Source organism: Rattus norvegicus, chromosome 1 (genome assembly GCF_021556685.1).
Source record: "Rattus norvegicus strain SHRSP/BbbUtx chromosome 1, alternate assembly SHRSP_T2T, whole genome shotgun sequence".
NCBI lineage: Eukaryota > Metazoa > Chordata > Mammalia > Rodentia > Muridae > Rattus > Rattus norvegicus.
The window spans coordinates 272,750,217-272,822,305 of NC_141534.1; the positions used below are offsets into that span (position 1 = coordinate 272,750,217).

At 40.3% G+C, this 72,089-nt stretch overlaps 1 protein-coding gene across 3 annotated transcripts; it reads right to left on the reverse strand.

Annotated features, from left to right (window-relative positions):
* Window positions 1-23,543: 23,543 nt before the first annotated feature.
* Fam204a (family with sequence similarity 204, member A) lies at window positions 23,544-56,984 on the reverse strand. Of its 3 annotated transcripts, none has more exons than XM_087552403.1 (8): window positions 56,930-56,984; window positions 51,177-51,433; window positions 50,604-50,691; window positions 50,460-50,490; window positions 50,177-50,276; window positions 41,812-41,901; window positions 29,155-29,261; window positions 23,544-28,673 (listed from the first exon to the last, which is right to left on the reverse strand). In XM_087552403.1, exons 2-8 carry the CDS (start codon window positions 51,423-51,425, stop codon window positions 28,622-28,624), a joined length of 717 nt encoding a protein of 238 aa, XP_087408529.1. In that variant the 5' UTR covers window positions 51,426-51,433; window positions 56,930-56,984; the 3' UTR covers window positions 23,544-28,621.
* Window positions 56,985-72,089: the final 15,105 nt, after the last annotated feature.

Genomic DNA, 72,089 nt, shown 5'->3' on the forward strand with positions numbered 1-72,089 from the left:
GGCCAGTTTCTGACCGTTGGGATGGACTTTGGTGAGTAAGTTTATTCAGCCTGCCTGATTACAGTGCACACCCAGGATTAAAGCTTAAAATCATGACTGATGGGAGTACATTGAGTTGTGAGAACTAAGGTCCTAATTTCATGGGCATCAAATGGAAATCAAGTACTTAATTGAAAGCATGGCCTATGGTTATCTTCTATTCCATGTATTGGTCTTTGCATTGCAAAGTAGAAGTAACCAATTTTTAAAATGTGGTCCTGTGTGTGCCTACATGCATCTTCATGTATGTATGTGTACATTCATGTGGAGGTTGGTGTCCAGTGTCTTCCTCAGTCACCCACCACCTAGCATACCGTAGAGGAGTCTTTCATGGGAAGCCAGAGCTTGCTAATTCACCTAGTCTAACTAGCTAGCTTGACCTAGGGACCTGCCTCCCAACGTCCTGGTAGCTTTATATCATGGCTAACTGGGGACCCAAACTTTGACCCTTTGATTTTTGTGCAGAAGGTGCTTTACCCATCGAGCCATTTCCCAAGCCTGTACTGCCTGTCTTTTATTCTTGTTTCCAGGAGATCTGCAGTCAGAAGAACCAGAAGAAAGCAGATCAGGATTGGGACTGAAGTTATCATTGTTTGAAACCAGTATTTACTCATCTCTGACTAAAACACATCATGCAACTGCTCTGATTTTACATTTTTTCATCTATAAAATGAGGACAATTAATATCTCCTGAGGGTGTCTGGGGGCTTAAATGGGGGATGTCCAGGTTCTGGCTGTAAAGTCTTGTCCAACCTGAGGCTTTCCAGAGCTACACCAAGGGCCAGCAGGGGTAGGTGGTGGAATTCAGTATCAATTATCAAAAAAAAAAAAAAAAGAAAAAATACTTTACATGATTGTTCTTCAAAATGATGTGAGCATTTGTGTGAATGTGTGCTGTGGTATGGTGTGTGTTTGTGTGTGTGTGTGTGTGTGTGTGTGTGTGTGTGTGTGCGTGCGTGCTGTGTGCTGTGTTGTGGCATGGTATATGTGTGCTGAGGTGTATGTGTAAGTGTGTATATGGGGTGTGGTGTGTGTGCTATGCTGTAGTGTGGTATGTGTATGGTGTGGTGTGTATGTGTGATATGGTGTGTGGTATACTGTGTTTTGTGTGTGTGTGTGTGTGTGTGTGGTGTGCTATGGCTTTTGTATGATATGGTGTGTGCGTGTGCTGTGGTATGGTATGTGTGTGTGCTGTAGTGTGTATGTGTGTGTAGTATGGTGTGTGTGTGTGTCATGTAATGTGTGTGTGTGCTGTCCTGTGGCATGTGTGTGTATACATGTGCATGTGCTTGTATATGTGCATGCGTGTGTTCTGAAGTGAATGAAGTTTACCAACTTACACCTTTACTAAAAATGGAGATTCTGTACTTCTCTAATTGCAGGACTCTGCAAAACAAAACAGATCTCTTGCCTGCTTCTAGGCAAGTCCAAGGGGGTTAATTTGCCACTCCTCAGAACAACTCTTTGGAGGGATCCCCTCTTGATTCTCTATTCTCACATTAATTAGAAGAAATGCCACATGCACTTGGAATAGCAGAAATTAGGAGAGAGACACAGCACCCTCTGGGGACAGCACACAATGCAGCTGCCACCTGGTGTAGAGAGGGGTGCTGGGCAGAATGACCATCCTCATGGTCAGCAGCTCTCCTCCCACCCTCCACAGGGATACTCCGGCCCCTTTGTTTGCAGGAGAAGTCCCATAGCTGGTATTTAGTAGAAGACTTCTGTTTAAGTCTAATCTTCAGGGACAAAAGCTTTTGAGAATAAAATGGAAGCTTACTGATTTCTTCTTTCTCAGCAATGGTGGAGGAGGGTGAGGACTTTGGAAACAAACTAAGACTCAGACACCAGAACCTGAGAAAATTGTTGAGATCAAACATTGGATGCTACTTGTACTTCTGATAATCTTCCAATTGTTTTTTCCCCAGATCGAAATCTTCCTTGAAGGTTTGCGTTGATCAGATTTCAGGTCTGCTGGAGATGTTGGCATTCTCTTGTTAACATCTCTTGTTGTTGAAGCAAAGTTTATATTGATTCAGGACATTTCTGTATGAGTCAAATGTAGATGACTCTCTTTTGGAACATTTCAACTCCAAGTAACAAAGGCCCGGGTGGGTAGGAAGGCTGGGGTGGAAGCTCAATGGTAAAGCATTTGCTTGACAATAAAATAAAATCCAAATAATGCCCAATTGCCGACTAATAAAATGGGGTTTTCTGATTGGATAGAGCATTTCTGACACAAATTGGGACAGGCCACGCTTGTAAAGTGGGCGAGACTCCCTGTAACTATCCTCCTGACAGAAGCTAGCAAGGATGGATGGACACCAGGCAGCCCAGGACCCAGTTCTCAAGCTTTTCGGGAACCTGTATCAGTAGGACTCAGGCCTGAATTATTTATGGTAATTACAATACAGACTTCCTCCTACTGCCCCAGTACAAGCAGCAAGCACTTCAACATTCCCTTCAGTCATGAGAATGAGAGGAAAAAAAAATCTGGAACATAAACTCCAATTCTCCTCCGCACTTAAGGACTCAGGGTGAGTTTGAGAAGAGTAAGCCCGAGTTGGCAATCAGGCTAATGAGTGCGCTGTCCACGGGAGGAAGTCCTCCAGCCAGGCAGGAGGCAGGGGGTGCCCAGCCTTCTGTTCTGCAGTTGATAAATATTGGGCCTTTATTTACATACAGTTGGTTTTTTTTTTTCAGTCTTGAAAGATATTCAAGGATAAGTTTTGCAGTCTCTTTACATGGAAGGATAGACATATAAAAGTTAAAATAGATTTAGCCCTAATTAAATCTGTGCTGCCCTGACTGCCCTGAGAGAGTCTCAGGCCCCAGGTTCCTGGGGGACAGGAGTACTTGTTAAGCAGGTGAAGATGGTAAACAGAAATGCTTCTCTCTCTCTCTCTCTCTCTCTCTCTCTCTCTCTCTCTCTCTCTCTCTCTTTCTCTCTCTCTCTCAACCTGAAATCTGAATTACTTCAAGCTGCCATTCTATTTCTAAAAGGCATTTCTCCTCTTGGTACAGGCAAGAACCTTTAGCCCCAACCTGGCAGCCCCATTCAAAGGGCCAGACTTTCAAACGTTCCAGTTTTAAGCTCATAGAGAAAAATCTCTGGTAATGAGTCCCCACCAGTGACAGAGTTCTGCATCTAATTTGCCCTCCCTGCTCTGCCCAGTGAAATGGTTTACAAGTCTTGAGCATCTGGGGGGGGAGGGGGGATCTAAAGGAATTCTCTGGAGAAGGAATGAAGTGCTATCATTGAAATCTTTATTTATGTGAAGAGAACTAGCTAAAACATTACCTCAGAATGCAAGATTACAACATCAGTGGGATGTAAAGTAAATCTATTCTTAGTGCTGACACACCAGAAACCCATAATCCTCTCTCAAAGCCCTTTTGTTATTTTAATGTCCAACAAATTATCTTTTTTTTTTTTTTAAGAAGAAATCCACTTAGATTTGAGAGGTTCCTTTGGTTCTGGTAAAAGTAATTTTAGCTAAAAAAAAAGTTTTAATTTTCTGTAACTGAGTCTTTATTGGGCTGGCTAACAAACACATAAGAGACTAAGGTGATTTCTAGCTTCAGTAGAACTAGCCACAAAGTAACCACCAAGATTGGCCTCAAGTTACTATGGTAACAGTAGTCCTAAAAAGTACTTCAGCAGGGCATTTCGGGTAGCTAATTTGACCATTCTGGTTGTTTCTAAGTGGTTGTATATGGATGAGTAAGTTGCAGGACATGCTGAATTTTCTGCTTGTTTATGTCAGTATACCTGGACTAATTACCCTACAAACGACTTCAGTAAGTATCCACTAAGAGATCTGAAAACTGTCCAAAGTGATTGCCATATCTATATCTATATAAAGTTTAACCTTGTTTGTTTGTTTGTAATTATATATGTGTGCATGTGTGTATGCATATTTACATGGTGGGGCACATACATGCAGGAATACATGTATACATGAATGTGTGTTGGTGGCAGGAGTCTTCCTTGATTTCTCACTCAATTTGACTTGTCCAGCTAGTCAGCTTGCTCCAAAGTCTGGCTCCTGAGCACTGGGATTATAAGCGGGCTGCTAAGTGGGTGCTGGGGACACAAATTCTAGCAGTAGCTGTACCTCCAGAATTCACTTGAACAGCAAACACTCTGCCCACTAAACCATCTCCCTAGCTCTCAAGTCTGCTTTCCTCTAGAAGCTACTTTGGCTGTCTAGGGGTCTGTGAGAATAGCCTTAGGTAGCAAGGCCTCTAGGTGCCAACCCTGGCATGTTGCAGAAGAGATGATTGTTTCTGGGTGCTGTAAACAGACACAATGTGACAGATGATAAGGCTGGAAGATTGGTGCAGGGGGTGGGGAATCTCTAGGACCTGACAGAGACCTGGGATCTGGGGATCTGGGCTGTCTATGGGGGCAACTCTGGTAGGACTTCTAGCAGAAGAGGATATGGATCCTGAAGTGGCCATTTCCTGTAGCCAGGCAGTGCTTCCACTGGAAGGATAAGGACAGCAACCCTCCGACAAAACCTTTGACCCAAAAGTAAAGGATGTTTAGGTTCAAAGATAGGGCAAAAGCAGAGGGAATGGCCAACCAATGACTGCCCCAAATTGAGACCCATCCCACGGGCAGGAACCAATCCCTAACACGATTAGTGTAACTCTATTATGTTTGCAGACAGGAGGAGCCTAGCATAACTGTCCTCTGAGAGGCTCCACCCAACAGCCAGTGGAAAGAGATACAGAGACCCACAGTAAACATTAGATGGAGCTTGAGGAGTCTTAAGGACGAGCTGAGAAAAGGGTTGAGGGGCCCAAAGAGGACAGGGACTCCACAGGAAGACCAACAGAATCAACTAGCCTGGACCCTTGGGGGCTCCCAGAGATGGAACCACTAACCAAACAGTGAGCACGGGCCGGACCTAGGCTCTTCTGCAGATGTGGAGGTCCCCCAACAACTGGGGCAGGGGATGTCCCTAAACCTGTTGCCTGCCTGTGGATTCTGTACTCCTAACTGGGCTACCTTGTCTGGCCTAGGTGAGAGAGAATACACCTAGTCCTGCAGTAAAGTGATGGGTGCCCCCTTCTCAGAAGAGAAGGGGGATGAGGCATGGGGGAAGATCTGCATGATAGGGTACTGGGAGGAGAAGGGACTGATATTGGGATGTAAAGTGAATAAATAGATTTTTTAAAAAAGGACTGGAAGTACCATTAAGCATTCTAGTTTCAAGGATAATGACTATGACTTGATTTTTCCTTGAAAACTCAGAGTAGGGAGTCAATAATAGATATTTATTGAGTGTTAACTAGCTGATCACTAAAAAAGAAAACTATTGCACTAATGAGAGAGTGTTTGAGACTTAAAGAAAGTTCATAGGAAATTGAATGGTGACAGAAAGTATGGATGTATACATAGATACATGTGTACATTCATACATACATACATGGAATGTCAGGGGACCAGGAGTCCTATTCTAGAGCCAGACCAGGATGTGCTTGAGAATAGGTGGGCAAGGTAGACCTTCCTGAGAGTTAGATAGTTAGACAGAGGCTAGAAGTTGGTGAGGAGTTGCAGGAGGCAAACAGCAGTGAGTGCAGAGCCTTCTAATCAGGAACTCCCTGTGAAAATCAGTTCTTCATTACTTCAGTATCTGTAAAGCTTTTTAAGTTCTGGTATACATTTCGTGCTGCGCCACCATGGCTCCTGGTGTCCCTTGCACACATTCCTGACTCAAGATCCTCTCACCTCTTTTCTCTGAGTGAGTGTGCCTTCCTCATCGGGGAGCTTTGTTCTGCCCCAAATAATAGTGGCTCTCTCTCTCTCTCTCTCTCTCTCTCTCTCTCTCTCTCTCTCATCTGCTTGTTATAAAGATATTAAATTGAGGAAACACAGATAGAGGACATGTTGGGTTTGGATATGAGTAGAACTGATGGACTGATGGTCTGGGAGAGGGTGTGAACTGTGAGAGAGAACTGATGGTTTGGGGGTGTGAACTGTGTGAGAGAACTGATGGTCTGGGAGTGTGAACTGTGAGAAAGAACTGATGGTCTAGGGGAGGTATGCACTGTGAGAGAACTGATGGTCTGGAGGAGGGTGTGAACTGTGCGAAGGAACTGATGGCCTAGGGGTACAAACTGTGAGCGAGAACCGATGGCCTAGGGAAGTGTGCACTGAGAGAGAGAACTGATACTCTGAGAGGTGTGAACTGTGTGAGAGAACTGATGGTCTAGAGGAGGTTTGCACTGTGAGAGAACTGATGGCCAGGGAGTGTATGAACTGTGAGTGAGAATTGATGATCTGGGGATGTGAACTGGTGAGAGCACATGGCTGTAAAGTACTTTCTTTGTCTTTTACACACGAACCCCTTTGTGTTGGAGAACATGCAGTATCATAGCTGTTTTCCTTCATGTCCAGTTAATACCTCACACAACACCTTAGGTGAGTCAATGTCCCATCAAGGAATGAGGCAACCTGGTGAGTTTTCTTGACTCCAATGGTGCCCAACTTCCACCTCATCATTCTCATGGATGCCAGAGAAGTGGGAGCAAAAATGACAAGCTTGCATGTTAAGCCAGACATTTCCACCAGAGCATTTTCAAATCTACTACCACACGTGGCTTATAACAGTGACCCCCCACCTAAACTTCACAGAGACTACACCAGCCCCCAGTCTCCAGAGACAGTTTAGAGGAAAAGAAACCCCAGTAGGTCTAGGAATCCTGATCTTTAGCTCACTGCCCATCACAGATGGTCAAAGGCTCTGTTCGTTACATACAATACCAGCTAGGTAGCAGGAGCTTGGAGGAATCACAGAAATATGCTGGCCATGAGCAAGACCCAAGGGTAGGCCAGGTGAGACTTAAGTCCCAAGAGCCTGTCAAGTAATTGCAGTGTGTGAAAATGTGCCTAGAAATGGAGGTGGGCTGTGATGCTTGGGGATTTGGGACCATGGGTGCTTGACACGGAGGGGCTACCATCACATTCTTGGGCCCAGCAGTCCCCCTCTCTAAGCCCATTTCCTCTGTAGTAAGAAGACAGGTCTTGTTAAACTAACTTTCTCAGATTACAGGAAGCAATCAAAACTGAGGAGCTAAAAAACGCAAAACAGCAGAGAGGAACTCCCAGTCTGTGCTCAACTTGAGTTGCTTGGGGCTCTGAGACTCAAACGGGCAGCAGCACCCAGCAAAAATGTAGTAACACTCTTTTGTTTTGTTTTTTTAGATTTATTTTATGCATGTGGGTACACTGTAGCTGTCTTCAGATACATCAGAAGAGGGCATCAGACCCCATTACAGATGGTTGTGAGCCACCATGTGGTTGCTGGGATTTGAACTCAGGACCTCTGGAAGAGCAGTCAGTGCTCTTAACCACTGAGCCATCTCTCCAGCCCAATAACACTGTTATTTAATGAATTATTTTTTTAGGCTTGCTTGCTATTTGTAATAAATATTGTTTATTTTCATATCACGATTCCTTTGAAAATAAATAGACTTGAGTACAGTCAATGGCTGAAAAGAAAAGGTTAAAATTATGAAGGTGACTCAGGAGGGACATTGGGAGAAACACTGGGTTGGAAGACCAGAGGGATTCTACTTCTCTGAACAGCAGTGGAGAGTGCTGGTTCCAGACGTGGCTCCAGATCTGCACCCCTGGACATATGCTTACACATCTGGATAGATGCAGAGACACTGGCCTCTCAGTGCATCAGTTTCCTGTCCATAAGGTGGGACTAATACATACTTATTTCAAGAGAATGCTGAGGGGTATTCTTAGGATAAACCAAGCTAACCCTATGCAATTCTATGTGACCTGGATCTGGCCTTCAAGGAGTCCTTGATCAGACCATAGCCAGAAGACTTTGGGAATCAAGAGAAGACTAGTCAGTATCCACGGCCATCAGCATTTGCTTACCAGAACACACTTGCTTAGACACACTGCTTCCTGTCTCTGAACATACAACCCCAGTGTTCTTCCTCTCTCCCCCCTTTCTCTTCTCATTGGAAAGCAAGGGAATGGGGTGGAGGAGTAAGGCCATCTGGCCCATTCCCTATCCACACAGAATTGGAAAAAGGTGTCCAGGTGTCACCTGTCTGCTCATCGTCTATCTAAGGGCCTGCAAAAGTCAGCTGTGAGCCACATGTTCAATCATTTCCTGAGCCAAGAAAACAAAGAAAGAAAAAAGGGTTGGGAAGCCAGAGCAGCAAAAATGGCAGCTTGCCCACTACCCACTCTCCTGGGCTCTTCTCCCCACACCCGCATCCTGCTCTGAGGCATGCTTCATATTTCTCTGTGACAAACCCTGGTCCTTGAAGGTTGGCATGCTGCCTCTTCTGAATCAACAAAGGGCCCAGAAGGAGGAGGACTGACCCTGCAGGTGGCCACATGCGGAACCGCAACCGTGTCCATCTGTAGCTGGTCCACCCCAGCCCAGCTCTACTTCAGGGGCCACGGAAGTAAGCACAACTTGGAAATCCGATTGCTTTCTTCTGGAGCCGCCTAAGTTCCTCTGGACTCAAACACATGGGTAGCGTCCTCCTACGCAGGTTGTATTTCCACTTATAATCTCCTGCTAACACGCAGCGAAGGTCGTGCCTGTCTGTACTCCCTAGTGGCAGAGAACAAGGACCGGTAGACACATTAGTTTATGTAAAGGGAAAGGAGAATCGTATTCTTCTCCAGAAAGTGTGAAAAGAAAAACCCCCGAGAAAGCTCAGTGGTGGCATCTATGAGATGGTTGGAAGCCATCTTGAGGGGGTTCCCGGCAACAGTGGGAAGCAGGAAGCCTGCCACCAGAGAAGCGAACTACAAGCTCCATGCTCCTTGTGATCTCTAGCACAGCAGGGGCTTCCAGACTCTGGAACGCACTATTCTGAGCGGCAAATAGACTGTCTCTACTACACTGCCTCCCTTTTATCTTTGATATTTCCTTTCTGACTCCCACGAACAATTGCACAACAGTCATGGGAGCAGAATTTATTATGACTTAAAGGCAGAACAGTACGGTCTTCTAAAGATACTCTAGGAGAATTTCACCGATGAGTTTCATCCCACCAATTGAAAGACATGTTTAGCCTCTTGTTTTCTCATCTATAAAATGGGGACAGCAGTAGCCACCTCACAGAGTGGCTGGAAAGCTTGAGTGGACAGACTCATGCACATTCAGTAGTCCCTATAATGTAGCAAATATAGAAAAATGTCAGAATGTCAGTAACTGTTGTTTGTTGGAAAACTCTTCCATTAGACAAGTACCTCATACCTCGAGTGAAAGAGTCAGCCTCGAGAATGGCCCTCAAGACTCTTATTCCCTGTCACAATGCCTTCTATATTAAACAGGGATGACTGCTTGACCACTAGGTCAAGGGGGGTTAATGGAGCCTGACATCTAAGAACAGCCATAGAAAAAACTTGAGGCTAAAACTGCAGGAGAGGAAAACAAGACTCTGAGGTTTCCTTGTCACCTGTGCAGGGTTTTCAACAGCACCATTTAGTTTGGTTTTAAATTAATGTATTAAAACATTAAAAACAAAAAAACAGAAAGAATAAAACAACCCACAGTCCCAGCCAAAGGCATAATTCCCTTGAGAAATTTTGACAGTTTTTAGATGTACTTTTGAAGCCAGCACCAGGAACTTTCATGTGCAATACTGTGCACACACCCACAAAGTACTGCTTAGGTGCCCCGCCCTGAGCTTGGGACTGAGGGCAGCAGGGGGTGGGGAAAGGAATAAGCTGGCCCTTCTGGAGTTTGAGGTCTACCAAGGTAAATGGGCATAGAGCAAGGAATTAATTACCACAAAATGGGTCAAGGTTTTTGAGAGGAGGTATTGGATTATGTGGGTACATGAGAGAGGCCACTGAGCTAGGTTATAGGGGCAGAGAGGGCACCTGGAAGGAGGAGCTTCTACTCAGGATATACGAGACTTAGACACACACATTCACACCATCCTGAATCTCTGGATAAGAGGAGAGCAAAGTAAGGGTGTGCAGTAGGCAATGGGCTGATGGCCTGAGCAGGAGAAATGAGGTCCGAGCTGATGACAGTGATCCAGGCATCAAAACCCAGAGTAGGGGGACAAGGGAGAGCTCCCTGGGGAAGTTCATCCTTGGCCTCCAAACCTGCATAGGCTTTAGCCTGTTTCTTGCAGCCAGGCTTCCTCTCTTAGGAATTCATAGGAAGGATCATGACTTGGAAGGTCTACATATGCTAACCCAGGCTAAGATAGTTAATAATAAGTGTCAGCTTGTTTTATCTAGAATCAACTAAGATGTATCCCTCTGAATAGGTCTGTGAAGTCATTTCGAAGAGGGGTTGAGAGAGGAGGATCCTCTCCTAGAATGGGATGACACCTTCTAGTGGCAACACAGATATAAAAGGCCTAAGGAAAAAGCAGTACTTCCTGGCATGCCTACCTTCATTTCTTGCTGAGTGTATGCTTGTCCTGTTGTTACCATTGCTGCTGCCAGCATTAGTTGGTGTCAGAGCCTAGCTTTTGCTGTTCCAATGTGGCCTTCAGCACCAGACTGGGGACTACAGAAGATCCTAATAAACTGAACAATTACAATTTTCTCAGCCTTTCCAGTGAACAGCTAGCTATTGTACCTGTGGTAGTTTGAATAGGTATGACCCCTCCCATAGACTCATATGTTTGAATGCTTGGCCCATAGGGATTGGCACTAGGAGATATAACCATGTTGGGAGTAGCTGTGTTCTTGTTGGAGGAAGTGTGTCATTGTGGAGGCAGGCTTTGAGGTCTCATATATGCTCAAGCCATGCCCAGTGGGACAGTCTATCCCTTGTTGCCTGCTGATGGAGATGTAGAACTTTCAGGTCCTTCTCCAGCACCATGTCTTCCTGCATGTTGCCATGCTCCCTCCCATGATGTTAATGGACTAAATCTCTGAAAGTGCAAGCCAGCCCCAGTTAAATGTTTTCCCTTGTAAGAGTTGCTATGGTCATGGGGTCTTTTCACAGCAATGAAACCCTAAGACAACACTCCTTATCTAATAAACTCCTTTCCATGCCCTAACCCTAACCTATAGATTCTACCAGTTCTGTTCTTCTAGAGAATGATAATACATCAAGAGATATGACCAAGTACTCTCTTCCTACCAGCAACCCCAAGAGATCAAGAGCTTGGATTAGTGGACAGAGCCATTGTCAGAGGCTCACATAGACAGTCAGAGACAAGCTCCCAAGCCTAAAGACTCTACACTCGAGATACTCAAGGATAAGGACAACCAGCTGGCACTCAATGCTGATTTTCCATGGTATCAAGACCCAGTGACACTGTGGGTCTTGCAATGCTGTGATCCAAACATGTTTATTAGCCCAGGAAGCCTCAGTAGAGGAAGCCTGTTCCCGGGCAGGCACAGAGCCAGGTCAGATCTGATTAGTTTCCAGGTGCCTACCCACTTGAAAAACCTTTTTCTTGCTTCTTGACCAGAAGCTTCCGTTTGTAGAGTTCATGCCTCAGAGCTGGGCAGACGAGCCCTGTGGATGTGCAGAGAGCTTAGCTGAAAAGGAAATTCTGTCAGCCATACTTGGGTGAAAACAGCCAAAGTCACTCCCTTCTGTTGCTTGGGGTGAGTCTAGTCTCAGGAGACAGAACTGAGGTGAGAGCAGATGGGAAAACCTGGCCTGGCATGGAAAGAGAGTAGACGTGCTTTACTAAACTAATTCTTGAAAATGTATCAAAACTCTAAGAAATCCACTGCAAAAAAATCAGTCCGTGATCAAAATAGGAGTGCCCTTAATAGAATTATATTTTCCACAAGCACAGTTGAGGTTCCAATCATACTCTGGCAATTACATTTTTAAAGTTAGGCTTTAGGCTGAAGGGAGATGGCTCAGACAGTAAAGTTCTTCATTTGCAAGCATGAAGATCTGAGCTTGATCTCCAAAACACAGACCCTGCTTCAATAACCCTGACCCCCATAAGTTGCCCTCTGACCTCTACACATGTGCTGTGGCACCCAAATACCCACAAACTCACACCCACACCAAGACAGAAAAAATAAATGAATGAATAACAAACAATTAAATCCCAAGTGGGAGAAGGCAAAGACAGGCAGATCCCTCCAGCAAGATTAGCCTATTTGAGACGTTCCAGACAAGTGAGATATCCTGTCTTAAAAACAACAACAACAACAACAACAACAAAAAAAACAATACAGCAGGTATGTCATATATAGAACCCACACACACATGCCTTCCCATACACTGCTCCTACACACACACGCACACACACATGCGCGCATGTGTGTGTGCGTGTTGGGACGCTGCCTCTGCATTATGCATTAACACTGTTTAGGAAATCTGACTCCCAAGCTTACTCTTTGACTCTGCTTCAACTTGTGCTGTTTTGACCTGACCTGACCCCCAGTGCAATGATAGGTCTGTACCATGGAGCCTGAGCATCCTTATCCACAGTCCTTGTCTAAAGTATTGACCTTTGTCCGACTGAGACTGCTTCACTGAGAAAGGAAACAGCAGATCTCTTACCCCTCTGATCAGCTGTCCAATGTAGCATCTAATCTGCTCAAGAGGGCAAACTCAAGTCATTGCTTGAGAACTCCACCTAATGAAGGATTATAGACTTGGGTACACCATGAAGACAGTATAATGACTGCATTGTAAACAGAGCCCATAGAGAAAGGCTTCTGGTAGTGGCCTCCCCCTACTACTACACACCTCATCTTTTAAAACTTTAAAACAAGTGCCTTTCATTTCTAAAAGCTCAGAAACATGGAACCAATGCTGTGTCAACTTCAGGGAGCTTGATTTGCCTCAACAGTCCATATATCCAATATGGACTATTTCCATATTATATGATAGTATCCAATAGTCATAGGCTGGGACATTCTATATTTTAAGTTTTCTTGGCAATAAACTCAGATCTGTGGTAGAAAAACAAGAAATAACATCATGTTGACCTAACACCCTGTCACTGTGACACTGGTTCTGCCACCCAGCAGGGTCTACACACAGGGAACAGTTATTTACAAATCTAGGTCTTATTGGTACTGTTATTGCCAAATAAAATGTGACCTGAAAATGTGCCCAGAGCTGAAAAGATGTGAGCTCTGGGCTGAGTCCACTCTCTGACAGTTTTAGTAGCTGACTACAATAGAAATACAGACAGACAAAGGGTTGTTCATTCCTTCCTTTGCCAACTTCCGGTACACTTCTCAATGTCACTGTCTCAAGAACATTATCATGAGGAGAGCCACAATTATATGCATATTAAAACACTGAGCTATGAGTATGGACACATTCAAATTAAATTCCATATTCTTACTCCAGAAAGTAACCAGTGAGGGAAGGTCAGTTCGTCAGAGCTAAGGACTTAGGTTCTGGTTTCCCTGTCTAATGCTCCCAACCAGCATTCAAAGGCTTCTCTTTGTGATTTCTCTCTGTCTGGGATTTAACCTACAGAACTAAGCATTTCTTCAGTGTGCCTATAACTGCATGAAAAATGACATGACCTCCACCTTGAAGAATCTAATTCAACTGTGTAGTTGCACAAAGAGCATTGTCTCTACTCTGCTGACTATGACTTTACAATTTATGAAATAGACAGCATCTGCTGCAGTAGAAACTTACAGCATAATGAAGAACTGAAACAAAGTCCAACAGAGCAGCTGGGGGGTTGATAAGGACTATACAGAAAAAAGGAGCAACTCTCTGTACCCATAACTACCCTTTGGACAGCCAATGGCTACAGTAAAAACCTACAAATGATGATTATAGTGACTATCCTGACATTTATGTCCATTTCATCCCGGTTATGAAAGCACAAGGCATTAGTAGCTCATTCTAGAAGTATGTCTATATACATAGCTTAATGTTATTTTAAATGCTAATACACTTAAGTGCCCTAAACTGTTCAATGTTCTATGTCCCACCTCAGAGGCACAGCCTAAAATGCATTCTTCTATGTGCCACACACAGAATCATGAATGCACCCACAATGCTAATTTGGAAGTAGAAAGAGGGCCACCTCTTTGCAAAGCACCAAGTCTACCACAGCATAAAGAAAATATGGAAATAAGAGTGACACATGAACACATGAAGTTCAAGCAAGAAATGACTTTTCTTCAACACCACGGCATTTGTTGTACGATGATAGAAGAAGGCCTTTCTGGAATAACAGGATGGAAAAAAGGTAGATAGCAATCAGACAAGAGCAGGGTTATAGTTTGTTATAAGAGTGTAGAAAATTGTGCATGTTTTTGACAATAGGAATTTTGACATTACAAACTATAAGACACCACTGAAAGGACAGTAAACTCAGAGGTTTATCTTTGGAAGAAAGTTCTGGAATTGCTGTAAAGGTTGTATTGGTACGGAATTAAGCTGGAGACACCCAGACTTGGGAAAGGCTATTGAAATAGTTTGACTGAAAACTAATGAACAGGTCTATAACAGCTTCATAACAGCTTGTTGTGATCTGAAATCTTTTATGTCCCCAAAGGCCATGTGCTAAAGGCTTGAGTTTCATAGAACAGTGCCATCAGGAGGAGACAGAAATTTCAGGGCACAAAATCTACTCAGAAGAAATAGGTGATTACAGCCACATCCTTGAAGAGTATATTCAGATCTTTTTCTTCTTCCCTTGCTCTTATTTCATTGCTACTTCATAACTGCAATTTTGCTATTATGAATTGTAATGCAAATATCTGATATGCAGGTATCTGATAAGCAACACCTAAAGGGGTTGTAACTAGTCAGTTGAGAACCACTAATTTAAAGAAATCCAGAATGATAACCACCATGCATATATTACATAAAGCTCAAGAACTACAAATGAGACAAAAATTCTGAGCTGTTTTAGCTCACTATCACAACCGGAGGTACATAGACCAGGAGATTGTCTATCGTCTGTCCTTTTAAGTAAATGATAGTTATAAATATATATGAATGACGATGATGATTAGATAGGTAACTTCCCACTCAGCTTATACTCATTACCCCCAAAGGACACCCAGAGGGCACTGAAGGTGGAAGGGCAGAAGTTTTAGAAAAGGCTGGTGAGTCTGCATTCTGAGAGGAAAAGGAGGCCCTTTTGGGGTCCTGCAGCATAGTTTCCCTTACTGCTCAGATCTTTCCAGATGCACTGTCCCAACAGGTAGAAAAGTTCCAAGTTTTCTAGTTTTCCTGATAGAAGGAAACAGAGGCTGTGACTCATCCACATTGCCAAGAGTGAATGACAGACATATAGAGAGGCACCAGGCAATAATGCCACAGGCAGTGTCTACAGAGGCTGATGTCCAGGCAAAACTGACCACCACAGAGATCCAGCACATGCATCAGCAATTTTAGGATCTCTGAGCCTCAATGCCATGCAGCCTTTAGAGATGTAATATAGAAGGGTTGGGAGTGGAACTCAGCATAGGTCCCTCCTCTCTCACAAGTCCTTAGCCTCTGTATAGAATCCTCTTCTTTTGGCTCACTCCTCCTCACTTCCTACAGTCAAATTCCAGTCTTACTTTCTCAGTGAATTTTCCCAGTCCCTTCTCAGTTGGGTTGCATCTCCATTGTAATAACATTCTGGAAACACAAATGCCTTGATAACAGTTACCCCAGGGATACTTTTTAATCTTTGTGGTTGATGAGTGATCCTTTGGTGAAATCAATCTTCTCAACTACAGCGTAAGCTAAAAAGAATGACTGTAAGACTGTACTCTGTCCTGTAACAGATTGGCTCCTAGAAAACTGCCATGTGGAATTAAGGGTGTGTTGAATGAACAGATCATTAAATATTTCTTCTGATTTTGCTGCATCAAGACACTAAAATCCTCTGTTTCTGACTATTCCACATCAACCAACCACTCATCCTCCGCCTCCAGTCACCTGCAGAGCTTCAGATGCACATTCCTGTAGATCTTTCTACAGAGGACACACTGCTGAAAAAGTAACATGAACGGGTTGCATGGGAAATGATGGTGATCCTGCTGTCACTTGCCATTGTTATTCCTGGGTGGTCTTCTAGTTTTATGACTCATTGGCACACCAGGAGATGACTGGGTCCTTAAATTTTATGCAAATGGGTGATTTGCACAGGCCTTTCCCCTTATCCCTAGAAGGCCTTGTTGGCCAAGGGTAGAGATATGATAATACAGCCTTGCTCTGCCATTTACATGAGTTTAGTCTTGGAAAGTTCTACAATGTTCTTGCATATAAGTTTGTTTATATGTAAAGAGAGTATAATTATAGCTACCCCACTACGTCACAGAATTTTAAGATTAAAGAAGATAATATGAAGTGCTTTCCACTGAGCTGATATATTAAAAGGAGGAAAAAAGGAAGAAATAATTAATATTAATAATAATAATAATAGTGGTGGCAGCGGCTGTCTCAGCACACGTGAGAACCTGATGCACATTGCTGTCACCTATTCTGCCAAGGCCTTGCACCCTTGCAAGCATTAACATACTGGCCTGCCACTGTCTGAAGGACATCAGTTACTCCACAGAGCAGTGTCCCCTTCTGTTAAAGAACCCTTTCAAAATGACATGTATACCACTCTTCCTATTCAGATGGCATTTTGGGAGGAAACAAAGGTCAACCTGAATACTAATCAGGCATGGAACCAGCAACAACCATGCAATAATTATTATTAATAGTGATCACTTGCAAATAGTGTCTATTGCAAAATTCTCAGGAAAACCCTGACAAAATAGTTATTATTCTCACTTATATGAAGAACAAGAAAACCAGAATCAGAACACAGCTGTCCATATACCCTTCTCAAGCAACATAGTCATTTGGTGTGTGTTGTAACAATCAAGGAATTAACTTCCTGTGTATGGCAATACGTTTTTTTAGTGCCCAGTCCATGGAATCAACCACTGACTTGCCCAGAACCCCTTCTAAGAAAGGTCCTATAACAAAATGGTGAGCCCACTGATACTTAAACACATAGGCTATGAACAAGGTGCATGACAAGCTGGAAGGAAATCTTTTGTAATTCTGGTTGTACATTTAATTTTGCTGGTCATCCCAGTTTTCTCTTATACAGGTGGCTAATGTCTAAACTGGAATACAAATAGGTTCCTAAATAACAACGCTTCTTTTCCTAACAGGCATGTTTCTCTTTATGAGCCTGAAGCATTCCTTGTGCAGTCAGGTGTTATTTCCACATCCTTCTCATATCTACGCATGCTACATCTTCAGGTGTCTACAGAGTGAGCAAGCTGGAATAGCATGTTACGTGCTGTTGACCAAGCTGTACTGAAGGAGACACTGCCTTGAGGCAAGCTGTAGTGAGGTGCATAGCAGAGGATGTAAAATATTCAACCTGGACCTCGGGCTTGAGTTCTACAATATCAGAGACTTTCATCATTTCTCGTGTGTGTGTGTGTGTGTGTGTGTGTGTGTGTGTGTGTGTGTGTGTGTGTATCATGAAATATGAGAGGACAGGTGATAAAATGTTTTAAGATTTCAGCCAACTGTCACTATCTGTCACTAACTATCCCACCCAAGAGTGATATAACCTTTACAAAATCTTCACCTTTTCATTGTTAGTATCACTGGCAATTCTGCTGCATTACCTTTCTTGTTTAAAAGTAAATTAAAACAATCTAAGAAGGCAGATAATGTTTAATGGAAAAGGGCAGCAATGGGCTAATGGTTGCTTAGCAACCACTAGACATTGTATGCTGCTTCACTCCACCGAAGCCACAATGGTGGCTGTAATCCTTCTGCAGCCCCCTGGACAGCGTACAAGGCATGACAATTCCCTCTAGGCCCAAATAATTCCATTCTTTGTCTTGTGGATGCTTTCTTTTTCAACTCCAAATGGAGAAAACTCACTGCTTAATTCCTGAATATTCTAATGCTAGTATCTTTCCAGAACTCCAGCTGAACTTTGCAGATCTTCCTTTGGGTGGCACTACTTAAGGATTTGCATTCTTCCTCCCTTATGGTTTCCCCTTCCTATGGACTGATCCTGGTATTTTTGAAGGCCAAGCAAGATACTTGATAAGGCTGTTTGCCTTAATCTTCCCTCCTGCTTCCAGGAAGGTCTTGAATGCTCAGTTCTTTGAGGGTAAAGGAAAATCATAAGTCTCTGATAGCTGTATTTTCTCACAACTAGAAGATGAAGAAAAAAAATGGAAAATACACTGAGAACTGTCGGGACTTTAAACATAGACAATAAGAAAGAAAATGCATTTCTTCTAAATAATAGTTTGTCCTGACGATCATAATAAGGAGCCTAAAAGTGCCAGAAGTATGTTTACTTTGCTGTCCTTCAGTCCTAATGTGACTGGAAGTGGGTCTTATATGGCCTCAACTAGAACATAATTACAAGAGTGGTTGCCCATGACGGCTTGCTGAGCAGGGCAAAGTACATAGGAGTCAAATTGCCAGCTACTGTTTAGCTAGGCAACCCAGGAGTACTTAAACAAGTGTTTGCACAGATCTAAGAAACTTAGAAGGCGTGGGTGGACTAATAATGTATACAAATAAGTATTTATGTCCATATGCACATCTACAGAGAAGTTTTATAGCTTTCAAGCAGCTTAAAAGTCAGTAACACAGAAGATGAGAAAACAACATTGTAAAAGATCTCTGCTTTCAAAATGACATACTAAGAACAATTTAGCGAAGAAATATCTCAGGAAGGGTAAAATTTTAAAAAATTTGTTCCTGAGTTCATTAATTCTATCAGTTGATAATTTACTGAACACTTTGCCATATACATGAGACACTGAGGAAGGTCTGTGGTGCAGCATAGAAAGTAAAAGACCTGTTCGGTCATGGACCACAGCCTTGGGCAAGGACTTGTACTGAGCATATTGCATGCTGTATTTGTGTACGTTTATAAAATCTCTATAAGCCATATAAATTTATTTTACACAACCTCAAAGATACTACATCTCAAAATATCTATAAACAAGAGTTAACTCCAAAAGAGGTCCTTTCATTAGTTCATCATAGGCACTTACAACTGTGGAGTTCTTCGTGGCAAAATCTGAGGTGTGGGATATACTGAGAACAGCATGTTACCTGCTGTTGACCAAGCTGTACCGTAGGAGACACTGCTTTGGGACAAGCTGTAGTGAGAAGCAGGGCACAGCAGAGGACGGAGAACACTCAAACTGGATTGTGGCAAATTCTAAGTTCCAAAGAAAGCAAACTCTGCGTGGAATATAAGAACCAGGAGGGTCTTACTCTCCTGAAGATCCAGGAAGAAGAAAATGCTCTGGCCATGTCTTAAATAAAAAGGAATGGAGAATCTATACTGTTGAGTGCTTATGCACACAGGGTCTAAACTCTGCATGCTGGTTCCAACAACTCTACAGTGTAAGCTCGATGACAGTTCACAAAGGCCATGAGTGTCTGCAGCTAATGAGTGTCCAGGGTCTGAAGTCAAATTCATTCTGTCCCAAAGCCTGAGCTTCTCTATCTCTGTGTCTTCATTTGCCCGTATTTTAAAGACAGGGTCACATGTATCCTGGGCAACTAATTTTGAACCCATTACACAGCAGAAAATAAATTTGATTTTTCAAATCCCTTTGCCTCCACCTCATGAATGCTAGGATTCTATCTATACTCCACCATGCGTAGGTCATGTGGTGCCAGGGATTGAACTGGGGCTCTATACCTGCTAGGCAAACACTCTGCCAATTGAGCTACATCCCCAACCTCTTTGTGACATTTATCTTTGGCTCATCTAGGAATTCTTTGAAAATAGAGCTCACTACTGTTTCTTCCAGAAAATCTGCAGCATGCAGTAAAAAAACAATCATGCTACAAAACATTTGAACACAATTGTGTCAGAATCAGGAAGGATCTTGAGTCTGATCCCACTTATTAAATCAGCAAGTTATTCTGTTCTCAGGTGCCAAAGGACACTAGACTCCCAGGTAAGAGAGAACCAACAAGGAAGTTTATGACAGCAGTGGTATTGATAGTATAGGCCATTCTGATGGATACAGTGTGACTACAGGAGGGGGCGTGGTATCCGTAAACTGTGTAGTTTCATTAAAGGACAGCAACTTTTGAGTTTAGGGAATAAATGAAAGGGGAGTCTACATGGCTGGCTACTCATTGTTCTAGACCACCTATCTCCCGGGTTGCCCATCCCTGTACAGACAGAACAAAGGGTACAACGTGTAAGGTGCAATTCTTCACACAGGCATTGTGGCTGCTGTGGAGCACTTCTATATTAGTCTTCCACCTTCAGTGGTACCTCGTTTGGGTGCTCCTCCCACCCCCATCTTTTTCAGAAGAACCTAACACAGAGAAAGATCACCGATGTCAGGTTATACATCCTTAAGTTGCAGAGCTGGGATCTGAATCTTGTTGCCCTGCAGTCCAGCACTGCTTCACTATTCTGCCATTTGTATGTCAGCAACGCGGCCCTCTTTTTGTCTATTGGTCACTGTTATAGTCTCATCCTGTGTGTACATCAGAATCCCACCAAATCTTGTTTCAGTGGTGTCTAATTTAGATCCTACATTAGGTGGTGCTGGTATTGCTGGCCAGGATTGCTTGGATACCACTATGGTCCAGCAGAGTTTACCTGTCTTCCCTACTAGAACAGAAACTCTACAAAGCCTGTGATTGTTTAGTTCAGCATGATTTCCATCACAAATTTACTAAAGAATGTGGATAAGGGTATTCTTCCAGAGTTTGTTATCTGACCTTAACCTTGAAATATCCTCCACTGGCACCCTGACAGTTAAGACCCTTGGGTAGTCCTCCCTGCTTCAAAGCCGGAGAGGTAAAGGGACTGGACAAGGATCTTGCAGGTGGAAGCAGGAAAATCACTTCTAATGGACCCAAATAATTTACAAGGCTCCAACTGCAAAAATAGTTGCAGCCACTTCTGATACACAGACACATCTGAGGGCTGTTCGCCACTGGGAACGAAATTTTTATACATGTGGACTTTGGGTTTTCTGTCCAGTGTAGACTAAACCATTTTGGTTTCAAGTTCATCACTGCATATTGCTTTGTCTACACAATCTCCTGGGACAGATGCTCACCCACTGAACACATCCAGGATGTCTTGTCCGGGTGCTTGTTGCACACATGAGCATGTGAAGAGGGAAGCTCTTCACGTAGCTATCTTCAGTACACACCAGAGAACTGCCTCAGTGGGTACATTCCCCAATGCTGTCCTGTTTGCTAAGTTCACCCCTATTCTAGAAAGCTGCCCTTCACTGAGGAGGACTTCCCCAGCAGATGCTGCCTTTCCCTAGGCCCTGTAAAGTGACATGGGCAGGATTTGTGTGGCACTCTGTCTGCCCCTGGGTGCCAGTGTTGCTCTGTTAAGTCATTTCAATTTTGTCAGCTCTGCATCATTCTCTTTTTTTCAAGTATGTAAGTGTCCACATCACTTTCAGAACAGACTTGAGGTACCATTTCAAGGAAACCCACCTAAGGCACCGTGCACTTCCAAGGCAGCTTAAGGTTTCTTGTGACATAACTCGACTCCCTGTAAACAACGGCCACCTCTTCACTGTCCTCTTGCTGGACAGCTCAGTAGCTTCTGTTGATGGCATGGCACCCTTTAAAAACCTCTCCTCAACCTGTCTTCTGCAGCAACCTTTTCTGCACCCCCCCCCCCCATCTCTGGAGCTGTCCATTTGACATTTCTAGCACATTCCCTAAGACCCATGATGTAGCAAGTCTAAATTATGCCTGGCATTCCTTTGATATTACTTAGAATAAGAAGCCTGCTATCTTCCTTTGTCATGGCATGCATCAGGATCCCCAGAAATACCCTATTCCAACCAACTCCCTGGATCCAGACTCCCTGCATCATCTACAGAGCAGCAATCTGGGTCAGGCCAACTCTGAAGCTTCAGAACCTTCTTGATCCTCCTCCTTTGTGCTTGCTGTTCCTCAAGTGCGTCTCCTGCTCCTTCTGCCTGGGATGCTTTTTCTTCAAAGTCTTCCTGGTACAGTCTGACAGTCCTTCATGAGACTTGGCCCTCTCAGTGCCTCTGCCTCACTCCCTGAGCACAACGATGTCCATTCGGCACTTACTCTACCCTGCCACCACACACTACGTTGTCAAAATAAGCTATTTTAGCAAGGCTTTGGCAACACATCTGAGTGAAAGTGACTGTCCCAAATTACAAAGATTAGTCTGTGTTTCATATCAGCAAAGCTTATCTCACCATAGCATGGTCATGTGTGATAGAGACAATGCAACAGATGCTTCTAGCTACTCATTACATCGATTTCCTCTTCTTCCTGAAAACAGCAATCTGTATTCCCCAGTCTCCCTTGTTGTAACCTCTAGATGATTAAGGTGGTGACACTTAAGGTTTCCTAAGCGACGGTAGAAAGTTGCTGGCAGCCTGGATCTTTCAATGATTGCATGAAGCAGAGGCTCCTGGTTGTAGAATCAATCTTTGCTCCTCAGATGAACAAAAAAGCAACTCCTACTGTGCTTGAGTTATTACATTTTAGAAGACACATTCATGACAATTTCCTGACAATTGATGATATGGACAGGCACTGAGACAGCCTTTCTAATGTAGGGACATGCTAATACCATTGAGGACAAACTCCTAGCTTAAAATTACAAAGGGATGTACAAAGCAGTACATTCATTCTTCAGTCATATACCACCAGTGGAAGCTGGGAAAGTGAGGGCATCAACATGCCCATTCCCATGAGCACTAGAGTATCAGTCATTAAGCTAGACAGCAACTATAGCCAGCTAGGAACCGGGACATGTGACAAATGACCAGTAACTTCAGTGTGTAGGCCTGGGCTACTTCAGTTAACACATGTGGGTCATTTCTGTGTTCAGAAAACAACTGAGTCGTTAATAACTATGTAAATGCTAAGCTGTCTAAGACTTAGTCTACAGTATTTCCTAATAGATTGCATTTACTCATCTCTGCATGCACCAGAATCACTTCAGAGCTAACAGAGAGGAGGATTTCAACAAATGTTTCTGATATTACTGGGGTAGGAATTCAAAGGAACTCAAAGCTTCAGTTTTACCACTCCCTATGACATTCATAATTACTTCTAGTATCATCCACTTTACAAATAAATACACTTTTCTTTCTGGGTAGTCATAATTGTATGCTATCCATCAAATAATAAAACCTCGAGAGCTGAGACATTTAGCCTGGAGACGAAGTGATATATTAACTTCTTGATCAAATGCCAGAGCTTACAGATGAAAATAAAACAGACATCAATAATTACAGCTTGTACTGGAGTTGGTTTCTTAAGCTCCGGGTTCAATGAACAAGTAATAACTGGACAGACACACCCTTCAGAAATGAGAGGTGGGAAAGGATTACCTCACTCCATTCTCACTCCTGGAACTGAGCAACTTAACAAGAGGTGGCCACAAACTCAGGAGGTGGCAGGTAGCAATTGCTCAAGGGGTACCAGACAGATGCAGGGAGAAACCTGGCACAGGAGCATTTGGGAGTGAAGCACAGCCCTCCCCCTTTTCATTCCTGCATATTACCACCCTAAGAAGTCTGATCTGAATGTGGACGACAGATACTAAACACCCCATGCTTAAAAATCTTACTTAGAAATTTTATTGTTTTCTTCTTGAGTTAAAAAGGGGATTACTAATACCAATAAAATGCAATTATGTCTCGGTTACTTTTTAATTTTACGAGCAGATCTGAAAACATAATGTACTTTGTGTCATTTCATAAACTGTCCCACCAGAGCCTGTAGCTGGGTTCCAGAGATCGGATTCCCCACAGTCAGCAGGCAAGAAGCTACTCTGAGGGCATTACTGCCATTAAGACCCTCTGGGGACAGCCACATCCACCCGCAGGACACTCGCCAATGAGCAGGAGAGAGAGATGGCAAAGAGGCACCATATTTCATTCCAACCCCAGACTCAAAGCTGCTTCATGGCCACCACAATTTGCCACTGCTCCCTGAGTTCAAGGGCTTCTTCCACAGTCAGTCTGCTGGTTACAGCCATACCACCAACATGCATGTGAGGAATTTTTTCCTTTCAAGATGGAGAGTAAGGATAGGAATAAGACAAACTAAAGAATGCAGCTCTCAGTCTCCAGCGTGGAAAATGGTTGTTTGCTTTAGTATCTTATAAAGATCAAGAACGGGTGCTCAAAGCTCAGTGAACATTGTAGACGAGAGAACTGAAGCAAAGAAAGAACCAGGGGATGGGGAGGATGCTGTCTTATGCTACCTGCTATAGCTGAGGACAGTGCACAGGAGGCCAGCACAAGATTAAGCCAGTCAACATTCCAACACACTCAGGAAGAAGCTCAGGGGGCCCCGATCCTAGCTGAAGAGCTCTTGGCTGGTGATGGCTGCTGGATGAGATGATTTTGGGGATAGTGACCACTGTAGATTACCAAAGCTCTGGTGGAAGGATTCACACACCTATTTACGTAGGCAGCACTAATAAGACCCAGTAGGTGGTTATCATCATCATCATCATCATCATCATCATCATCATCATCATCATCATCATCCTCATCCTCACTGTTATTATTTTTATGTAGATGAAAGTGAAGGGGACATGTTAGGGAATGGGAGTGGATATGATCGAGATACACAGTGTGTGTGTGTGTGTGTGTGTGTGTACATACATGAAACTGTCAAAGAGCAAAAATAGTCTTTAAACCACTAAGAAATTTTAAAAGTACACATATACATTAATAAAATGCCTTAATACGCTATATAACATTAACTTTGAAAAATACAGACATGTTCTAATTAATACATAATAAAAGTAAATCAAGTGGGCTGAGAAGATATTGCAGTGCTGTGAGTTAGAGGCCTGGAATTCAGATCCCTGGGATAGGCATAAAAGTTGGGCAACCATGGTGGCCTTCTAGTCCTAGCACTCAGTGGGTAGAGACAGGATCCTCAGTCATGCTGACTAGATGAACTGAATATAGTCATACACACAATGCACAACACACATATACATAGTGAGTGAGGAAAAGCACATAAAACCTGACTGCTGCCTGGAGTCTGTAAAGCCCCCAGCTTTACAGAGCACTTTAGGCTTGTTACCAGGCTAGAAGGCACTGATGCCACAAATACCAATCTGCACTTGCTTCTGGAAAAAGATTTTGCACATTTTGTCCAAGTATTGCTATTTATTTCATCAAAGTCAGAGCTAAGACTTTAGTAGAGTGTAAATTTTAAGCCAATAAATAAACTGTTGGCTTTAAAAAAATATTAAGTTGACATGCAAAGTGTTCTCACCCCTGCCAGAAACTAAAAGTAGGCAAATTCTGCCAACATGAAAAACTTGAATTATATCAGTTGGTTTTGAATTTGATGTCCACGTTTCAAAAATGGAACCTGATAAAACATAAATTACCTTGTATAACATATTTAGTTATTAAGATATGTATTTTCAAAAGCATAGCCATTAATTTTTCCCTAACAAAACGAATGCAGACATTTTGAAAGTAATACACTCATATTTTAAGAATTTTAATTTCTTGGGCTGGGGTGATGGGTAACAGCATTTGCTGCACAGGGAGGAGGCCCTGAGCCTGGATCCCAAAACTCATGTAAAAGCCAGGCATGGCCATGTGCAGTCCTGCCTGACAGGCTCTAGGCTCACTCCAGGTTCAGTGAGAGACCCCATCTCAAATGAGGTAGAGAAGACTAGAGAAGAATGCCCAGGCATGCAGCAACAAACACCACACACATACAAACAAGAATTCTAAGTTTTCCTCAGCTGTCAATAACCTAAGTTACTAAAGTACTTCAAAGACAGTTTAGACAAAAGGTGTAAGTGGCATCACATTTTAAGTGTGAGGTTTACAGTTGTTACCTAACATTCAAACAGCATTTTATTTCTGTCAGGGACCTGCCCTTCCTTCATCTGCCTATCCCCAAGTAAGTGCTTGAGATTTATTATCAATGGCAGAAGTCAGAATTTAACTGCTGATTTACAGTCTTGGCTGAGGTACTTAACTGTCATCAGAACTAATTATAGCAAGCTTGAGATTACATATTCAAACTCTCCTTTTGGTGAAAGAAAGAGAATGTTCTGCTGGAATCAGAAACACCCTGAGGGCTCCTAAACAAGAATGCACTACCAATTTTACTTCTCAAAACCAAGCAGTAAAGCTCAAAATTACTGTTCTTCAGTACACTGTTCTGGCCTCAAGTACTCAGACAATAAATCATGTTACATTAATGCCATACCAATGGCCTAAAACATATTAATCTCACTCAACAGTAACTGACATTCACATTACTAATCTAATTCAAGTGTTCTGAGGTAGTAAATGCAGATGTTGAAGCTTCAGGGACCAAGGTTATTACTGATCCACTAAGAACCTTACTTTCATGTGGCCAGAATAGGAAGGACAAATGACTACACCCTGTAGGTAACACTGCTATTCTAGGAATAATGCTGCCAACTTATTGTTCTAAAGAATAAAGTATCTAAGTTATACTAAAGTTCATCTAAAATAAAACTAATACCAAATAAGAGACCAGCAGATAAACAAAAGGCACCATGCCCCTTCCTCACCCAATCCTTCCTTCTTACTTTCTGACCACAGCAGTGTATTTTAAAACCTTTTACATTCCATGCCCACAAAGTAGAAAGTTAGGAGATGTGACTTCCCGCCAACTGAGTCCCCTTCTGACCTGACTACTCTCCACTCTGTTAAAATGCCCCATAGACACAGGCAGTCCCAGAATGTGGGACTGGCATAGTTAAGGTCCAGAAGTTAAGGGCACTGGCTATTCTTCCAAAGGATCTGGGGAGCCATGTGGTATCTCACCACCATTCAAAGCTCCAGTTCCAGGAATAGAACACCTCTTTTTTTGGCCTCCATAGATACTAGGCATGTACATGGTACACATGCATACATGCAGGCAAAACATCCATACACATAAGATGTAAATAAATATATCTTAAGAAACAAAACAAAACCTAAAATGGGCATTTAGAGGCAAACTGCTAGCACTGGTGTGGGTGAAAGGGCTTGGGAAACTAGACTCTAAGTCACAGGCTCCTAAGTCTGACCCACATGAAAAATACATTGTTAAAAGTCACTAGACCTATGGAAGTAAATTTAAGGAAATACAAAATTAAGGCAGAGCCCCAAGGAGAACTCATGTTCTAGGGCCTTAAATACAAAACGATCCATACTAGGAATTAGGTGTACAGTGGGTGGAAAAAATATTCCTGTATCATTAAACACATATTCACCCATTAGGAGTCCAAAGTAGGTTGCTGTAAGTGAGTACTCAGGAACATCTATGAAGATACCTTTTCATTAAGATGAGTCAGTGGATATCCATTCTCCTAGATCTTGCTTTTTGCTCTTTGCTTCTTCTCAACTAAATGAAGGTAAGATTTGATATTTGGACTTTTTTTTTTTAAACACTCATTGGCTCCCTAGGTCTTATTTTATTTATATGAGTACATTGGAGCTGTCTTCAGACACACTAGAAGAAGACATCAGATCTCATTACAAATGGTTGTGAGCCACCGTGTGGTTGCTGGGAACTGAATTCAGGATCTCTAGATGAACATTCAGTGCTCTTAACAGCTGAGCTAGCTCTCTCCAACCCCCGATTTTTGGGCTCTTAATTACCCACTTACTCTTCATATAGAGAAAATTTTCATAACACCATATGTTAATAAAACAGTGACTATTTTAAGTCTAAAATGATACAATCATGTTCATGACTCACTTCTCACATATCCACATATGGTCTTGCTAGTTATCAAATGACTTCTAAAACCTCTTCCCCTTAGGACTATAAACACACACCTAAGGACAGTGACTTCCCAGGTATCAGTTCTCTCTTTTGTCTCATTAATTCATTCCATCTTTCAAAGAGTTTCCAGGAGAAGGGGTTAAAACAAACAATCACTTAGACAATCCAAAGTTATGTTATCTTGAGTTACAACTGTCTGTCTAGCACAACCAGACCATTTCCTTTTCATAAACAATCATAACATAAAGAAACACATTGTTGAGAGATATTGAGAAAGGTATTTTCTAGGCAAATCTGAATTTAAATCATTATCCAAATAATATAGTATGTTCACCTTTTACTCTAATTATTTGCACTAACACTGCACAAAAAAATTAATCAACTGCTCTTACTATGTGACTAAGTAATATTACTTTTACCTCCAAAAAGAAGCAATAATTATATTTAATGCATTAAAGTAACTAAAGTCATTTGTAAAATCAGTAACTTGAAAAACTATTTATGACTAATCCATTATAAACAAAGCCAATCTTAAAAACACAATCCTAGAAAAAGTACAGTCATGCTAAGAACAGATAAGGAAGTCGAAGGACCTCACAGGCTATGCTAGACCAAACAGATCAAACACAAAATTGATCTTAAACTGTATGTTTATACAAACAAATAAATACCTATCTTTTTTTCTTGTACATATGCTTAACTTTCTTACAAAAATATAAAAATGTTCTTTTCCATCAAAAACTTCTGAGAAAACAGATTGAAGGGTTTATGATCAGCTCTGAAGTTTTATGCTTATCTTTTTCTAACTTTATCAATTTCCTGACATATTTAACCCAACCCAGAAAATCTTTTCAGCAAACGAAGCATGACAGCTATAAATAAATGTCTTGAAGAACTCTGCAAGGTCACATATAGCCCATGTTGCTTTTGGTTTCCCATCTCTTCTTTGCTTCAAACCTAAAATGAAGAGCATAAAAATCTTAACTTATTTCTAAAATAAAATACTATACTAAAGTAACATATTTTGTAAGCACCCAAAGCACTGACACTTTTACAAACAGCACTGGCTGAGGTAAGGCCTCCATGTTTACCACCTCACAACTACTTTCACTGAGACATAAGACCCTGGGGAAGTGGCCTACAAACTGGATTCCACGGATGAGCAGACTTTTCCACAATTCCTACCAACTCAACAGAATCATGATTTCTTTTTTTTTTCTTTAAGTTTAAAAAATTATTTTTAGTTTGTGTGCCTGGTTATTTTGCCTGCATGTGTCTGTTTACAATATGCATGCCTGGTCCCCACACCCAGAAGAGGGCATCAAATCCCCTGGAACTGCCCGGTCGTAGGCAAGTATGTGCTTGGAACTGAACCCTGGTGCTCTTAAATGCTGAGTCAACTCTTCTATCTCAGGACACAAGTCTTAAGTGAACTTACCCCCACGCCAGTTTCTTCTTCTTTCGAGCAGCCTGTGAATTTTCAGCCTCCTTTTTGGCTTTAACAAACTTGTGGCAGGCAATTGCTTTGGCAATTTTTACACCAAGCTAAGAATTATGGGAGGAAAAAAGGAAAGAAAATGTGAAAAGAAATATTCTAGCTAGTACTGCAAGAATTATAATAGTACAAAACATTGGGAGTACATTGTTCAGAAGCCATGTTTAAAACTAAGAAATCCTATGTTCAGGCCCCTTGAATGAGGCATAACAAATCTATAGATATGGTTTTGATTTCTCTTCACTACCCAAATATCCACTGTCCTACTTGCCCCATCTCCTGGATGGAAATCCTTCCCAAACTCAGACCCTTTGAGGTCCACTACAGCAGTCATGAGGCCCTGCAAGCTCCCTCAGCTACTCTGTAGGCTGAGTGGGAATTTGTCCTGATAAGGCTGAAAACAGACTGACAGAGACGTCAACTTTCTTTGCTCTGGGCTAGAATTACAGTGGCTCAGTATGGTCACACCAGTTATCGCATGCTGATCAGAGGCTCTGATTGGCAGTCACAGATGGGATTAATGAAACATGGGGAAGCTAATTACTACTTCATAAATACACTCTGCATGATGGGCAACAGCTTTTAAGTCTCTGAGAGAGAAAAGAATATAGGGGGAATCAGGAAGTAGAGAAGCTGGACTCCAGGATCCAGCTGCTCCTGTGCTCAGGCTTTCCTGACTTCTAACTGCTGCCTTACAAGATTCATCTAACATGAACCCAAACCCAGATGTCTTCTCTAGCTCAGCCTGTAAGTCTCTGCTTCTGCATTTCTCTAGCACTCACCAGCTTGCAAAGCATTTCCTAGGAGCATCCCTAGGCAGCAATACCAGTACATAAGTTTAATGTAAACTGTCCATGTATGTGTGACTCAAATCCACTAAGAACTAGGATGAATCCAGGTTGGCATGGTGGGACACACCTGGAATCCCAGTAAAAGGATCCTATCCAGTGAGGTAAAGCTGTATGCATAGCATAGTGAGCACCAGGCCACTCAGGGATACATAGCTAGACTCTGTCTCAAAACAAAGAAAGATTTATACCAACACAGGCTTTCAATCTTTCTGATGTTTCTTGGATTTTCTATTCTTTCATTCAACTAAACAGATGTTAGAAGACAGGCAGACTGGTAGAACAAGGACACACACGCAGCCAGTGAAATTATCCTATCAAAATCTGAGTTTTAGAGATCTGCTCGGCAGTTTAAGAAGGTATGGATGGAACTAAAGAGCTCAAGTACAAGATATCAACTTAGCAAGGTGAAATCTGCAATGCTTGACACATCTTTCAGCTGATCTTGTCAGATCTCTAAAACTCAGACAGATTCTTCCTCTCTGAGTAGGGCAAAACACACAGCTTGCAAGGTAGGATGGGATAGGGGACCATGACACAGAGATCCTGCCTCAAACAAGATGTAAAGTCTGAACTGATATTCAAGGCTATTCCCTTTCTACACCTGAACCATAGAACATAGGTGTACACACACACACACACACACACACACACACACACACACACACACATTCAGATTTTAAAAATGTTAAAGGTTAATCAAGGGGCTGAGCATTACTATATCTCAGGAGAAAAGGAAACTCAAGAAAGGCGCTGTGGCATCATTATTCACTAAGATAAAATTCCTTTTACTGAAACCCTATGTACTTGTCATACATGAAAAAAACTTAAGTTAGCACCCTCTGCTCAGGTTAATGCAGTGGCTACTATAGTGTCAAAAGAATCTACAAATAGCAATGGCTTAACTTTTATTTGTTTCACTGAAGTCCCTGAAGGCAGCAGGGCCCTCATACATCTTGTGGTATCAGAATGTGGCAGAAGCAGAGGATCTCCTATTGGCTCATAAAATTACACAGATATGTTTCTGATCAGTGTTAATCACATAACTGCAGCTAAACACAAGGGGACTAAGAGGTATGGGAATAAAACTGGATACCTGAAGGGTACTAAGTGAACCTAAGAAGTTGTCTTCTGTCACCAAGAGCAGCTGTGACCTGTGTTTAAGATGCACAGCATTCATGCGGATGGCTTAATCTCCATCCTGCAACATTCATTCCCTGAACATCTCTATTTCCCTGTTAATTCCATGCCTTTGCATTACAAACCAAGTAAGATGCCCTAGTGGTGTAATTGGTTAATATCTGGTACTTTTACAACAAACCAAATGAAACAGTGATGGGTGATATGGTTTACTAACTCCCCCAGGTCAAAGTCCTATTTACCTCTCAGCTACTTGGTATTATATTTAAATTCATGGAAACCGTATCTGCTATACACCATTACCATGAGTGAGAGTTCTTTCCCAAACTGTTGTAAAAACCAAGCTACAGCTCTGTATTATTAATACTGAAGTTCCTAGTCTGAGTTGCCCAGATATGGTACAGACAAGTCAAGACGCTCAAATGAACGGACTCTCCACCCGACCAGATGGAAATGCTTCCAGTATTCCTACAAAGCTACATCAAAGCCAAGCACAGAATCACCAGCACTGAGGTAAAGTTGCAAAGACCACGATCAAGGCACAGCATAATCTTTAAGAATTCTTTATACTGCACAGTGGGCTCCATACCACATTCCTAGAAGCAATTTCACACAATGCTCCTAAAGGGTGCGTTTTCTACCCACTTTAGACTAAGGACCAGGTTAAATGGAATGTTCTTCACTCAACCAATAAACACTACAACAAGGCTGTTCTATGGTTGGGGTGTGTGTGTGTGTGTGTGTGTGTTTACAGAAAAAAAGCTTTTGGTTTCTATGGATAGTGAAAATCTATAGTAGTTTTGACTTTTGCATTCTTAAATGAATGTGTTTTACTCATCTCTGTGGAGAATGAAATGGAACAAGGATATCTAGAAATACAAAAGGATAATAAGACCGTTAATGAAGAGCCCATCAAGAAGAAACATATTTTTTAGTCAAGATGACAAACCTGAATTTCAGAATATAAAAGAATATTGTGCTGTACATCTCTATGACAAACAAATAAAATAGGCAGACTAGAATTACTCTTTTACTTCTCTAAAAGAAAAAATTCATCTTCCTGGCCAATGTAAACACCCCAAAAGCTTGCTCAATGGTTTATATATTAAATAAAAAAATAATAATAAAACAGTTTGGGGTCATCAGATAACTATAGTAACACAATGTGAGGAGACTTTTTTAATGAAAAAAAAATGCATACAGAATTTCTTGAATGTGTAGCCAAAGTATCAGCATTTTCCATATAGAACATCCAATATTTTGCTGCATTTTAATTAAGGTGTCTAAACATTATCACAAAGAACTGCAAATTGGTCAGAGCATGCGGTAAGGAAAATTAAGCTCTAAAGGCTTTTTATCACCATATTTCAGGAACCAAGGGTGTAAAATGTTCTAATTTGGGATATATTAAAAGCCATAAAAGGTCTTTCAAAAAGATTAATGGTACTTTGCTTGGATTTAAGATAAGGGCTTTAGCTGGTTGGAAAAGCAGGGCCCTGGCTGGACCCTTGAGGCATTCATCTTTACAGCCACTTGGAAGATTTGTGAAGGCGTCTGCACAACCTCGAGCAAATGCACCGCGACATTTTTTTAATTCCTTTCAATTTTACAGGTTCAGTGTGTGTAAATCATATTGGGTCATAAAATAGATATAATGGCACATCCTTATAAACACAGTGGAGATCTAAAAAAACTTCAAAATAAAGTTAGTACCTCTTGCAAATGTTGCCATAAAGTTTCCTGATAATCATTTGAAACATCTGATTCCGACAGCCTAATTTAACACAACCATAAACTGCTTATCCATTTTATAAAATATTTTAGTCATCTCAAAATTACTAGCTTGTAACAGAGTCATGAAGTTTTTCTCCCTTTTGAACACTTTCAAGGCACTTATTTTAAAATACCAATTATCATACTTTAACTTTTTATAGAATAATAGGTCTCTATGAAAAATATTTATGCCGTTCCCTTTTGTTCTTTAATTAAATGAAAACAGATGTTTTCTGAAGTAAAGCGGAACCATTACTGGAGTACTTAAAGTGTTAAGGTCTTTAATTTTTATATCAGTTTGGTCGACAATTCCTGATTGTCTTTACTCAAGCTCAACATTAATGTCAAGCAAGTTACCTAGGAGACGAAAGAGATCAAAGAGACAAAAAACCCTCCAATGTCTGATTAATCAAGCCTGCAAACAGCTTATTTCTTTTTGCCTGCATGCAAGTATGAAAATGAGATTCTGGGAGCCGAACACTGTGCAGATTTGTTCATTCTTATCAGAACAAAGCCAGCGGCAGCTTATTTCATGGATCATTGGCACTGTCATCAGCGCTACACAGAACGGGTGACAGCTCCTCATTTTGAAGCTTGAACAAAATTAGCAAAAAGTCGGCACAAATTAGCCTCTCATCTTTTTAGTAATATGACATTATTCATTTACTTTTTATCCAATTTTTAATTTTTTCCTTGTCAGCTATCCCTTTCTAGTGTCTCTCGCATGCCATCATAAAATGCCTTCTGAAAAACAAGCAAAGAAACAGTCAAAGTTGAAAAACACAAAAGTTCAAGAGGAAAGAATAAGCACTTCTAATGGCCGGTTCTGCTGTGTTTTAAAATTAAGTTTCAAAACTTTGCAATAATTGATTTTTAAAAACAGCTTAGGATGCCAGTGTATTTTAACAAAGAACATAACAAGGCTAATGGATCATGCAAACCCACCTGAGGTGTCTCTGCCACAGTAAACTTCAGATGCTTATGTCACATTGGTCTTTCTCACCATGGCCACACCTGGGATGCCAGAGTTCTGACTGCAGCCCAAGCTATGGCCCACCTCGTCACTCAACTGACTTTTCGACCAAGTTCTTCTCTTTGAATTATCATATCTTGTTTCATTGTCATCTTGAAGTGTGTATGCACACACAGGCTGACATGTTTGCCTATGTTTGTACATCACATAAGTGTCTGGATGTATAACTAAATATATACTTATTTATTACTTTGATACCTATAATTTCCTGCCAGTTTATTTCAATCATAACCATCAAATCCCAATTTAAAACATACTAAGAAAATAGATACACATATATATGCATATGATATGGCCCATTACTCAACACTGATTTAATAATAAAATAGTTTATATAATACCTGTTTTAATAACTTCAAATTATATGTAGACTACAGGATTCTAAACAAAAGGAAAAAATATTACACTATTGAAACTACTCCTGGATATTGACATTCATATTCAAGCAACTTATTCCATTCATAAAGGGGAAAAAGGCATTAAAAAAATTAACCATAAGCTGTTAGATGCTTTACACAGCCCCCATAAGAAAGACAGTTTTTTGAAAGAACTGTAGTACTGTTTTCAGCAATTTCTTTATCTCTGTTCTTCTAAGTAAGAAAGCCTATTAACAAGCTTTGAACTTAAAATCACATTTACAATAATGTGCCATCAACAGTTTTATAAGCTAATTAGAAAAAGATTAATTAATGACTGGCTGCTAATAAAATGGCAATCATGAAGAAAGAAACCAAGGGTGCTAAGCTTCAACTACCACCAATTAAGAGCTAATTACAAACAAATTATATATGTGTTTTGCTGTGGGCTTTAATTTACTAAAATGGTTTTAATTAAAAGAGAAAACATGCTGATTAATTGAACTGCAGAAAAAAAATCTACAGTATAAACTGTGCTTTGTCTGTCTCTTTAATTAGACTTGTAACATCTGAAATCTTTTTTAAGGTTAGTTAAAAGCACAGATAAACATAATTAAGACAGCACATAAGGAATGCCATTCAAGGTGAACACCCAGCCAGACCCCAGAGGTTAAGAAAGCATCCACAATGCAATGAGATGTGAATAAGCACACCTGAAAAACACAGGTATGCCCTTCGCTAAATACCCATCCTACTTTCCTGAGGCCAACAAGCTCTGTCTTCAAAGCTGCAGGATTTTTATAGGAAAGAAAACGTCTTTAAACTAGATGTAAAGGAATTCACCCAGTCCTTCCCTCACGGGGTCAGACAATGCTTAATCCATGCACTGTGCTAAGTTCCTCTACATGTAACAACTGATTTATTTGTTAGAGTTAAGGAGAATAAGGCTTTAAAAAAATTAAAGCTACCATTTTAAGGCCACTAAGACTATGTGCAGACAGGAGGATAAGACAGAGATATGTTTGAATTAAAAAATACTGAGAGATGACCGTCGTATTCGGTTCTGGATGATCCTCAGCAGACACATACTGCCCCAAGGACAGAGCTCTCACCTCCACTAGGAGCTGGTAGAGCTGACTGGCAGCCCATTCCCTGAGAGGGCTTTTTCTCACCAGTGCCCTATCCTCTTTCCTACTGCCAATGTGCCAGTGAAATATACCAAAAGGAAAATGTTGCTAAACTGTTCTTACTACTAGAAAGAGAAGTGGATCAAGAAAAGGTCAGAACTGGAAGGCAGGACAAATATATTTTGCCAGAGTCTGCAGATATCCACACAAAATGATTAAGTAAAGCCTACCACCTTCTTTTAGAGAAAACTCATGGTTGACAGCATTTGTTAAACATACCTCCAGCTAACTACAATATCTCCTTTCCAGAAATATAAAATATTGGTTGGAATAAAGATGCATTACGTGTGCTTGTGTGTGCGCGCGCGTGCGTGTGTGCACACACTCATAAAATCCATATTGTATTTTTACTGCTTTTACCCACTCTTCAGACGCCAGAAATCACAATACTTACAACTAAAGGAGGGATCTGACCTTCTTCAGCAGGGCTGAATGTTCTAGCAATAAATTTTTATAATGGCTAATTGGAGTATATTGTTCTGTATATGGTACTGTGTATCAACAAACAGTTTTAACTCAGACACTTGGTTTCAAGATATTTCTTCCCAAAAGAGTATTTATGAAAATAGAACAGGCCCATTTTGTCCATTTTGACACTGGACAGATAGACTGAAGTATATCTAAGGAATATATTTAGTTAAATGTGCAGTGACTCATTTGAAGGTGGGAACATTGCTTTGCTACCAAGTGAAGTTGGTTTTTATCTCCACAAGCTAAAAGATGTTTAGAAAAAGGTCCTTTTTACCATATATAATACTCCAACTGAATTTAAAAGTACTTGTTTCTACAGGTCTCTATGACTGCACTGTGCCTTATGATAAGGACAACATCAGAAAAGACAGCTGAGGATAATAGGTAGAAGATGTTATTTTCAAAGATCACAGTCCACAGTCAATCAACAGAGAATGTCCTGCCAAGTCAGGGGTCAGTTCAGCCAGACATGCCCCAAACAAGAGTTTAAAGAAAGAAACTGGTTTTTGAAATTGGAACAGCTTCATCAGTGTAACACAATTATGGAATGGTCAGAGGGGCAGGAAGAGCATTCTCAGCAGTCTGCAGCTACACGGCAAACACTGAAAAGACAGCCCAGCTTACACTTAGACACAAGACACTTAAGTTACCCTCTTCCCCCAAACCAGATTCCAACTAAACTCAGTCATCACAAATGTAAGGGACATGCTTCTGGGAAATTACATGCTTTACTGTGTCACAATGAGATCGCACCAACAGCCTAATTTTGACATACTCTCTTGAGGGATGTTTTCAAGGTCTATTCACAGACATGGTTCTACTTTTAACTTCATTTTTCACAAAATTGATGCTGCCCTACTCACTTCACAGGCTTTTAAATGTTAAACATCAAAATGAGCTTCACCTATGGCTGGAAAGGGCTTTAAGAACTCTGGGGTCTGTGCCTCTGAGCAAAGGCTTTATCAGCAGGTCCCAGTCACTGCTTCTTGAGAAAAGCAAACGCTGCTGTTATTAAAAACCAATCTACCTGAATTTCAAAAGGACACCTACCATGCATACATACACTCTATTCATAGAAGGTTTCTGCCCCAAACTCACACTTCTGTAAAATCCCATCTCATCATCACAGTGACTGGACTAAGGGATGATATATGAGAATATAAAGATGGCAACATTTCTTGCCAAAGCTTTTCTTGACTGGACATCCCTGAAGGGCGCTCCATGAGTGGGCACAGCACTGGCATCTTTCTAACTCTGTGTCACAATTGCAATCATGACCCATCTGTCCTTTCAATTATCCAGGATATAAACTGCTGGTTTTTCTTTTGACCAGAATTCATTAAACACAATACCAGAACACAGCTTTACATATGTATCAAAGCATAAAAACAATTGAGGAAAATGTTATCTTTTCTAAAGCAATCTCATTTGTCATACAGTATGACAGGGAAGGTAAGACCTTGAAATAAAATGCCTAGTCAGCATTATAAAACTTCAACTTCTAAAATGACAAATGAGAAGACACCAAACTACAATCCCGGTGTCCTCCAAGAAAATCCCCATTTCTAAGACCCCAGAGGGACAGCTCTGAATGTTTTTTCAGGTAGTTGAACACATATGTAGCAAGGAAACTCACCAGGGCCAAGGTGAAATTATTAACACAAGGTTGGTACACCATAATCCATGCAACTCCTTCCCACACTAGCACACCATTTAGAAAACTGCTCATACTCATGAGATTTGATATGGATTCAGAAAACAAATACCTCACATATAATACCTCACATTTAAGCTAACTATTAATCTTCATTGCCAAGTAATAAAAGTACTGTCAAGAGGGGCTGGAGAGACGGTTCAAAGTTAAGAGCACTTGTTACTCATAGAGAGGTCTAGAACTCAAGTCCCAGCACCTACACCAGGTAGCTTACAACTCCCCAGTTCCAGGAGATACGACACCTACACTCACTTAAGTTTTCTTGAGCAAATGAACACACACACAAACACACACACACACACACACACACACACACACACAAACACACACAGAGATGATTAGAAGTAAACATTGCTTTAAAGATCTAAAGTTATTTGGCAATCACAATAATAACTTACAATAAAAAAACACAATAAAAGAACCAGCAACAGATGCTGAACTAGATGTAACAAGGGAGTGCTGTAGCCTCAAACTGTCTATCCATACGGTACTTAGTCATCACAAAGGGGAAAAACTCAGAGCTATCACCCTCATCAAAGTCAAACCAACAGAAAGTGGCACAGAGATGTGTCTCTGGATAGTCTGAGAAGGGCTCATGGTTACTGCTGTGACTCACTATGAGGAAATACTAGACAAAACAAAACTGCAGGGTGTGTATTAACTAGCCTTTCCTGAAAAACACGAACTTAAAAATAAGGACAAGAAGCTATTTTAAACTAAAGGAACACAGCAACAGAGTACAATGTTAGAAAACAGGATATGACTTTGTTAGTATGCAAATTATTAGAATAAATGCAAATCTAAAGTATATGGATTAAAGAAAAACTTTTCTTCAAATTTTATAACTTTCTTCTTTAAAAAAATTCATTTGTGTGTGTGTGTGTGTGTGTGTGTGTGTGTGTGTGTGTGTGTGTGTGTGTGTAAGTATATACACATCTAGGTCAGTTCTTCCCTTCTACCATGCCAGGTCTTCGACTGAACCAACTTGTTGGCACCTTTTCTGATTAACATTTTTATATGGGTGCATATGGTGTGCGTTTGGGGGGCATTTACTGTGTATGAAGACCGGAAGACAACTCTGTAAGTTCTCTCCTCCCACCTTCACATGAATTCCTGTGATCAAGCTCAGGCTGCTCGCTTGTACAGTAAGCAGCTTTCCCACTGAGTAACCTCCCTGGCCTCAAATTGCACGATGTCCTTAATATTAAATAAAACTCTGCTAAATGGAACTCAGAACCTGCAATGAAACAGATTCTTCTCTGAAAACTTTCCTGGTTTTAGGTAGAAGGACTAATAAACTATGCTTTGCCTCATCTTTTCTTCCTCAACCAAGACAAAAAGTCCAAGATAACTGACTGAGGGAAGGAGTCTGCTATGTACTCTTGGGTCTCCAAAAGAACAATGAACGAAAATAAGAGAGTACTAGCTTGCGTCCTGTAACCCTGAAGAGTGCAACTGAAGACAAGCACACAGCACTTCTAAAACCATCTACCAACCACACACCAGAGTCCTCCTGTCTTCTTAGGTTGTGTCTTGGGCTTTACTAGAACAATCCAGCAAGCCCAGACCAGCACCCAAAACCAACATCACACAGTCCTGGAACCTTTCAAACCACTCAAGAGACACCTGTTCAACAAGAGGCACAGGGTGAGATACTTCCTCAGCAGAGATGCAGTTAAGCACCAGCTCCCTCAAAGGCTTCATTCCCAATCCATATGAAGCTGCCACCAGCTTCTAAACCAACAACTTGGTAAAGACACAACCTGATGATTGGCTATGAGTGCCCTATGAGATTTCAACCTCATTGGATCCCACTCTTCCCTAGTCCCATCCTGATGTCCTCCCCAGTCTGAATCTTTAGAGCCATGGTAGAAATCTAACACCTGAAGTCCTGTCCAAGCCCATAAGCACTGCTCCTCCCTACCATTCCCTCATGTGTCCAGGGCCACCCTGTCAAATGCTGCACATGACATTCGCTAATTGATATAATCTTGTTATCTCAGGAGTTAACTATACTTTTAAGAAACCAAGTCATTACTTCTAACAGCTCACTTCTGGATGAGATCTAAGTACCACACCAACAACACATACCATGTTTGTTGAGTGAAAGCAAAGATTAACTTATAGGGATAAGAAATAAAGCACAGATTGACATGCAGGGATCTTACACTGAAGAAGCCCCAGATAATCAATAGTAGGGAGTCCTACTGAACTTGTAGCACAATTTAACACATCCTCAAGTTCATTTTAATAAATGAGCTTTTATCTTTCCCTTTCAAAATAGTGATGAAATACTACTATATCCAGCAAGAGCCACACCCACTGAATCAGAATACAGCATTTTTAAAAATAAAAGAGATTATCAAACTAAGCAGAAAGAGCATTAGAAGATGGGAAGAGTAAATATCTCATATAAAAATAGCAAATACAAAGAATATTTCGTTGATGTTCAGCTACAAGAAATCTGTCAGAGCTTTGATGGCTATGCTGAGTCACAGTATCCCCACAAATTAAAAACATTCCACATGCCTGACGTGCATTTTTCTTTCTTAAATAATGCAGCAATTTTGTTTCTGGATATAAAGGACATTCAAACAGATGTTAGTATACTCATATTTACAGGTGCATGGTTCACTGTAGTTAAACAGTGGAAGCAGTGTCTACTAGTAATTTAATGCACAAACGGTGGCATAATACCCCAAATATGGCACAGCGGTAACCAGTCTTGAAATGGACAAGCATTCCAACGTACACTCCAGCGCAATGATCTCTAAGGATGTTATGCTAAAGAAATACTCTGGACACAAATCATAAGCACATGACTTACATGAGGCACCTACAGAACCTGAATGCACAGGCAAATGGCCTGCTGTCAACAAAGAGTGGAGAGCAGACTGCAGAGTAGCAGTTTAGGTGTGGAGCTTCCGTTTTCCAAGATGGAGACTTCTAGAGACAAGTAGTGGGAGAATCTGCACAGTGGTGTGAGTGTGTTCGATGCTACTCAGTTACACAGCTATACTAAATTATACTCAGTTACACACGTATATACAGAAATATTATTGTGACCAATTATTCTTAAAGATTTAAGACAAACTTAAAATCCTTCAGCCTTTCTTTGGAATTTGTCTAATCCACACATAAAAATCCACAATGTTTTTAAGGGCTGCATGTAAAAACAGGCAAAAATTCACACACACACACACACACACACACACAGACAATCATGATGGCTATAAATGGTGGGTTTTTAGACAACTGATGATGGATAAATGCAACCATATTTCCATAGAATAATCTATGAAATAGAACTTTCTAATTTCTGATTAGAAAACAGAAAAAAAAACCAAAAACCAAAAAACAAAATAAAACAAAAAGTCTGTGAGTTAGAACACTAAGAAATGGCCAGCAATTTGCATAGATGAGATAAGATGCTTTTTATGTGACTGAACACCAAGGAGTGCTGTGTGCTATGTAGACAGGGAGTCAAGTACTAAGAATACAAACTAGGAAGTAGATTTTTCACTTTTTTCAGTGTATAAAGCAAAAGAAACTATAGAACAGGGAAATACATTAAGTGTGAGTGACAGGTCTATCTCCAAGAACATGAGTCAGAAGCATCTTGTGACCTTCTACAGCTGGAAATATATTAAACTATATTTAGTTTTACACTACTACAGACTATGGGAGAATTAGCTGAAACCCCACAAAACTGACCAGTATGTACAGAATCTACAGGAAGAGACAGTAAGCAAGGACTAAGGCTGCAGGGTGTGACTGCAGAACACATAGCTGTACCCAGCAGGGATAAACTGAGCTAGACCCTACGGGAAAAATAAAGGCACCCTTCGAATCATCCCTGAAAAACAACACCAACCTCAAAAACAGATAAAGCAAAAAAACTGCTGTAGGCCAAATAAAACTAGGATCAAATATCAATTATGTATAATTTTCATCCTAAGTTTTAGACCAGAATAAATTTAAAGCAATAAAGTCAACATAAAATCTAGATTTCAAAGCAAACAGTCGAATGGGAGAGAAGTATGAGGGCAAAAAGAGAGCTGGACGGAGTCTGACTTACCTCTCGAGTAGCTAGCTGGTTGCTGAGCTCCTCAGCCTTCTCAACATCCCACTCCTCCACAGCCTGGTCAATGCTCTTCTCAAGGCCTGACTACAAAGGAAAACCAAAGACAAGTTACGAGAAGAAAAGACAGTTAATCACTTGCTAACTGAGACTGCACAGGACTACAGCAAATGCCTCTTCCATTCACCCCCTCAATACCCCTATGCAGGTCTGCATCAACTCCCATTCATGGATGTTTCTGAAACATTCCGTGGCTACTCAGGGTCCCCAGATTTCTCAAGCTAACAGTAAAAAGGAAATGCAAATTCAGATTTGGGGGGTTGGGGATTTAGCTCAGTGGTAGAGCGCTTGCCTAGCAAGCACAAGGCCTGGGTTCGGTCCCCAGCTCTGAAAAAAAAAATTCAGATTTGGGGGTTGGGGGAGGTGGAACCAGAGACTAATAACAGTAATGTTAATGACAGCCAGGGATCAAAATTATGGAGTGTTCACCAGATTATTCTGGGTTTATTCTATAAATGCTGTCACTTGCACTCTGACATCTCCATGAAATGTTAGCCTGTTTGTAAGAGGTGGAAATAGACATAAATTACTCGACTTGGCTGACATCAGTCTGTAAGGTGTAAAGCCACCCACATCCAGGTCTGCACTCTGAATTCTCAACCACAGCCCATTCCTGCAGCTCAACACTTCACTCTATAGCCTTTCACCATCTTCAACTAGGTCTGCTAAGCTGACTACTATACAGAGAAGAAAGCAACAAATAATTATTTTATTTTTCTATGGAAATATTTTAATTTACTAAAAATACTTCAAGAAATCAAAAATTTAAATGTCACGGAATTACCAAACTAGGTAGGGCTCATTACACACTTACCAAAAGACACTTGGATGTAAACAAGGTCTAGCTGTGAACAGTTACTACAGAACACAGAAGTTTTACGTGATCTAATATGTGCTTCTTGGAAGACAATCTTAACAGTTGCCACCTATTCTTTCATTTCAACACAGTAAATCTTGGACCTCATACAAACTTCCTCCTAATATAACAGCAAAAATGCTGAGAAAAGCTCTTCCTGCAGTAAATACTTGATCACAGCAGTCAAGAGAGGGTGATTTTGCATTGTTGTATTGCTGCTGAGATGATGATTTTAGTAACTGCAACGTCACCTACCTAGGAAGACTAGCAGCAGAAGCTAGTGAGTCCTTTACCTGACATCTGGATAAGATTTCTTATCACAACTCACCCAAAGACTTAAGTAGTCAACTAGCTTCCCACAGTAGCTGGAGACTTCCATTAAACTAACTGCCTTTTGTTATCTCTGACTCAAGCCACATGATTCTAATGCCTGTACTCCTGTACAATCTCCAGAAATTTCCTTGTCTTGTTTGTCTGCAGAATTCTTCTCAGGCTGGTGCAAATACTATGGCGGACTCTTTCCAAATACATTTCATTCTCAGGAGGCTCTGACTGTGCCACTCCCACTGAGGTCTGTGCACCAGCTCTCACCTGCCAATCGTGCAAATCTACAAACTGTTTATTTGGGTTCATGAAAAGCTAAGCTAAGGATCTTGTACCAGAATATAGATCAACTACCTGGCTAACAGGTTTATCTCTCTCTCAGCCTCATCTATAACAACGCTATACCTCCTAATCTCTGGCCACATCTGCCGTCTTATTAATGTTACCAGTACCTCTGACATACTTTCCTTAAAAAAAAAGCCTTCCAATTTTTTCAGACTCATATCAGACATTACCCAGTATGCTGCCTTACAGACTGAACTTTGTCACCTTTCCTCATGTCCGACACCAAGCCTGCATCACTAAGCTTTGTATCTGTACTTTTAAACTTGTTCCTCTGACATACTATCTTTCTCCTTTCTTGGGTTCTGTTTAATAAAGGCAAACTCTATGTACAGTAACTAGCTTGGAGTACCCCCAAATCACACCCAGTTCCTTCCACACAGGAGGCTTTCACTCAGCCAGTACTAGGGCACTCAAGTTGCAGTGCAGTAATCCATGTCTGCAGTAAGAACAGAAGGAACCAACCTATACTGAAGCCCTGAAAGAATTCCATGAGAGTAACATTGACGTAATAATGCTCTTACAATCAAAAAGGAATAATATACTGTCATGCTTATCAATACAAATTTATCTGCAACAAATAAAAACTGTATTTCTTAGGACTGGACCCATGGCTCAGCAGTTAAGAATACTTGCTAAACTTCCAGTGAACCCAAGTTCAGATCCCAACACCAAAGTCAGGGCTCACAACTGCCTGGAATTCAAGTTCCAGAGGATCTGACACTTTTTCTGACCTCTGTATCTCTTCAGGGTTCAAGGGTATCTTTATCCTGAGCTCTCAGTATAGTACAATTAGAGGTTTACAGTCCCCATTTAGAATATCATATTTAATCTATAATGGAAATGAAGTTATTTATTTATAAAACGGAAATACAATAGCATTTTACTCCCTTTGCAGTATAAAGATTTCCTCAAATGCCTCTGAGACAGATAATGTATATGTTAATATCAAATTTAATTTTCTTGTATCTCAAAGTCTGAGGTAGCTGAATTCCTTAATTCATTGTTTACCCAAGCGATCACCCAGACTAGTTCCACTCTCCCACCTTTGTAACCTGTTCACTAATCCTCCCTTAAGACTGCCACATGTGCTATGCACAGTACCTGTGCTCCCTTCAGATTATCTAGGCTTCTTACCTTACTGCATATAGTGCCCAAAGTAACCAACAGATCCCAAGTAACCAACAGATCCCAAGACATATTTAACCATTCTATTGAATCAACTTGTTAATGTCCCTCTGGTACATAGAGCTATAGCTTAGCACTGAATGCCAAACAGGGAAGAGAAAACTCCTTTATTATAGAAAATCTTATAAATTGCTGAGCTTAAATAAAGTTTCACTTGAGAATAAAATCAGGCTGGAGAACATCTCTTGGTAGTAATGCCTAAAATAAATCAAACCCTGGATTTGATCCCTAGCACTGCGTGTAATCTAGCATAACAGTGACACACACTTGAATCCAAGGGGTGGATATAGGAGGAGAAGCTCAAGGTCCCTGAAGGTACAGTCCTTTAATCCCAGCAAAAGAAGGCAGAGTTCAAGGCCGGCCTGGTCTCCAATGAGTTCCTGGAGACCCAGAGGGCTAGTAGTAAGACCTTGCCTAAAACAAACAACAAATAAACAAAAAAAGTTGTTTAAGGTCCTCCTTGACTCCATAATAAAGTATGAGGTCAATCTGGACTTGTCTCAAAGCCAAATAAAGGAATCAGTTAACATTACCAGTCTACCTTACCACTACTCAACCAATCCCCATTCCCCTAAGCATTCAGAAGAAATGTGGTCACAGTTCTATGTGCTTACTCTTAACCCTCAGCTTCCCAAAGACAGTAAGATTATTGGCTTGGATGAACAAAACTTATTTCTAGAAATAAAATCCTAAGTTTCTACTACAATGTCAACTTTGTCTCCAATAACAGTTCTTTTAAAAGATATATAGATATAGATATAATACACACACATATATATGTGTGTGTGTGTGTGTGTATATATATGTATATATATATATATATATATATAAATAACTGATTCTTGAATTTTTTCTTCTTTCATACAATCTCAATCTATCTCTATCTCTGCCCCGCCCCCCCGGCCCCCAGTTTTGTTTTAAGACAGGGTCTTACACTGTACCCCAGGTTTGTAAAAGTAAAAGTATCTCTTATTCTCCTGTAGTAATTATCATCTTGGAGGCATACTGCCTCCATCTGCTAACTTAGGCCTAGCCCTGGAACCTCCTAGCCTCTGTACAATTTTACTTAAGCCTACAATGTTTTCAGCCTCTGAGACTTATTACTGGGTAAGCTCACCCGTTTCTAGCTCTCTCTGAGCTCTGGCTGGCTGGTCAACTCAGTTGTTTTGGCTCAAACTCCTCTCCACATTGGTTGATTCAAACTGGCTTCTCTCTTGGCCTCTGGCTTTCGCTCCGCTAGGTCTCAAACTAACTGTGGCAATATGGTCTCATCTTCTATGCTCCTTCTCATATTCTGGCTTCTTCTGTTCTCACTTGTCTCTAGCTTGTTCTCTCTTCTCTCTACAACCATCCCCATAAAACTGCCTCTTCTTCCTCTCTGCACTGCTCAAGTAGCGTCTCTTTCCTCGCTTCTCCTTAGAGTTGGGCATATCCCATTCTGTCAACTCCTTCTCTAGTTTGTCACTCTGTCTGCTACTCAATTAGACATCACTTTCAAACTTTCAAACCTTCCTTGTTTGGAAGTAAAGGCGTGTACTAAGGGCGTGTCTATATTCCAGCCAAAGAGATTAAAGGTGTGTACTAAGGACTGAAGCACAACACACCAGAAACAGTTGTTTGTTTTCTTTTTTCAGTGAATAACACAATCTCAGGGTTCACAGTGTCATCAAATATCCTGCAACACAGGTTGGCTGGAAAGTTATTGCCCTACTCACATCTCAGAGTGCTGAGTTTATAGGGATAATGTATGTATGATGCCTGGCTTGTTCTTATAATTTACTAAAAGTAAATAGAATTGCTTCTTTGGGCTCTGAAAATTTTTTATTCTATTGTGTATCTATTAAGAATAAACATTTCAAATACATTCAAAATTCCTTTATTATACATGCCCATCACCATTAAAAGACCATAAGTTCATAGCACTTTGCCTAGAATGCTGCTGAGAAAGTCAAACGAAGTAAATCTTCCAATCAAGAACTGAGCAATCTGGGGTATGTCTCTAAAAGTCTATGGCTCTAGTTCTCTCACTGAAATCCTGTAAATATAAAGCCATGAGCTCTAAACTATTTAGCCCCTTGTTCAAATATAGCAACCATCCATTAAATATTAAATGTTGCTCTTATCTCTGATATCAAGATGACTTTTCAGTGAGGTTACAACTCCAGGGGCTTAGATCCTAGACTCAAGAATTCAACTCTAGGTTAGTAAGTTGTAATCAAACATGATTTAAGATTCCAAACTTTTTGGACTTTCAGAAAGACCCTCAAAGAAGTCCTGACTTACACAAGTCTACCACACCAGAAGAGAAGCTCGAGCTGCAGGCTATTACTATAGCTGCAGTGCCTTGCTGTACTCGCCACAGTTTTTACTTGAATGAGAATTAAGGATAAAACATCAGAGATCAGGTATGTTTAGGAATGGCAATTTGGCTACAAGTAGAAATTTTACCTAAAGACACTACGTAAAAGGTTCGCATAAGACAACAGCTGACCTCTAATCAATAAAGCTGTCCTACAAATGTCCAGAATGCACAACAGTAAATGTATGTGTGTGTAGGATTTCCCAAGCATCAGGCTTAGGGACTCACTCCACATGTGCACATGAGGGATTCCTTTCAATATGTGACTAAAGCTCTTTAAGCCCAACTACATCACACTGTATTTTTATATAAATCTAACTTAAATATTTATTTGGACAATATATTCAATCTCTAAAGCATAATACAAATAAATTATCTACTGAAATTTGTTTAATTATGACTGAATTTAAATATCTAGGAGCAAAATGATGTAATTTTTCCATAAAGAAGAGGAAGGAGTGAGATATACATATAAATCTAAGTTATATATTTAGAAGTTAGTTACATGTGATGATTTTGCTATTTTATATATAAGTCACATAAAACTAAGTTAAAAACTAAACTTATCTATCACTTTAGAAAAATTCAGATTGGGGCAAATGAGTTAAGTTTAAGTCTTACATCTTACCTGCTGTTGGTTTTAAGTCACGTAATGCTACCTTCTGTTTCTTCAACTATCTTAAGAGGTTAAAATTGGCCCTCCTACAGAAATCATCACAGGACCAAGAAAAACACTGCAACTACTCCACTAAGTTTTCCCAAACCCCTGTAGCTGCCTCCCCATGCATTCAAGACAGTTAGGTTTTGATCTCGTCTGTGTACTAGAGTTCCATATAAAGGTCTAAATGGAAAAAGTATTTGCCACAAATAAAAAGCTTGATAAAGCTAATCTATACAACAGCACTTTCCTCTCATGAGTAACATTAAACATCAAAGACAGTAATTCTAAAACAAAGTTGATAAAAGTACCTATAGTTTTCATTTGATATACCCAAGACTACTTCAACAATGATACTAACTAATAAAACTGAGTCAACTATGGAATACTTGAGACATTTATAGTGAAATGAATGAGTAAAATTTACTCTTCATAAACTCCCCTGTAGATCTGAAATAATTATGCTTTGTTTACAGAATTATTGATACATATTACATCTGTATTTAATACAAAGAACACTTTAATACAGCATTAAATATTAGGAAGACTATATTTAAAAAACTTACAAACGTCTCTACATTGTCTGGCAAGCAGGTGACAGCAGTGTTACAGTACACATTCTGGGCTGAGCATCAGTTTGGCTTGGCAGGACGCCAAGGAAGGGTATGATAGACATGAGATTAAGAAGTTTTGTTTTGCTTTACTGTTCTTGAGGGTTGAGTGAAAACAAAATAAAAAGACTCTATGGTAACAGATCAGCCTCTGCTCCTGAGAATATAATGCTAGGCTGGAAATCCGTATTTGTTTACACTACACCACGTGTCTGCATAGTCCCCATCAGATTCCTAACTATGTGTTGGACTTACATGTATTCATAGCTTTTATCATGGTGTCTCCAGTATGGACAATTTGCTTTTACTTTTATTAAAGTTTATTTACTTTGCTGGTCTCAACAAAGAGAAAACTCGGCAGGATACCAAAAAGAAGCATCATGTAAAAACCATGACCCCAACCTAAAGAGTGAGTGCAGACTGCTGGCATGCAATTACACTCAACCCCCAAGAGACTGCTGAAATCATTCAGCTGCACTAAATCCTTCCTTTCCTTTCATGCCTGCATACTTGTAGAATATTAAGTGCTAGCTAGATATAAGCCTGGCCAATACCAGTTTCCCTGGTCAGAAGACCCATAACTTTCCTCCCGGGTGTCATCTATGCAGAGAAATCTGCAGGAAGAGTCCAAACTTAAACAGTGGATGCACCTGTGACTACAATCAGACAGACTCACAGCAATTTCTGCTAAAGCGAGTTCACACTTTTAACTGCTGTTTTGACTTTTTTAGAATGCATGTGAAACTAAGTGCTAGGTGCTAAGATGGCGTTCTTCAAATGACAGGATGAAGAGTCCTCGTAACGCCATACAAAGTCTAAATTCTACATGAGTAAGAGCTCGTCGTATCTAGTCAGGACTGAGATTATAAACATACATACGGTAACATAGCCCCTTAGTCCTCTAGCCCTAGGAGCTCTAGATTCTCATGCTCTTAGACTCTGCCAATACTGCCTCCCTACCTTGAATACATGGTTTGTTGCTTCAAGGCCTGTCCTCATTTCCAGAGATTAACAACTACAAACACACACCACAAGCTCACACACTCTCTGAACCTCCACCTCATGACAGTCGTCAATCACTCTGTTCCTGTGTTAACACTCCTGTCCCATGAGTTCTGAATAGGTTCTACTCTACATCTACATCTCCATTCCTCCTAACTTTTCTCAACTTTCTAACTAGAATCCTGTGTGTGTGTGTGTGTGTGTGTGTGTGTGTGTGTGTGTGATCACTTGAAAAGACCCACTAGTGCAAAGGTAAATACTTCCATTCTACTTTCCCATTAAAACTGCAAAGTGCTCAACTTTTCTCATCCTCATCCGCATCATTCTCACTGAGGACCACGATCTTGTGCTGAGTCTGCTGTCATCATTCACTGCCACTGCATCACTACCTACCTACTCTCCACAACACTCAGGGCATCTTTAAGCTTAAGTTAGATCATGTCACTCTCTTAAAGGCCAAGTGCACTGCAAATAAAGCCCACTTCCTAAGTCTCTGAGGTCCCATCCATGTTGGGCAATTCTCCGGGATTATCTTGAGTCTTTGAGCTATCCTCCTCCTGACTTCAGTCCAGCCAATCTAACCTTCCCACTAAAAAACAAACAGGTCTCACATTAACCCTTCCTCTAGAGTCCTCACCAATGTTTCAGTACCTCAGGATGGTCATCACATAAAGGTTTCCACCATCCTCCAAGTCTCAGTGAGATGGCCTCTTACAATAGCTTTCTTTTACTACCCAAGGCAAAGGGAGTGAGGCTTTTACAATAATATTTTTACAACTTGGTCTTTTGAACAGTTTTAAACTAGATAGTCACTTGTTTATCTAGCATCTTTTTAGTACACAGCAGGAAATTTTAAGTTTCTAAATATATGAATCATTGAACTAGTGTTTTAGGCACAGCTAATCAAAAATATGTCCTGTTAGCTAAGGTAGAATAATACAATAAATACGAAAGGTTCTTACCTTTTCCACTTTTTTCTGTTTAACTGGGGGTTCAAATCTATCATTGGCTCCAAAATACTGAGTAAGCTCTTTCCACTGGGTCTCACTTGAGGACTGCTCGCTGCAAGGAGATAAATCAAGTGTGTACATAAATTAGGGCTCTTTTTGTCTATTTTTAATTGGTTGCAATAACTACACTTCAATGACTACTTCTCATGTTTGATCATTACCAAAGGTAAGTAGTACAGCAATCTAGAAAATTCCACAACACTGCTGAACAGTAACTACTTTAAAATCTACCTACCTGGAAGACTCCTTTTCACTCTTCGATTTGCCTAAAAGGAATTCAGAGTGTCAATACTTAATTATGCAGCTATTATTTAAGATGTTAACTCAATTAATCAGCCTAGGTTAGCACAACTAACAACCTTAATTTAAAAATAAACACCTTTTTTGGAGCGTTTTCTTTTTTTCTGTCTGAATCTTGGCGTTGAATTTTTCTGTTCAGAATTTTTTTTATGCAATTCTTGAAATTTCTATGTAAAAAGAGAAAAAAATGTGTGTGCGTGTGTATGTGCACTGAGATAAACATACAGTTTAAAAATGAACAGGTGCTGTTAAATAAAATCCTATGCTCTGCCATTTCTAAAGACACCAACTAAGGAATTCTGTTCTTGAGGATACTTCAGTCCTCACAACTCTCAGCTGAATTGGGACATTCACTGGTTTTGATATAAGCTGTTTGATAATGGAGAATGAAGCCCAATAACTCATATAATTAAAGGAAAAAATAAAGAAATAAACTCATTTATCATGTTAGGTAGATAATCCTATGAAGTAGATAATCCTATGAAGGTTTTACTACTTCTACTTATGTAAAATAAAACGACTCAAAGTACCCAATAGTAAAAGCATTCTAAGGCCCCTCTGCTATCTGTTTTATCCCAACATATTTTGCTCACAGCAGAGAACACATGTACACATGCATACTTTGCTAACGACACGGAGGTTGGAAACCTACATTCCACATGTTCAGGGGAATCCCAGAAGGACACTTCTCATATGCATCTGCATCTGCACCAGTCTGTGTCCCCATCTCTGGCTGGCCTGCTGGGCAGTCTGACACTGCTGGTCCCTTATTGCTGCCAGCCTCTCCATCTTCCTGTGAATTATGTTCTGAAGGCTCTGGGTTCTCCAGTGTGATTTCATCTTCAGAATCTGACTCAACATCGCTCTCATTTAGTCCAGGAGGTAACAGCCCACTCCACATCTTTTCTTCTAATAGGAGAAAGGGAAGGATGAATTCAAACTCAAACAGTAGCCATATTTTAAAACCACTAATAGACACCACAGGAGACCAATATGTCTGCCAATGATCTAAGGACAGCCAATTTAAATTTTACAATCTAAAATGGGTTTTAAATTGAAAATGGATAAAACAGAACCTTGGTTTTCTAGAGTATAGTTTATTCTGCCTAAACAAAACTCAAAAGCACACATGGCCCAAGAATGTCAGTAAGAACTAAAAACATGTATTTTTTAAATTTTTATTTTGTTTTGTTGTTCTTTTACTGACACAGGGCCTTCCTCTAGAGGCCAGGTTGGCCAAGAATTCCTGAAGACCTTCCTGCTTCAGCCTCCTAAAAGCTGCAATTATGCACACACAGCATCACAGCTAATTTAAAGCTTAAAACACCATGCTTCTCACTGTACCCATAAAAGGACAAAATAAAGGTGGATGTGTCATATATAACTCTCATAAGGCGCATTGTCTAAGAAGCAAGGAAACAAAGAAAAAACTAAGTTGTATATCTATGTTTTAAGGGGTGTAGTAGTGTGTGCCAATAAGATGGCTTAGCAAGTAAAGGCACTTGCCAGCAACCCTGACGACCTGAGTTCCCCTCACACAATATGATGAAAAACAACTCCTTCAAGATGTCCTCCAACCTCTATCTGTGTGCTATGGCATGGACACCCACACCCATACATATATAATACAAAATGTAAAAAAATATAATAAATAAATTAAAAGTGTGGAGGCAAAAAAGATATTCTAGTTTTAAATCTTATACTGTTTGGTAAAAAAACAAATGAAATATAAATCTAAAATTCAGCAGGTATACAGCTTTCTTGAGTAACAATCCTATGTATTTTGGAAACAAGTTCAGCATAGTATTTGGCATTATCTGTATTGACCAATGGTATAATCATTAAGTTTCATGAAAATGACTTTTAGAATTCATGTAATCAAGTGCAATGATTATCAAAGTTTCATTTGATATCCATAGTATAGCCTATTTTTTCATACAGCTGAGCCCAGGCCCGGTACACTTCTCATGATTCATCATCAGTCTGAAGGAGAACAGAAAGCTACCTTGCTGGATGTCCTCGTTCTCTGCAGGTCACAGATATCAGAACTTCCGCATGACCCTGAATCACATATTTCTTGTAAGGACTTCCCCAGATTTAAAGAAGCAGTGTTTCTGTGTTTTAGCACAGGTTTATCAGTCTTCGATTTTCTGAAACATTCTCTTACTTTTAAAAAAGACTCAACTAGACTCCTGGTTCCAGTTCCACTAGAGGAAGAAGGAAATCACTTAATAACCCTGAGCCTCGGTTTCTTCATCTTTAGCACAGGATAGCTACACCGGCTAGTCTGAAGAGTAAGTGAGATCCAACACTCAACAGCACTCGGGAGGTTCTAGGGGCTCAATTAACGTTTGCTGTTAAATTTAAAAAAAAAAAACAAAAACTTGAACTGTGCATTGAAAAAAACCCAACAAATGTTCAGTGGTTCTTGCTATTATTTCTGTAGCCATGAAATGAATTTTTATCACTCCTGATAAGGAAGAGCCCAGAAGACACCTTTAAAGTTTCTAATATTTGTGGTGTTTCATTTATCAACTGAAATGAACCATGCTCCCCCCTGACCTCCAGTCTAACATGAAGCTTTCTCTAAACAAGCCTGGCTCTTGGCCTTCTGAATAGAGCAATGAAACAGGAGACAGACAATCAGACAATTAATGGAACTCAAATATTAATGTTTCTCATCTATAAAGGTTTCTCTACATCACTATGTGTCATTTTCTATCCAGAATTTATGTTCAGCTCAAAGTAGAGACCCAAAATTATATGTTTCTTGACTTATTAAAACTGCATCTACCCCTAAACTTGGTCTGAAGGTTTTAAAAGGTGAGATAAAGGAAGTCTTGAGATATGTTGAAAAATATGCCAGCAATGAGAACAAAATACTAAAGCATCTGCAACATCTAGTTGAGGATACTTGTAACAAATTTCAGACATTTTTTTAAAAAATTTTTTATTATATATTTCTTTACTTACATTTCAAAGGTTATTCCCCTTCCCGGTCTCCTGTCCATAAGCCCCCATTCCCTCACCTTCAGACATTTTTTTAAGTATGCCTGGAACCTACTATAGAAGTACTGCCCATGGCAATTTTCACTACACACTAGATACTCTCCAAGAGTTTAGGAACCAAAAGCACACAAAAGAGGAGAGAACCAAGAGCTTAACACAACAGTATCTACACATGGCATGCAAATGTCACTCTGCCTGGATCTCAGATAGCATGGCAGACCTCTGAGCACATCTGGAATTTCACAATCTATATCCCGGGCATTCAAATGTGATTCCCCAACAAGAGCAGTCTCGGAAGGTATCTTTCCCTCATCAGTTTTCAGACAGCTACCCAGTTTTCAAAGCTTTCTGAATTGTCTCAAAATTACTTTTACTGCAAATATGGCAACCAAAATTATCTTTAATAATGGTGTTTTCCCGGCTTGATAGTTTCTTAAATGGACCTGAAGAAAGAAGAAAAGTTAAAAGAACCTTCTAATACATACTACAAAACTCAAATAAGGTATTTAAAAAAAAACAAAAAACAAAAACTCTGTCCCTTAAAATCTTTAGTCACCCATCAGTTTCCTGGGATACTGGGGGAGGGGTGGCACAACACAAGAAGAAAACAAAAACAGATGTAAGGTAGATTAGGGTTTCTGCTGATAAACACAGTAACTGCTGGTAATGAGGCTGCAAAACGGAGCTGTCCACTTAAGAAGCAGTTCAGCTGTAAACTAGCCATTATGGAGAAGCTGACTAGTAATTTATGCCTTGGACCCCTGTTGGAAGATTCTGTCTTCTAGTCCTGGCATATACATGTCATTCCTACATTTTCCAATCGGCGTCATATCTGGCCTGCTGCTACTCCTGTTTGGGATTCTCTGAAAAGTGATTATTTCTTTGAAGTGTCTCCTTCATTCCTTCCAGGGTATGTATGTCTTTATTTTAAGGCAGAAAATCCTTGATTAGTCTCTGAGAATATTCACTCAGTCATTCTAAAAAGATGTGGAATACAGACAAACAGAAATTCAATTCTTCTGTGTAGATTATAGCCAGGCCCATAGCACAGAAAATGAATTAACTTGTAAGCGTTCAGTTGTTAGCCTGTAACCCAGTATTTAATTTAATCATATCCTCAAGGAAGATGTAAATGAGCCACAGTCCCCCTTTTTTCTAAAGTTTAAAATATCACTTCTTCATTTCTTACACTCATCACCACTGCAGTTAGGATTTATTCCAGCTACAAACTATTTTGTGTACAAGATGGGACATATCTTCTAGTTCTAGGCAGATATCATTTGCTATGAACTGAATGTGTTTACATACTATTCTAAGTCTGAGGGTTTTCTTTCACTATTGAGCACACTTTGGCAGAAAACAATGCATTTAAAACAAAGTGGTTCATCACCTGGTAATCTATGTTTTCTTACAGAGTTTTATAATGAAAGTACTGGAAGTCACTATGCTAATTATCACTATTTTTTTTAAATCCAATTATTTCCCTTTCCCCCTGACAGCACAGTATCATTTACCTTTAGTGAGAAAACCTAGATCCAGTAAAGCAGTATTCTTCACCTGTTACCAGAAATGTTACTACGTACCTCATTGTTTATAAAAATTTTTAAAAGGGTTTAATAAAAACCTTTCTCTCGAGATACAGAAAAAATACAGATTAAAAAAAAGTACCAATTATAAAAGTTCTAGTTTGTGTCAGGTCTGGAGATGACTGGTTACAGGGGTAAAAATGGTCTTGAAAGTTAGATGCCTTCCATCCTGAGCATGGCAGTGGGTCCCCATTCTTGTTAAACTCTAAAATGAAGGAAGGTGTGATCAGACACCAGTGAGATGTCTCACACACCTTTAAAATGTGTATGATCATAATGTCCTAAATGCCCAGAGCTGCCATACTCTTTGATCAATAGCCTACTCTCTATCACGTACGCCAATTAAAGCTGCTTCTCTCCTCTACCTCACAAGATGACCAATTTTCAGAGGCTCTGCACCCGGGCCACTGGAAGGGGGCAGGAAACCAAGTTAAAACAAAAGACAGAAAAGCAGTGAGAGAAAAACAAAGCAGACGTGTCACACATGGCATACAAGCCAAAAGGCAGGCATTAATCTTCACCACAACACTCATTAGAGATTAACAGCAACCCTTTTTACAACTGGCCAAATCACTGTGATTCACGTATGCCTGATGGCTTTAAATTATGAACTTTTAGAGGTGATGAACTAAAGTTGGTGATGAATTCTTGGAGACAAAGATTTAAGCGACGGGGTAAAACAGTGGTTCTAGGATGTAATAATATGTTGGTGAAATTTATTAATAATTTTTCTGTACTTTTTGCATATGAAAAACCAGGGAAGATATTATACTAAGTAACACACTGAGAGTCACATTTAGAAATTTGAGAAATGTATTTCTAGACCACTGAACTGCTTACATGCAATACCCAAAGGATAAAATCTGCACATCCAACAGATTTTCTGTCTCTACTATGACAGAATTTAAACTGCATTTTCCATCAAGTGACTGTCTTATGTATTCGATTTTAAATAATCTCAAACATCTAAATTTAATCGTACTTGTAAAATAGTTATAACCGCCATCCTCTAACCTATAACAGTATAATAATTTAGTTTCCAAACTTTGGAGTTAGTTAACTGACGGACTTTTAGGCTTAAGGTATCAACACTAATGTAAATGTCTTATTTATTGTTACAAAATGTGTTTCTTTTTCTCCCAAGCTACACAGAAAACACGAGGGAATCTCGGGCCTGAGTTCAGATTTACTCCACATAAACTATTTACTTAAGCGGAATTTTTTTTGTTTTTTATTTTCAAGGGTGGGTGAGTATGAATTAAAACAGCTAAGACCTGGAAACCACTTTTTCCCCCGAGACCCTCTCTACCTTGTATGGAAAGATTTAAACTATGCAATCCATGCCACTGTACAAATACTTACAAAGTTCAAGACTGAGAGGATGGCTTTAAAAGGCACACCCCTTCCCGCTCGACCCGGGCCGGCAACCTGGAACTCTGCCGCACTCGCCGGGTGGGAGGCCGCGCCACCTTCAGCTCTCGAGCCCTGTCAGAATCCGCACCGGGACGCCGGGAGGGCGGCGAGCGGCAAGCCTCGCTCTGGTTAGCCGAAGTCGCTGTCCTGACACGGCGAGTGCACCAGGAACCCGCTTCCGCGCTCGCCGGGGACAGGACGGCTATCTCACGATGCCGTCGGAGCCCAGCGGGCCCACCCGAACCCAGAGTTTTCCTAGCCCACTCCGGCGTCTGCACGGAATATCTGCGAGAACGAGCCGCCCGGCCTCCTGCGTCGCTCTCACTGCCTCGGAACCCAACCGGACAGGCTGCCGCAAATCTTGCTGCCCAGTAGCGCTGCGCAAAGCCGAACTTACAGGGTAGGAAACAGCGGCTCGGCGGCCATCTTAGAACCCCGCCAACATCATGCCTTCTGATTGGCTTCGGCAGCTCAGCCAATCGGCTGGGGCCGTTCTGGCTCTGTGGTCGCCTAGGGAACGGCCGGACTTGCTTTAGTCCCCTCTGCTCGCAGGAGTTGAGCTTTTGTTTGCTTGTTTGTTGGTTTGTTGGTTGGTTTGTTTGTTTTTCTTTCTCCCTTCCCTCACTTTGACCGAGCGATTTCTTTTTTTAAAAAGCTTTGTTCTTTCCTTTCTTCTTGCCAATGCTGGTGCGCCTGTCTGAGGAAAGTGCTGACTTTCGATGCCCACCTGAGTTCCTTCAATGAAGAATGTAGATGATCTCTTAAAAGAGTGCTTTGCTTCCTTCGCTTCCTCGCTTCGCCCCACTCCCAGCCCCCTTTTCTTTCTTTTTGCGTATATTTGAGTGTCCACTGCGTTCCAGGCCTCATGCAATTCTTAACCTGATTCCTGTTCTCCAGGGACTTATCAGTCTGGTTGACCGAATCGAATCCAGCTGAGCACCCACTACTCAGAAGTTTGTTTACCAGGCTGGCATAGTTTACAGGTCCTGATGAGGGTTTTACAGGCATGTAAATGAAGAAAAGACCAGAAAATTTTCACTATGTGAAGACAGTAAAGCCAGGCGATGATACGAGGATGAAGTAGGACCACTTCAGAAATGCTTCCATTTTCTGAAGTACTGTTCTGTAATCAGATTATGTTCCTAGTTTCTTGTGATGGTTATATAAGACACTACAGGGCTGAGAGATAGCACAGTGAAAACCTCGCTGAGCAAGTGGGAGAAGCTGAGTTCATTCTATCCTTAGAATCCTTATTTTAAAAGCTAGGGGTGGCAGCCAGCACTGAGGAGGCAGACAGGCAGACTAGCCTACTTGGCAAGCTCCAGGCCAGTGACCACAAAAGACAAGTGGACATCCCCTAAGGAACTATACTTGGGAATTGTCTTCTGAACTCTATACACATGCATTAGAACACAGATGTGGCACGTGCACACACGAAATACAAAGCCTTGAACAAGTTAAAAAAGAAAAAGCTAAGGACAAATTAAACTTTGCAGAATTCATTTGAATAAACTGCTGTTTCATGAATAGAGGAGTACCCTGACCCAATCAGAGTGTTCCATCAATGAGCAAGCTATTTTTGCAGATTAAAAAAGGGAAAAGAAACTGATATAATAGTGTGGTTGGTCATATCTGGGTGTTTACCTTGATGATCAGTTGATCAGCATGGTCTGATCAACTGTCATACTGACTGGCTAAAAGCCAACTACTATGACTGACTACTCATGCAACATGTTGTTGACTCAGTCATATGTTGTAAGAATACTAACATACTCTTAAGTTAGGCTGCAGCTCAAGCTATTTAATTATTCAAAGCAAGGAGTTAGTTGTAGGCCAAACTTAATGCATACATTGCTTAACTTTCAGTAATTTTCACTTAACATTATGACAAGAACCTTTTAAATATTCTGACATACAAAATTTTTGCTCATATTCGATGTGAACAGATTAAGCATTATTGTATATTTAATACTACTATTTAAACACACATTGTACCCATGCATGGCCCAATATCTTCAGGAAGATAGGCCAAGTTTATGATGTAGCGTTCTAGAATCCTAATTTGATAAATTTGCTCGGCAGAGGATCCCTTTCAAGCATTCCTTGATTCTAGAGAAAAGCAAAGCTATCAGCATTGAGCAGCTAACTTCTGTGTCGGTTTGCTGTGAGCTGCTATAAAAATTACCACAGACTGGGTATCTTAAATAATCAATGCATTTCTCCAGCTCTGGATACTGTAAAGTCTGATAGCATGGTCTTCTCTCTTGGCTTGTAAGCAGCTACTAGCTCAGTGTGCTCACATGACCTCGTTGGAACACAGTTTAGGAGGGTTCTCTGGAGTCCTCATATGGACACCAATGGGACCAGGTCAGAGACCTATCCTCTTGATTTTACTTAACTTATTCCCTTACAGAGCCCATCTCCAGATGTACCTGTGTGGTGAATTAAGGCTTGAATTTGGAGGAAAGAATACATCTATTCCCTAACAAGTACTAGAGACAGAGGCATGGCAGGAATAGTGAGAGGGCAGGGAAGAAGCTATAATGTGGAGCAGAAAGAAATAATGTCAGCATGATTAGTCCCCTGTTACGGCTACACATGTCCCATGAGCACTCACTACTCACTGCATGTGACTGTGCATTGGGTAGAACTGGAATAAAAATGCCAAAGATTTACAGCCTTAGCATATATACGTTTATATATGTATATAATTACACTATATTTTTCCAAATGTTAATATGAAATGTCTTAAATACCCACTTATGACCCTAATAAAGTTTGATAATAAACACAAAGTGGTATCTCGGATCTTTGTTCTGGTTTGAGCTGTGAGGCTGTCAACTTCTGCATATTGTGTTTTGCAAGTTTTCTAAGAAAAATGTCAGCTATTTGATTTATTTTAATCAATAAATTTATCTTCCCTCCAGAAAATGTCTGCTCTGGAAACCTGCCAAGCCATGTGTTTTGTGAATGAAATACTTGTTTTTTGAGATTTCAGTGAAACATAGATTTGTTGAATACTTTTTAGTAAATCATAGTGAAATATGACATGTAGCTAGTGAATTGTGCTGGAATTGTATTGCATCTGGCACTAATTTCAAGCATGTAAGTTTCATTTAAATTTCTCATATCTTCAAAAACACAAAGCAGTTTTTCTTTGCCAAAGAACATAAAGGCTTATGACCAGTTTTCCTTCATATTTAATATTTTTAGTACAGAGATTATAAGTCACACCCATGATATAAAAGATGAATTGTGGAATTATTTTTGGTAGCTGCTAAATCTCTGATTGATGGAAATGTTCTCCAAATATAATGAAGTCCCTCAACTATTTCTCATTTGGATAAAATGAATACAACTTTGTTGAACATGTAATAAATGTACTTCTTGCTGAAACTGAGAAAGAATAATTAGCTTCCTTCTATACAAAGTACTTTTTCAAAATTGCAAAAATATGGTCTCCTGACTTATGTAGAGAAATTGAAACCAGGGAGTTCTAAATCTCATAATTATGTTTCTATCCACCATGATCGAGAAATGATAATGTATCTGATTTTTTTTTACATTTTCAGAGAAAAATATTTATAAAAAATATTAAGTCTTCCAAGAATACAGTTAACAATCAACACTATGATATTGGCAAGAACTGACATCTAAGGAAAGAAATGTTCTGTAATATAGGGTATCAATGAATACCTTATACCAAGGAGGACTTTTTCCTTATTGTTCACGTCTAATCCTTTAAATTCTTCAGGTCTAATGGGGAAAGACAACAGAAGAGGAAAGTTTAAAGAGTATTCGAGTATATTTTGCCTTTAGTATCTTACACAGCCTTATGATGTAGATTTATGTGCATCCTTTTTATAGATAAGAGTTGAGGTAAACTGTCTAAGCCATAAATCCAGTGATGTGCAGAACCAAGATAAGGCGTACAAAGTTAACCAATGACACAGCGGACTCGCTGGACACTGAGTTTCTGCTTTCCCCGACTGTTATATACTGCCTCATAAGAAGAGGTTCCTTAGAAATCCCAGCACAGAACAACAAAGTGTAGACATCTGAAATGATCAGTGTAATGGCATATCCAGTGAGATCTCATGAAAAAGAGAAGTTTCTATCTCCTTCCTATTACCATACAGTGGTGAGTGATCACAACCTATCAGCAGCCTCCAGTCATCCCTGGTTTGATGGATTGAAATCTGTTAGTCTCTCCCTTTTCTTCTTAACACTTTCACTTAAAAAAAAACCACTCTACTACCTATTTCATCTCTCTATATGAAGCAATGCATATCAAGTGTAATCCAAAGCCCAGTACATGAGACATTGTCAATAAGTAGTTTTCTGATAACATAAAACCCAAGGATTTCATGAATGTTGACAGATGTTTGCATAACACTGTTAGCACCTTTCTGGTCTTTACTGTGTGTCCAATGTCCTCTCTATCTAAGGTTTGAGGCTACAGAAGTACATGAGCAGGCTTGTTAAAAGCTTGGCAGGGGTGAAATGAAAGTGTATTAAATAAAGTGAAACAGAGACTATGACTTAGGAACATCCAGTGAATGAGTAGTGAGCACCAGGGATAGCATAATTTAGCGAAAACCTAAGAAATCAGCTTAGAACTGGGCATGGTGACTCACACCTGCAACCTTAGAACCTGGAAGGTGGAAGAAGAAATATTGCACGTCCACGATTACTTGGAATGAATAGTGGAGACCCTATCTCAAAAAAATTCTGGGGTTAGACTTGGAGCTTTTCCAAAGACTCAAAGCTCAAGCTCTAGTGGATGCAGTGGAAGGATTTATAGGATTCTGGTGAATGTTTAATAGCTTTCTGTGTTTGAAAGGTAGACTTGGAGTTATACACATAGCTGAAAGACCATTCCAGAAGAATGGCTAGCATTTAGACAAGTCCATGAAAACAGGCTAAGGGGAATTTTGAACACCAATTTAAACATTTTCTCTTCATTTTTTTATTTCCTTTGCATTTCGTTGTAACTGTGCACTTCCATTTTCTATTTGTGTAAACTATAAAACGTCGCTAACTAAATGTGACACCCAGACACCCTCCACCAGCGCAGCTGTTTACCAGATCAGAGCTGCCTTCTATCTTCTGTACCACTTGGTGATCTCCACAGCTCGGTGTCTTGATCTGACTAGGGGTAATGAGGGGATGAGGGGAAAGGCAGACACCTAAGAAGTGACAGACATAGGGACACAGAGAAGCTGTGGTCAGGTGGTCTGTGTGCACTGTCATGGAATGGTACTAATTATTGCAGTAACCCGACTTCAGCATGCTTATTTCTTAAGCCCAGAAGGGAGGACTTAGCTAGTTTTGCCCGGGAGTCTCTGTAGGCAACAGTCTCAGGGAGTAAACATGCAAGAGGAGGAAATTACAGGTGCTAGATTTGCACACATTATTGAATCGTAAACACGTTGCACTTGCACACACTGGAAGACCCTCCATAGATACTTGTACTGGGACCCCCGTATGAATTTGCTAATTTCCTAGGGTCTGAGACTTTGTTTCTTGACATGGCTATGCCCATGCCAAACAACACAGGGCTTCAGCCACTGTTACACGTTCCCTTATTGCTTCCCCAGCTCCCTGCAGTACCATCTCCCTAGTTAGTTCTAAAGCACAATAAAGCTGTGTGAGATGACTAATGGCCATGCAAGTGGTCTCCTGCTAGGACTCTTGGGGACTGAGCCATTATATTTTCCTTGTGCTACTAAAAAAAAATCTATGAAGTACTCTCTGAGTGTCCTTGTATCTTCATAGTCTACACTGATTGTCTGCCAATTGCTTCCTCAGATTAAGGGATCAGCTAGGTAAAGGCACACCATCTGGAAACCTGTCTATTGAGAACTATTGGATAGCTTGTTCTCCATCATCTTTATTGTGATTCATAAAACATCACTACATGGAATCCTAACAATCTTACAAGCATGGGGGTGAGAGAACATACCTTTTTAAAAGGCTGTAAATTTAAAATGAAAAAAAAAGAAAAGAATCATCTGTGTGACCAGAAGACCCCTTCAGAACCTTTTTCAAAGTCTGCACTATTCAAAGTTATCAGGGGAAGGGAAATCATGTCTTATTTATGGTTGTTAATTGTTTTGTTTGCATTGTGATGTGGTATTGTCTTCTAAGGGTGGAGAATCAGGTCAGCGAGAACACTGACTCTATTGAAGCAACCATATTTGCTAAATTGAGGGCATCCTGAGTGATCTGCCTCATATGACCTCACTCTTGCTGTACTCTGTCTCAGAAAGCTTTTCAAATTATTTTATGTGTTAGTTTCTTGTCATAAGAAAATACTGCTATAAAATATGATCTAAGGAAAAATTTTGCCTACCTCTCCAAAAATATAAATTATATCCATTTGTGCATATCTATGCTCATTTATGCTCATATACATATATTAAATATATGCAAATATATACACACATAATATTTGCAATCATCAATACTCATTCCATAGACAAATGGCTACATCTGCTTTAATTTACCTCTATTCTAAAGCATTTCTTTCACTTGTCATATAGAGCAAGTCCGTGGGCACCAGAGTTTCTCGATTTTTCTATTATTTGAAAATGTCTTGATTTCACCTCATTTTTCTAGGATATCATCATACATACACACATACACACACATACACACATACACACATACACACATGCACACACATACACACACATACACACATATACACACATTTACACACATACACACATACACACATATACACACACATCACACATACACACACATACACACTTACACACACATACACACACACACACATCTTATATTGTAAACCAAGTTTTAAAGTAACGTATGTAGTCACATAAACACTACCACAGTGAGTACATTGGTAGTGATTCTCTCAAGGCTCCTCTCTAGTGAAAAACTTCCTACCTCCCAGCTCCTATAAACAGACGAAATACGTTAGTTTTGACATTTCCTGAATAGATTCATACAAATCAAAGCAAATAGTAGTAGATTATTTGTTCTGGCTTATTTTATTCTATTTAGCTTAACATGGGCAAGGATCACCAAAGTTTCCGTATGTATTTTGTTGCTAAGTTGCATTCCTGAGTAGGGGGTCATATGATTTATCTATTCACCAGTTGATGGCTACTTGGACCATTTTGAGGTTTTAGCAATAACAGTGAAAAAATGCTAAGAAACACTCTATATAGATTGTGTGGTGTGAATAAAGGTTTCAATTCCTCACGGGTAATACCCCTGCATAGGTGGTTTGGGGATTGTATGATAAGCCTAATTATTTAAGGAATGGTCAAGCTGTTTGCTAAGTGGACATTCCACTGTGCATCTCCGTCAGCAATCAGCAATGTCTTCTTATGAAGAACTCCTGTTGCTTTACGGTTTAGCGACAGAACAGTCTAACCTGTTTATATGTAGGTATATCTAAGTATGACACTAATTTTAATATCACTAGTGCTTTATGATGTCTATGGCCTTGGATTTTGATTTTCTTTACACTGGGTTTCAAAGAGCGTACTGTCCATTTACAAATTTCAATTTCCTGATATTTTTCTTTTCTGGGATTAGGGTCTCTCTCTCTCTCTCTCTCTCTCTCTCTCTCTCTCTCTCTCTCTCTCTGTGTGTGTGTGTGTGTGTGTGTGTGTGTGTGTAAAAATGTTTTTCTCTTATTCAAGGTTATAAAGAATTTTTTCTGCTTCATTTGTAAATTTTTATACTGTTGGTTTTTAGGTCTGTGATCCATTTGGATCAGTTCTATACATATAGTTCTATACAGTAGAACTCAAGGCTCATTTTCTGGCATCCCCATGTCCAATTGTCCCAGAAAATTTATTTAAATGTCCCTATTCAGGTGGCTTTGTACCTTTATTGAAAATCAAGTTGATGATATAAATGTAAATATATATTCTAGACCTTGAATTCGCTTTTACTGATCTGTTTCTCCTCCAATACCATACCAATCTTAATTACAGTGGTGTTTTATAATACATTGAGACAAGGTCGTGTGAGCCTTACCACCATTTTTGTTGTTTCGAAATAGTTTTGATCGTCTTTGTTTTCTTTTTATGCACATTTGAGAACTTGAGTTCTACAAAGCAACTGTGGAGATTTTGGTACATCAAGTCTGTAAATGAGTCTGAGGAGAATTGATAGCAACATCATTGAGACTGGTACTTCCTATTTAGTTCCTTTGTATTATTTCTCTCTCAAGTGAGGTTTCTTATCTTTTCACTGTCTTACATTCCTTTCCACCCTAAAAAAAATAATTACTCACTTTATTCAAACATCGTGATAGTCTCAGAATTACTAGCCATTGAGTTTTATACTGAAAAGGGTTTGTTTCAGCAAAATGGCTCAACAGGTAAAGGTACTTACCATCAAGTTTTTCTGTCAATACAAGATAGATACACCCTAAAATGAGGATTTTTATTTTGCTTATGATCTCAGAGCATGTTTCAGTTCACCACGGTGAGGAGTGACTGGCAGGTCAGACCATGGTTGCCAGGAAGCAGCGACAGGAAAGACTCCCTTGTTACAAGTTTTCTATTTCTTTCTACGGGCAGCCCAGTGATGATATGATATTACCTGTATTCAGGGCAGGTGTTAGAGTTTCCTTTTGTACTGCTGCAAGAAAATACTATGACCAGAGCAACTTTAGGAGGGAAGTTTATTTTGGTTTATGGTTTCAGAGATGCTCATAATGGTGAACAAGGCATGGCATACCAGCAGAAGCAGGAAGCTGACTGGTTACATTTTCACCCATCCAAGAGGGAGGGAGGGAGGGAGAAAAAGAGGGAGGGAGGAGGGAGGGAGGGAGGAAGGAGGGAGGGAGGTGGGGAGAAGGGAGATACAGACAGAGAGACAGAGAGACAGAGAAGACAGAGAAGACAGAGACAGAACAGAAAGTAGAATGACGCTATAAGTCCTCAAAGCTCCCGCCCTGTGTGCTCCCTTCAGCAAGACTGCATCTTTTAAAGATTCCCTAACTTCCCCCAAAGCATCACTAACTGGTGGAATTCAAATATATGCATTTACAGAGACATTCCTCGCTCAGAGCACCACAGCAGTCACCACCCTTCTTTATTTAGCTGCTCCTCTCTGGAAACACCCTCACAGATACGCACAGAGGTGCACTTTAATAATCTCCAGAGTGCCTTTCTATGCAATTTATTACCAAAAATGATTTGACTTCTCTCTTGGAAATTGTGAGTGATGTGTGGTAGAGACTCTGAATTACAGTATGTTCCTCCAAAGAACTTTGGTTGGCTATCCCAACCAGGAAGTTAATTTGGCGGAAGCAAATGTACCAGTTCTATGCCTTCAGAAACAGGAGGCGTTGCAGAGTTAAGTTCTTCTTTTGTTTGACTTTGAGTTTGGTATTGTTTTTTAGACCTAGCTGTAAAGTTTTGCTGGGTTTTTTTCCTAGCTGGATTCCTTGAGAGTCTGCCTTTCACTTGCTTGGTACATGGTCAATCCAGAGACTAGGCCATTACTTATAAGAAAATTTGCAATCACATTCTCTTCTTTTCAAAACTCTCCTGTGCACTCTAGCAATAGCTATTGGGCCAGTTCTCTCCCAAGTAAGCCCAGACTTCACTGTCTAACTCCTCTTTAGCATGCTGACTTTATCGTACCTTCAGAATAAAACCCAGAAATAGTACTGAACTCACACCTTACAGTCCTCCTCCATCAAAGTGTCCTATCTCTCCATTATCTACAGTTTTATTTCCCCCTAATACTTTTTGTTGCCACATAGTTATTTTTCTTCTTCCAGAGTGTGCAGATGTTGGTCAGAAAGCAACTTATTTGACTATGACTGGAGTAGAAATGTTATCCAAGGCAAACAGATGCAATTCTTGCAGTTCTCATGGAATCCTATGTGCATGTGTGCGCATGTGCATGTAGGTGTCAGAGGTCAACATGAGTCTTCTTTAATTCCTCTCCACTTTATTTCCTGAGACAGTTTATCATTGAGTCTGGAGTGCATCAATTCACCTAGATTGGCTATTCAGTAAGCCCCAGGGATCCTTCTGGCTCTGACTACCCATTACTGGAATTATAAGTGCATACGGTGCCATATCCCATTTTTATACAGTTACTAAGTACCCAAACTCATGTCCTCATGCTTGGTTGACAAGCACTCTACTGACTGAGCCATCTTCCTAGCACCCTCTCATGGGAACTCTTTATATATTATATATAATATGTATATTATATATATTTTTATATATAAATATTTACATGTATGTGTGTTTATATGTATAAGTGTTTTGCCTGCATATATATTTTACAAGATATTTACCACTTACTATTACTATTAATACATAATATTAATATTAAATGAATTACTAATGAAATGCTTAATAATATAATAAAATAATACATTACTAAGATATATAGTGAATTACTAAGGTACACCACATACATGTATATTATTTGACAGTTTTGTTTGTGTATGTAATGAATCTTACTAATTTTCATTATGTGCTTTATCCCATTCCCTCTTCCTCTGAAACCTTTCCTCACAAGAGGCTTCATTACAACTTTCACATCACGTGTGTGTCGCTAGTTAGGTTTGACTGCATGAGCAGATGTGGGAAGTTAGAGCATGGGCTAACTTTCAGTGTGTCCACCACTGACAAAAAGGGCACCCTTTCCCCTAGTAACCATCAACTGTCAATCATATACCTCAGGGAGACATGAGGCCTTATGTGCCTTCTCTTCTCCATGACGGAACTTAAAAGGGCCTTGTCTCGTGCAGATCTTGTGCACATAACCAAAGCTGCATTGAGTTCATGACTGCACGATCCACACCACACTGAGGACACACCTTTCTGTGGCATACCACCTCATTCTCCAGCTCTCATTTTCTTGCTGTTCCCTCTTCTGGGATGCTCCCTCAGCCTCACATAAGTCCCACTTAAGGCTTAGTACTCTACCACACTACCACTGGTACTTGCATCAACTATTAAAATCGAGAACAGGTGGATTCTACATTAGGTATAACCTTGTGCACTGACCATAGAGCTAGACACTGGGAGCTCGAGAAAGTCTGAGTGATGAATAGTGGTTAAATCTAGTGTAGGCCTCTCAAGGTGGAAAAGTTGCCAGGGCTCACCCTACAGGGAAAAAAAGCCCAAGATCACAAAGTCCCACCAATCACTGAGCCTGTAACCCCAGAAAGCTCTACCCCACCCCACCCCCAAAGAAAACCCTACATGAAAAAACTGCCTCCAGCACAATTCTTTGCTGCTTCTCACCCAAGCAGAGGCAACAACCCTCTTGTGTCTCTCCTGAGAAATCTGACATTTGTTGTGAGGTGTGTGGTATTACATGGCTCCTGGCTGCCACGATACCTTCCCTTTCAGAGCTGTAAGACTTCTACTGTGGAAACCTTCCCCCTCAGCTGTAACATTAGCATATGCTTTCCTTATATCTACAGAATATATTCTTGTGGAGAAAAATTGTTTTATGTGCAAACTTTTCAGGTTATCAGTCACTTTTTTTTATCTTTATAAACTTGAGTATTTCTTATTTACATTTCGATTGTTATTCCCCTTCCCAGTTTCTGGGCTAACATCCCCCTAGCCCCTCCCCCTCCCCTTCTATATGGGTTTCCCCTCCCCATCCTCCCCCCATTACCACCCTCCCCCCAACTTTTTATTCATTTATGCAATATTGACTTTAATATTGATTAATATTGATTGATTAGATACAAAGCACTGAGCACATTGTTTTGGGCACAAAGGGGAGATGGTTAAGCTAAGACAGATAAGCTGCCCAAGAATCCAAAATCTAGTGGAAGAGATAAATTACCTTAATGTGAAGCAGGTTATACCAAGCACTGTATAAACACTAGAACAGTGTCATTATCATATTTAGTAGGGGACAAAGGAATGAGATTGAGTTTCCAGGAGAGCTTCTTGATAAAAATAGGAAATATCTGATCTTGAGGATAGGAAGAACAAAACAGATGTGAATGATAGGCAAATTTATTTAGGGAGATTTGGGGACTTAATAGGCTCTGTTTACAAAGACTTTAAAATTAGAACTACCAAGCCAACTACATTATGTTTAACTCTCTAAAATTTCCTGAACCTGTGTTTTATCATCAAAAAATGGGAAATATGATTAGACATCCAATTGTGGAAACCCTTGAAACAGACATTAATAGAAGCATGTGGACTGAAGTTAAGGCAATCTGTTAATTAGTGACAATGATGATTTAGCACTGAATTCCAAAGCAAAAAACCCCTGTTTTGTGTTTCAGCCACAGGCTTGGGAAACAGTTTTAAAACCATGAATGTAAAGGAATTAAAACCGTTCAAGGGAGAAGGGAAGGAAGTGAAACATGGTTATAGTGGTGAGAGGAAGAACCAGTAAAGGAAACAGACCGCCTATTCTCCAAAAGTAACACTGTAACGATGATTAGATTGTCCTTCCAGTACTATAGGATTACTTTCCTCTAGGGTTCATTATTCCTGATAGAAAAGCAACCATCTAACGTACAGTTTATATCATAAAGAACCTTTAAGGAGTAGTGAGAATTTAAAGTTGCTGAGAGAAAGATGAAATTATATAATTTTGCTTGATCATAGAATTTGTATACTTTCTTTTTACTTTTTTTTTTACTAGAGTCTTTCAGCACAGACATTGTATTTTTAAGTACTCAATATTTCTTTATTGTGATAGCCTGTTCACTAGAATTTTCTTAGAACATTACTAAAATACTTTTCCAAATAATACTATAGTAGTTTTTATTTATCTATTTGCCTTGGATCACATGAAAGTATTGATAAAAAAAATCAACATTCTACCTCAAAAATTTAGAAACTTAACTATTTAAATGTCAACAAGCTGACACCTATATTTGATTATGTAACTGCCAGAGACAATTTTATATTTAGAAAATTGTACCTTTGAACCTAAATATCTGTATTTTGCCTTTACTGGAATTGATAACCATAATTCATTAATATGTGCCCACTGGGTACATAGCACATTACTAAGTAGACACAATCTTCTTAATTTTCACGATAAAAACAGGACATATTCCAACCATCTCTTTCTTACCCTAGAGGAAATTAAAGTTCAGAAAGATTATGAGCTCACCATCATGTGGTCCAGATCTGTGCCCAGAATACCTGATTCCTAAGCCCATGCAAGTTTCTCCATACCATACCGTCTCCTTCAAGGAATGAGGAGGAACTACAGAGGAACAAAAGTACAAAATGAAATGAGTTCCTGAAATGTCAGTACTATTCTAAGTGGGTTTACATACACACACACACACACACACACACACACACACACACAGAGAGAGAGAGAGAGAGAGAGAGAGAGAGAGAGAGAGAGAGAGAGAGAGGAGATTTAATCCCCATAGCAACCATACAAGCAAGCTTTCTGTTTATCCCCACTTTCTATATGACTAGACCAGGCAGATATATAAGTTACAACATAGACCAAGAAAGCAACCCAGCCTTCCTCATGCCATTCAGCAGTTCTACAATGTCCCTATTGCTTGGGAACTCTGAGCTAAGTCACGCCATTTGATAGTTACTTAAATACTTTTTCCTGGCTCACAAACATTGGCTCTAGGATTTAATCCCTGTCAAAATAAAAATACTGCTGAGAATTAAAGTACAGTAAGATTTATTAGCCAACTGTATGACAATGTGTTTGAATGGCCAACGTGTTTCAGGGAAGTGGTTCTGTGAAATAATGGAGGGACACAGACTACAGGGCACTTAAGAACAGGCAGGGTTGGCTGGAAAGAGAGACGAGGAGACAGACCTGAGGACAACTAATGTTTGGGAAACCTGTCGTGCCGACTTGACATTCTTCTGAGCTTAGTTTTGTGAAAGAGAATCAAGCACTTTGGATTCATAAGCAGAAATAACAATGAGACAGACACACCGTGTTCCGGAGAGGATGCTACGCGATACAGTGAAGTACATCTAATCACCCCTTAAAAGCACACGGCACTGTAAGGGAGATTATGCGTTAAGAGTTGTCCATCTGGCTTTGCCAAACATTAACTCAGGTTAATTGCAGCTGCGCCATCTATCACCTGCATGACGGTTTCATAGTTGGAGATGACGTATGAAACTGTTCCTCTAATTGGAAGTTGCTCTCAGGCTGTAACCTGTCATGTGTGTTTCTGCCTTAGCTATGTGGGTATGTAACATCATGAGTGACCCTGAGGCACGAGGAGACGATTCTGGGGTGGTTCTGGTCGTGCTTCTCACAGGTGTAATCATTACTGAAGTTAACCTGGAGGGTCATATTCTTAGCCATGAACAGAAATTTAAAATAAGAGAAACTCATTCCCAACAAGTTGTTTTGACTTCTAAGAGGAGGATACTATAAAAGGTAGACTATTATAAACTCTCCTGCAGTAAAATATTTGCTTTATGTAAATCACCTTTTCAGGCTAATAAATAATTAAAGGTTTTCTAAATAAAACAATGTAAGAAGCTTTGGATTTCTAACTAAAAAAGGTTTCCAACGATTTAGCTTGGGAAATACTGAAAACACACTAAATATCACCCACCCCCGGCCCCTGACAAAGTCTCAGTGGCAATTAAGGGCAAGAATTAAAGTAAGTGTTCCCATCAGCACTTGCAAATCCCCATGCACATAATTCTTTCCTTTGGGCACATTACATCATCCCCTTGACCCTCGACTTTCTCATCTGCAAAGCCATAATGACAGCGCACAGTCTAAGAACCACAGAAAAACCAACGGCATACATGACATGCCCTCTATACCAACAGCCCCTCTGCCTACATAAGATCTGACCCAGCCTGGAACAAAGACTTTTGTGTCACATTGTACCTCGTGGTTGGTGCCTTGCTGCCTCATTTAGGAAAGCTTGTTTGGGAAGGTGGTAGTCACAGAGAGAACGCTGAGGTCAACTTAACAGAAAATGGTCCTGGATGTTCTGTTGAGGAAAGAAGAGCGAAGGAAGCCAAGGTGCGGCTGCCATTTTGGAAGTGGGCAAAGTCACAGGGTTAGGAGCAAATGGGACAGACTCCCGGTGTGCCTTCCTTAGAGAGAGTGAAAGAAGGATGTGACAAGATTATTGACTTGCCATATACATACACATACACATACATATACATCACATACATACATACATATCATATACATAAACATCATACACATATTCATATACACATATACACACATATACACGTACACACACACACACACACACACACACACACACACACACACACATATATATATATATATATATATATATATATCAGCTTAAGCCTAGGGTGGTCTTGAGTTCTCAGTGATCCTCCTGCCTCAGCCTCCCAAATGCTGGAATTACTGGTATAAATCACAATGACAGTCTCTTGTCATCTAAAGAAAGTTAAGCAGAAAAGTCCATTAAAAAAAAAGATACCAGACAGCAGTTATGGCTGTCACTGTACTGTGGGAGTGAGTGTGTATTTTTTTAAAATCTATTTTATGTTGATATATTCTAATTCTTCCACGAGGGGAATGCATTACTTTCACAATGAGATGTTATTCGTGTA

Bases quoted from the DNA above. Each gene is read 5' to 3' on its own strand.
- Fam204a (XM_087552403.1), bottom strand. From the start codon at position 51,425: ATGTGGAGTGGGCTGTTACCTCCTGGACTAAATGAGAGCGATGTTGAG. The intron at 50,491-50,603 runs GTGTTTATTTTT...AATTCCTTTTAG, and splicing joins AAGAAAACGCTCCAAAAAAG to GCAAATCGAAGAGTGAAAAG. The intron at 29,262-41,811 runs GTAAGTCAGACT...CATAATTCTTAG, and splicing joins ACCAGCTAGCTACTCGAGAG to CTTGGTGTAAAAATTGCCAA.